Genomic DNA, 72,089 nt, shown 5'->3' with positions numbered 1-72,089 from the left:
ACACTATATACTTTCCCCGGCACCATAGATCTGTGGTTCTTACTGCCCTCTAACTGAATGTATCATCATACATATAAATACGGTGAAATGAAACCAAGTTTACACTCTTACCTTGATTAAAAGCATACTATGGTATTCTTGAGCAGTGCTTGTAAAAGAAATTCTCAAATGCTGTCGCCTACATTTCCATTAAATTAAACAAGAGAAATTATGTTTTGCTCTGTAGACAAAAACATTCACACACACACACACACACACACACACACACTTTCTGAACTGCTTGTCCCATACGGGGTCACAGCCCACCCGACAACTCAGGGCGTAAGGCTGGAGGGGGAGGGGACACGCCCAGGACGGGACGCCAGTCTGCCGCAAGGCACCCCAAGCGGGACTCAAACCCCAGACCCACCAGAGAGCAGGGCTCGGTCCAACCCACTGCGCCACTGCGCCACCGCACCCCCCTAACATTCACCCATTTTTACCAAAATGAACTTATCACTTGATCATATAAACAATATGTATCGTCTTGTATTTCAGCACTCAGAACGAGCTTTCATGCCACATCCTAACAAGGTCGTTCTAAGGCTCGTTTTTTACATATTTCCGAAAGTTATGATTTGTGAGAAAACAATCACTGCAAAGGAAGTAAAACAACAATATGCTCTTAGATGTTCAGTGAAAAAACGAAAATCATCAAATAAGGAAACCTGTCTAAATGGTGGCCACGAAGCTACTGGAGCCGTAAGACACAAGAAGCTGCTCAGATGTAATTTGCACTCTGTTTGTACTGAGCGGCTCCATCAAAAATCGAGATGTCAAAGTGTAAGTTTTTTTACTCTACATTTCTTGTAGCTGAGGCTGGAAGGTCGAAAAATCTGGTGTAAGGTTTCGTAACCTTGAGATCGTGAATTCTCCCAAATCGGGCCCTTGTAAGACACACTAGGGGTGTGTTGCTGCTCTTGCCACTAGTTTACGAGTTTACTAGTTTAGGGTTCGCATACAGTAATGTTTGCGGCGGCAGACCAGCAGTATGACAGAACTCTGGCTGAGAGCAGGAAGCTGTACACCAGCACTGCTCTTGTACCCTCGAGAGACCACAAATTATACAGACATGACATATTTCATAGAACGTAGCTGCACACACTTTTGAGGGGATAAGAGCAGGACCACAGTGTCACAGTAAGGGCTCATAGATGAGCCCATTGGGTAAACATGTAATCGAGGTGATAATGCTGTCGTACCGCAGCAGAACTTATAACACAAATGAACTGCAAGTCTTTCACACCTTTGGTACTTGGACATCTTTGGTACCTGCTTACATTCGCTCCTTCGAGACATCACTCAAGGAGTCCTGCAGAAAACTATAGACACACACACACTCACCTTCTGCCTCCTCTTCTCCTTCCGCTTGTTCTCTGTTGCCTGCAGCATCTTCTCCTTCCACAGGTTGAAGAAGTAGGAGGGATCTGTGTAGAACTTCAGTCCGTCCTTCTTGTCGTCTCTGAGGCACATATAGAAGGGTGTTTTGCCATTCACAGGGTACCTTTACTTCGTCCCTGAAGCACGATGCCAGCAATTCACATTTGTTTCAGTGTGGTTTACGTTTACTTATTTATCAGACACTTTTCTCCAAAGCGACTTCCAATGAACTCCACAAAGTGTTATGAGCCCACACACCTTATTCGCCAGGGTAACTTACACAGCTAGATACACTACTTACACTGGGTCACTCATCCATACATCAGTGGAACACGCACACACATACACACACACAGTGGATGAACCTGAACAGCATGTCTTTGGAGTGTGAGAGGAAACCAGAGCACCCAGAGGAAACCCATGCAGACATGGGGAGAACATGCAAACTCCAAAGAGACTAAATGGGGATTAAACCCACGTCCTATCGCACCACCCAGGCGCTGTGAGACAGCAGCGCTACTCGCTGTGCCACCTTACGGTCCTAACAGGTGTCATCATTACTTTGTACTCATTTAGCAAATGTGTCGCTCCAAAGTGACCAACAGAGTTAAGTACCTTATAATGTTTTACCCATTTACACAAGTGGGTAATTTTTTTTTAACTGGAGCAATTTTAGTGTTCATGTCCTGCTGAAAGGTACAACAGCAAGTGGAATTTGAACCCGGGTCCTTCCAGTGCAAGGTGGTGGCTCTTACCGCCTGCAGCCACGAGCATTGAGCACAGTTCCTTCACATACCGTTACCCTTCATTTGACTTATTCACCTGAGGTGATGCTAGTGGTGACGAGCTCACCTGTACGGAGTGAGAATATTGAGGGGCGGGGGCTTGTCGCATTGGTGGTACATCTCCATCACAGGGTTTGGGATGGAGGTCCGGGAGACCACTTCCTGGTCCTGGATGGTGGAACTCTTGAAGGCTTTCCTCATGTTGATGTCTTGAAGAGAGACTGCAAGGGACACAGCCACAGCGACACAATATGGACACTCGGTAGCTCCAGCAGCATCTCTAATGCTTGCTCATGGTCTGCTGGGAAGCTGAAAAAATATGCAGCCAGACTTGTGTTTCCTTTCGATCTGTGAGCAAACGCAGCATTCGGTGAACCTGCAGGCTTGTGTCCCCCCCATCACCTGCCGTTGTTCCACGTCAGTCACCAGTCGGGTGAGACGTTCACTTGGGACTCTGGGAGACCTCCACATCAACTCCTTGACAACCACCCTGACACTCTGTACCTGATGTGAGCGGTCAGCTTTTCCAGCCCTATTATTTATTATATGTTTGGATATCTGAGGCTGGACACTGTTCGGGGAAACAAAATCATTTTCTTTTCATAATAACAAAACAACGACATGAGAGACTGACTCTCTGGAATAGAGAAGAACGCTTCTTGCCACTACTTGTTGGAAACAAAATGTTGGTGCAGGAGGGGGATGTATTTGACACTGGCAGCTTCTCCTTGCCCTGGTATCTGACTCCAGAGAGGGGAAGTGAAGGAAATGACGGTCTGGGGGGTCCCGGCACACAGGATCTCTACGCATGGATAATGATCGAGGCTCTTTGTGAAGCGCTCTCTGGAGCTGCCTCACTCACACAGCTTCCCAGAGGCGTCAGCAAAGGACCAGAAAGCAGACGCTCAAAAAAATGCCCTCACACGGTCTCCGGGAGCACCGATGAGAGGCACCGATGCACATGTGCCCATGCAGGGGTGAACAGGTGGGGGCGCAGTTTAGCAGCGGGACAGGGCGCTTTCGGCTGCCTCCCTGAGCTCCGAGTGCAGTGCAACGAAAGCAGGTGTGACTGGAGCCGAACGCTGGAAAGAAGCACGTGGAACCATTTCTGTGCCAAGTGGTAAGAAAAGCGGCGCCTTTTTCACGACCCTCATTACTGTGTCGCTGAGCTCAAACTGATCCGACGGCACTTACGACTTGGGGCCCGCTTGTACACCTCGCTATTGTACTGAGATAATTCAGGGTAATCGCCTCGTTCACGGCTGCTGCGTGAGCAGTGGGGAGAAGAGCTAGAGAAGAACTTTAGAGGCTACACACAAATTGGCAACGTCCACTGTGTTCCTGTAACCCTCAGCGCTGTCACAGGTCTCGTCCTCAAATGAAGAGCTGTGCGTTAAAATGCGCTCAAGTCATTAATTCATTTGGTTTGATACACATCATATAGCAGTGTGAACAACAATCGGGCATAAAAAACCCACAAACTACCCTTTATTTCCTTCCTGATGTCTACTTGTGTCAACAGTTTTCTGTCTCTGTTCTTTGTCTCACGTTACAGAGCACATCTGCACAAGGAGCAGTAAAACAAAGAGTGTGAAACATGACTTCCGTTATTGTTTACCGTTTGTCTGCTCATTGCTGCTCATTCAGATCGCTGAGGGGACATTTCAGGGACACACTAAGTATGAGACGCAGCTGAACTGTCAGTCACTCAGGACAGCTGATGGACTCCACCCAACGATGTTCCTCATCGCCCCGCTAGAGGGCGCTGCAGCGTTCCGCCGAGAGCCTGTCGAGGCCTAGGGCTGAGGTTGGGTGCGTGAGGTGGACGCACACGCAGCAGCGTGAAGGCCACGGAGTGCTTGGTGTGCCTCTCGAACCTCCGATCGCACGAACCGAGTCGTGAAGAAGCTCTCGGAAGCACAGGGGCTCCCTCAGAGACTTTAGGTCCTTCGTGCCTTAGCGATGTTTCATTTAGGGCCGGGATTTAGCCGTTGAGCCGTACTGCTGGTCTGAAGGTCCCCGAAGGCCAAGAGCCTTGACCTGTGGTTGACTATCCTGGATTGCGGCAAAGACACGGTAGGACCGTGGCAGACATTTCGGGCAACAGAAATGGCTTCTAGGGCAACTACAGCGAACACAGGTGTCAGTCAGCCTCAGCTGTAGAGCACTCTGGTGCAGCACTCTGGTAGAGTGCTCTGGTACAGCACCCTGATACAGAATTGTAAAGCTGTACTTATTTTTACACTATTAACTCATTAACGTTTTTATTTAAATGGTCATGAATTCAGTTTTCTCTAAAGAAACAGGACAAGATTGGTACAGCATGAAGAGGAAAGTGTGCACTAGTTTGAAAAAGTGAAATGTAGATGATCCTCATACGTTTTTGGGTTTTGGGGCAAATATAAGCCCCAAATATGTGATGTCAGGAAAAATCATACAATGCTTTCTACTAGATGCATCCCAGCGTTGCAGTATTTATACTGTAGTTTGGGGATACAGTTTAAAAATGTCTTCTAGAGTGGACAGAGATGAATGGCCAGGTCCCAGGAGGACATTGCAAGGTTTTCCTTTACAATGGACAGTAAAATGAGAGGAAGAAGTTCACACAGTGAGACAATTGTCAGTGAAACAGGCAAAAAGGCGGGAAAACCAGCTACACACACCTTCCTCCACAGTGGAGTCTAGCTGGGTGACCTTAACGGCCAACAGGTCCACCCTCTCCTGCAGGCTGTTCATACGCATGTAGAAGCTGTTGGCCTCAATGAACAGCTCCCCGAAGATGTCCTCTGCATGCTTGCCTGCATTAACACATACACACACACACACACACACAAAATCAGCACAGCCACATATGAGCAACATATGACTCCTTGTCCCCAACGGGAGGGGGGGGGGGGTGTTTTATCTCAGCTCAACCCTTAACTGTCTGCTTGGGGCAATGAGTCGCTAATTGAAAGAAACCTTCTAAACACACCGGCCCCTGAGACACGGGGCACTCAAGTCGCAAACACATCCATTATTCGGGGGGTGGGGGGAGGGGGTGTGGCACTGCGGAGAGGCAAATGTGCATTTGTGACAATCACACCACACATGAGTATTTGCACTGGGTCACGGTTTGTTTGATCGGAATTAGTGGATGGGGTCGAAGCTCTCAGAGAAGAACGTTACACTATTTACTCCAACTTCAACTCCAACTTCAACCCTAAGTTACAGTATTTGCTCACAATAGCAAAGTCTGAAAACAAGCAGCTTTTGTGAAATTTACGGTGTGCCGCATTTTACATAGTGTTACTGTCACTTTAACAGCATTATTATTCCATCCATCCATCCACCCATCCATCCATCCAATTTCGATAATTGAGCAGGGTCACGGTGATCTGGAACCTGTCCTGGAAGCACTGGGCACAAGGCTGAGGTGGGGTACACCCTGGACAGGATGCCAGTCTGTCACAGCAGTATTATTATTATTATTATTATTATTATTATTATTAGAGTGCAAAGGAACCAGGAGAAAGAGAGACAGGAGCTTCATCCCTTGGTTATGTGTGGCCCTAGGGAGGATGAAGGGAGGCTTGGGGTTCTGTCGCTCACACAGAGCTCAACAGAACGTTCGTTCGCTCGCTCTCTCTCTCTCTCTCTCTCTCTCTCTCTCTCTCTCTCTCTCACACACACACACACACACACACACACACAGACAACATGAGTCCTGCAGGCAAATACAACAAGCCCCTTGTCCCAGAAGTTCAGCAGCCTGCGACACAGTAGTTCCGTGACAGACTGGCAACCGAGATCGGGGGCAAGAGGCCTTGTGCCGGCTGTGACTTCTCTGGGTACGGTCCTCTATTGGCCCTCTTATTTACACTGTTCCGTTAATGCTCTGGCCAGGGTACCCCCCCGCCACACTACACAATGAGCTCGGGGGAGATCTCTGATTTTCCGCTCTCTCTGCCTCTGAAAAACTTACACAAACGTCTGTTACTTTGTTACATTGAAGCATGTGGAAAGAAACAAGGTGCTAAGGAACTTTTAGACCTGCACCACTGAGAGCATCATGACAGGAAGCATCACAGCCTCAGCTGAACGTACCATCCGAATGGAGCTCCCTGACCTGCAGTCTATCTACAGCAAGCGGTGCCGGAACAAGGCCGGGAAAACGGCGGAAGGCATCGGCCATCCGAGCAACGGACTCTTCTCTCTGTTGCGGTCAGGGAAGCGTTTCCGCTCCCTAAAGGCCAAAAAGGAGAGGATGAAGAGGAGCTTCTTCCCTCAGGCTGTTCGGGCCCTCAACCGATACAACACCTAGGACTAGAAACCAGTCACCTCCAGGAAGCACTGCACCTCTGCTATTCCATTTCATATATACAAACTCAAACTGAACTACCTGCGCGATCTTGCACATTACATGCACTGTTGCACACCGTATTGCACTACATCTTATGCCACACAAATTTTTATAATTCATTGCACATCTGTTTATAGATATCTATATATTTTGGTCTTACATATGCATAAATAGATAGTATATATTTTTTAGATTTTAGCGCCTGTTATTTGTCTTTTTAGATTGTTATGTCAGACAGCTGTATAAAGCATTTCACTGCATGTCGTACTGTGTATGGGACAAATAAAATTTGAATTAGAGTTTGATTTCAACAGTTATGCAGCTGGTGCCCACCAGGGCGGCGTACTCACTCAGGCTGCCCAGCTGCTTGATGATGGCTGCTAGAGTGCTGTTGGTGACGCACTCGAGTTCGCTGGTCACCCTGTCGGGAAGGGCCCCTCGGCACAGGTGCCTCGGTTTGATGCTTCTCTTCACCAGGGGCATGGCTGCTCTCCACAGTCGTTCCTGGGGAAAGAGGCAGAAGAGGGACGTTGAAGGTGGCTGAGGACCTTTAAAGCCCTTCTGCGGGAGCAGCGGGTGTCACTGTGTAACCCTCTCAGTCAGACTTGTGCCTTTGAACTGGGACAGCAGCGGGTGTAATGGTTAGAGACACTTACAATCAGAAATCACGACCCCAGGAACTGCCCCAGCGGAGCGCCATCTGGAGGGGAAATAGGCTTAAAACTCCAGATTGCTACTGATTACATATTAGCTGAGCAACAAAACAGCACGTTTACACTTCACTTTTCTCCAAAGCGGCTTCCAATAAACTCTATGTAGTGTTATGAGCCCACACTTTATTCACCAGGGTAACGTACACTGCTAGATACACTACTTACAATGGGTCACTCATCCATATATCAGTGGAACACACACACCCTCTCTGTTTGTCACTCACACACTATGAGGGAACCTGAACAGCATGTCTCTGGACTGTGGGAGGAAACCAGAGCACCTGGAGAAAACCCACACAAACTCCACACAGCCTGAGTGGGGACTGAACCCACACCCTTTCGCACCACCCAGGTGCTGTGAGACAGCAGCGCTACTTACTGTCCCACCTGGTAACAATGGAAATGATGACACAGGAGTGTGATGAGCTTACAGGTACCACGGTAAGAGTGCAGTGAAGCCGACTTGTCGCCCCCAAAAGGAAAGGCACAGGAAACAGATGTAGTGAGAATAAATGCGGACGGCGGCCCAGTGATGGAAGAGCACATCATCAGCATATCAGCTCACCAAGCGCCAAAAAGTTACAGCTTCGAGAATGAAGGACGCAAATACTGGAATCACCTTCAAGGCCCCTGCAACTGCTTTAATCGCCGAGTGATTTAGCATAATTGTGAGGGATCGATCAATAAGATTAATGTTGGAAACAGACAGAGAGAAAAAGAGAATCAAAGGGCACACGCTACAGCTCGTACATCTGAAGTTCTAGTGTTTGGCGAACGGCAGCACCGGGGCTGAAGGACTCGACTCGGGGTGTGCGAAGAGTGACGTGAGAAGAGACAACGGCTCGGCGAGCGCAACACGAAGAGGAGCACGTTGACCCCGGTGTGCTCCGTCTCTCAGTGTGTTTGTGTCTCAGTGTGAATGTGCGTGCCTGAGCGCCGTTCCTTGTCGCAGAAACACTCCCGTACTGTAAGTCGTGCGACTGCACACGTCCCTCATCGGCCGTCATCCTAATGCAAAGCGACTGTGGGGGGGCGGGGGGGGTCTGGCTCACAGCGCCGCTGCTAATGCAGCCTGGCATTCCACTAAAGTGCCATCTAAGTGTCCTGCAGGCCACCGTCGACCTCCTCCAAACACTCTTGTTGGGTGGTAAACGCAGTGTAAATATGACCCCTGCTTTGCGTGCACATCATTTGCATATGACACTCTGGCCAAATGGGCTCCGCCTCCAGAGCAACTCAAGTCACCTGTGAGCTGCCCGCAAAACATCCGCCTGGAAAGATCCGCCACACAAGTGTGCCGAAACAAAAGCTCGGCATGTGTGGACGAACGAGCCCACCGGCTGCAGGAAAGGGTTCTGGTCACAAGCTCCTACCCTTCAGGCCACCAGGGTCCAGGACGGGCACCGGACCACCGTGACCCTGCGTGGGACCAGCAGTTAGAGAGAAGGGATCACTGAATGGTGGACAGACTGCAGCTGCTGGGCTCACAGAGAAACGCCATCCTGCACAAAGGCGCCGCACTGATCCAGCGAGGGGCAGTGAGGAGCCAGTGAAGAGCGCCAGTGAGCTTAGGAGGCCGTCGCCATGACAACGCAGCGAGACCTACCGCTCACGTGCTCTCCGGCAGGAGCACAAGGGGAGCCGCTGTGCTGCGAGCAGGTGAGGAATGCCGACAGTGTGTTTGTGTGTCCCACAAGCGTGTGTTTCGCTGCAACGATAAATAGGACAGGACCCCCCCCACCGCACCAAGGTTCAGCTCGCAAGGCAACAGCCCTGAGCCCCACGCTGCCCGCTGCCCTCAGCGCTTTAGGGCCACAGTTTTCATTCTTCACTCCGCGAACAAGCAGCTTCCTCGGCTCTCGTCGGATGCGATTCACGAAAAGGAAGTAGGCCAGCGGCTCCTTTGTGCCGACTCAGTGACTCGAGCGGCTCCGCTGCGATGCACTTGACCAACAGCGTCAAATGTGCACGGGACGCCATAGCGCTGAGTCACTGGAGCTGCGACAATCCTCATGATCGCGGTCCTACGGAGTGGGGCACAGGCGCACACACAACACACACAGAACACACACTGAGACAACACTCCGCAAGCCTCCGGCACGGTAAATGTGTGCGTAGAGAGCAGGGCCGTCCTCTCGCGCTCTTCTCAGGAGGCCCACTTGAGTCTGGGAATGGCTTCACACACCGGGCGCTCGAGCCAAAGCTCAGCGAGCAGCACATTGAGCTCCAAAACACAGTCTGAGCAGCGTCACAAAGGCTTTTGTTGTCATGCGCGCACTGAGCCCGGCGCGTCCCTCTCCGTAAAGCTGCAGAAGTGCTGATGCGTACAGCGGAGGAGATTAACGCGTGACTGACTCGGGTATGAGCCACGGCCGGGTCACAGGGGTCGCGCCGGCACCGTGGGTAAGGAGGCCGTCGGGGCCCCACTGTCTCGTTAATCGCATTTGCGTCACCAGGTGTGGAGCTCCGTTTACCTGCTGGACCAGGCAACAACACACAGAAGACAAGCGCCAAAGCACCTCGTGTCACGGCTAAATATCGTGTCGGGGCAGCGGCACGCGGCACACGGCACCGGTTTGGGCCGCAGTCGTCCACTTGGAGCTGACTTTGAATTCCCTTCTGCTCGAGTAGCCTTGAGCAGGGTACGTACCTCACGCTGACAGAGTAAAAATTACCCAGCTGTTTAAACAGGCTCATCATTGTAAGCACTTTAACACTGTAAGGAAAGTGAGAGCTAAAGAAAGAAAGAAGGGAAGAAACAAACAAACAAAGAGCTCCAAGGAGGGTGTGGTGGTGTGGTGGCGCAGTGGCACAGTGGTACAGTGGCACAGTGGCACAGTGGGTTGGACCGGGTCCTGCTCTCCAGTGGGTCTGGGGTTCGAGTCCTGCTTGGGGTGCCTTGTGACGGACTGGTATCCCGTCCTGGGTGCGTCCCCTCCCCCTCCAGCCTTGTGCCCTGAGTTGCCGGGTTAGGCTCTGGTTCCCCGTGACCCTGTATGGGACAAGTGGTTCAGAAAATGTGTGTGTGTGTGTGTGTTCAGCTCCAGTTCTCTGGTAAGAGGGTGAGAAAGAGGAGGAAAAAAAGAGTCTCTGACCCCCAAACACGAGGCAAAGCGGAGTGTGGTAAGAGGATGACGGAACGGTGTAGCCCAAGTTACCGATGCTGCAACATCTCAAAGGAAACGTAGAATCCAGACTCAGGGATGTCAAGTATCATGTCTTTGCGCCTCCTTCATTTGGGCACAACAGACAGTTTTTTTCGCCAGCGGCACCGTGTTTCACTTCAGCAGAGACATGGAGCCCGCAAGCTCACACTCTGCACTCCTGGGATTGGCTTCGGACCACTGCGACCTCATGATCCTGCAACCCCCGCTGAGGACAACGGAGCAAAGTGTGTTGTTGGAAAGACGCAGTGTGTGAGAGTGTATGTGTGTGAGAGGGCGGCATGGTGGCACAGCAGGTAGTGCTGCTGTCTCCCAGTGCCTGGGTGGAGCGAGAGGTCATGGGTTCGATCCCTGCTTAGTGTGTGGAGTTTGCATATTCTCCCTGTGTCTGTGTGGATTCCCTCTGGGTGCTCTGGTTTCCTCCCACAGTCCAAAGACATGCTGTTGACGCTTCCCCCAGAGTATGTAAGTGACAGAGTGTGTGTGTTCCACTGATCTATGGATGAGTGACACATTGTAAGTAGTGTCTCTAGCAGTGTAAGTCACTGTGGTGAATAAGGTGTGTGGGCTGATAACACTACATAGAGTTTGCTGGAAGTTGATTTGGAGAAAAGTATCTGTTACATGAATGAGTGTATGTGCAGCATTACCATTGTGACCACATCTAATGAAGGTGTGAACTCTGCACCAGCAGAGTCATAGCAGAAGTGGAGAAACAATGTCTGCTGTCAAAGGTGGCAGAAGAAGCAGGTGCCCCATGCAATATTTCTAATACTCTCCTTTCAGCCTTGACACATTACTGGCTGCACCTTGTAGACTCTGTCCACTGACAGATGGTGTTCCACACCACTAGCATAGTGCCTGCAGGTTGTGAGTTTAAGTCCCTGGAGGGGCCCTTCTGCAGTACCTGTGACCATGGTACTTAAAGTGAAATGTTCCAGTTACCATGTGCTACTCTACCAAGGGGCTAGAAGCAGAAGCAGCTGGTGCTCTGACACAGAGTGCGGAGGGCGGTGAGCAAGAGTAAAAACCTGCATGTTGGGTCACCTGAGATCAATGAAGCAGATGACATGAAAACCACAAGAAGGGAGCAGGTCAGTGCTGCGGCTCCGCCCACTTTTTTGTAGGAGCCCCGAAGGAGCATCGCCTCGTAGCCGAGCTTAGCGCACAGTCACCGGGCCGACCCTGTTGACGGACGGAGATGGAAACGTGCGGAGGGTCGGACTTGGTTTCCCTCCACGGGGCCTGGAGGCGCTTGGCGGAGGATGCAAAAGCGACTACACATGAGTGCAGAGGGGTGTGACAAGCAGCTCTCTGGATGAGTTGTGATTTTCTGGACAAAAGCAACAAAAGCAAAATGAACAAATAAAATGTAAATTTAAATGTAAATGTACAAATCTAATGAACAAATACACATGTGAGAACTTCGCCCACAGGACTCCATTGTAAGAAAAAAGTCCTCGATCCCAATTAGGGCGAAAACATCACAGAAAATAGTCTGTCTGAAACCACTTGTCCCAAGTGGGGTCGCAGCAAACTGGAGCCTAACCCAGCAACACAGGGTGCAGGGCTGGAGGGGGAGGGGACACACCCAGGATGGGACACCAGTCTGTCGCAAGGCGCGCCAAGCAGGGCTTGAACCCCAGACCCACCCAAGAGCAAGAACCAGCCAAACCGGCTGCGCCACCACAACTCCCGCATGGAAAATGGTGTCATCCGTTATTTTGTCAAACACGTCGCTGTTACAAACGTTCAGGTGGAACTCTTCACGTCCAATATTTAATCATCCCTCAAGATGACTTTGCTCCATATGATCTGGACTTTGTTCATTCTCTACCAACGGCTGGATCCTTCAGCGCATTCACCCCCCAGAGCTCAGGGTCCAAAGGACTTCATTGCTCTGGAAACTCATTCGAATTCTGCACAGTCCTCTCGCTCGGGGGGTTAAACCATGAAAGCGTTTCCTTTCGTTTAGACAAAGTCACGAGAGGCGGGACACATCCCTACACATATACGTGTGACCGGTGGTTCGAACGCAGTTTTGGCCTGAGATGAGCGACGTCTTCCATAGAAAAAGTTCAATAGACTTTAGCTTGCGTACAGTATTTTGTAAAATTTAACAGAAACCAAGCTGTGTTTCACATGATTATAGGAAATTCAGATGAGAATGGAGTTCCACTGATATTATTATCATCCATCCATCCATTGTCAACAGCTGCTTGTCCCGATTGGGGTCGCGGTGAACGAGCCCCAGACCCACCACACAGCAAGCACCAGCCAAACCCACCATGCCACCACACCCCCATTATATTATTATTATTATTACTATTATTATTATTATTATTATTATGCTGCACTGCATCAAATGAAAGATGATAAAGGAGTTCCAGCCTTATTCAATATGCATTTACCGCCCTGTGCAGCTTCGGAACACTTCTCATCATGATGTGAACACAAGCGGTCAGTTTCCAGTGACCTCTCTGCACAGAAATGGTTTTGTTTGTGTCATTGTGTGGAAAGTACCAGAACAACAGCCAGTGTCCCCTGACCCTACAAAACAACACTGGGAGAGTTCAGTGGGTTCTGAGGGGTTTATGGCCAGTGTTCAGGCACAAAACACACACACACACACACACACACACACACACACACACACACAGCTGATGTAACACTGCCCACTTTTGCTGCACCACCTACACCCAAGGTGTGGAACATGTGGTCCAGGTGGAAGGGAGGGGAGGGGACAAGAACACACCTGTTCTCATTGTAACCCTAATGAAGTATCTGTTCAAACACACCTGTGCTGCAGGTACCACCAGAGGAGAGAGAGAGACTGAACCAACACACACAAGAATCCTGAAAACCTGAATAACCCCCCCCCCCCCCACCCACCTCCATTTCTCCCTTGTTTTGAGCAGCCAGGAAAGAAAACAAACACTTGTTTGCGCTCGTCTTGGCATCAGTGCTCTGCCCCTTTGTCCTCCTCCCCTGTGTGCAGCGAGTGTCACACAGGGCTTCTTTGCAATCAAGTCCATAAGGTACGGTATGTATGCCGAGTGCACGCAGGATCCAGGTTGGGTGGGGGATAAAGTGAGGTTCCCCACCATAGTCAGTTACAAATATGAGCTCTGTCTCAACTGAGGACTACATACTACATACATACATCCAAACATACATGCATGCATACATGACAGCATGAGAACATCATGGGCAGCAGACACCCTCTTCAGTTACAGTTTGAGTCTTAACAGAGAACACTGAACACATAACTCTGCTCTCTGGGTCCCTTTGACAGATAACAGTACTTATAAGATGTACCACAGTTTTTGTCCCAAATCATCCATTTAGGAGTGGTAAATAATGGTAAATAAATAATAATAATTATTATTATCATTATTATTATCATAAATTTTCAGTAGGGGTTAATAGTGGTTAACTAATTGGATTTTTTGGTAAAAAGGCTTGGCTGCAAATTTAAAGTAGCGAAAACAAGGTGTATCTCATGCAAAGTGTTGTAACAATACCTGAAAATGCCACCGTTACTACAGTACTCTTATAGTAAATGCACTTTTGATAACATGTAAATTACTAATGATAGAAATTACATTTATTTATTTAGCAGACACTTTTCTCTAAAGCAACTCCCACTGGATATAGTGTTACCAGCCCACACACCTTATTCACCACAGTGACTTACACTGCTAGATACACTACTTACAATGGGTCTCTCATCCATCCATGCATCAGAGGAACACACACACACACACACACACACACACACACACACACACTCTCCCTCTGTCACTTACACACTATGGGGGAACCTGAACAGCATGTCATTGGACTGTGAGAGGAAACCCACCCAGACACAGGGAGAACATGCAAACATAACACAGACTGAGAACCCACATCCTCTCGCACCACCCAGGCGCTGTGAGACAGCAGCGCTATTCGCTGTGCCACCGTGCTGCCCTAACCCTAACCCACCAGATTAGCAACTGCATGCATAAATAAGACAAAGTTCAGTCACTGATGGGCAAACAATGTGGAAGAGAAGAGATTTTTCAACACCTTGTGACTGAATTTCCTCTTGTTTGGGTGCTTCCAGAAGGTTGTACCATAAGCATCCCAGAGCGGAGGTAAGGAGGCTTTCTTACCCTGCTTTACTATGTACACAAAAAAGGAATTTATACACTGTGTTTACCTTCTTCCTTACCATACTTTTACAGCCCTGACAACTTGTCAAGTATTAGGGGTCCAAAAAAATCAAGATTACTTTGCAGTGTAATAATCAAATACTGGGGGGGGAGGGTGTCGAAGGACCACCCCCCTAATGAATATGCATATTTCACGTTTCTAAAATATACAGATGTCTTGGTAAAAGGTATTTGGACACAATAAAGAGATGATGACGTACAGAAGTAGCACCAGGTTACAAAGTGCCCAGTCAATGTCAGCATGATTATATAACCACCGCCTCCCACCCCAAAGCATTTATTACACCGTTGCGTTGTACTGACTGTATAGTGAGAAAAAAAAACTCCTCGTGTTCCACACGTTTCTCAGCACTATCGGATATGATGAGTAGAAATAAAAACAAATATGTTAAAAACGGACGTGTCCAAAGACACATGATTTGCACCTCGGTCTCGTTGCCGTTGCTACTTTTTTTACCAAAAGAGAGAGAATCGGTTCTTCAAACGTATCATTAGAGTACGAGTGTCATTCATTGTACAGGGATGGAACACCGACTGACACAGAGTAACGACATTAATAATAATAAATAATAGTAATAATAATAATAATAATAATAAAAAATAAAGCAGAAAAGCACCGACTGCTCGGACCCCCGGCGGGACCACACATGATGATGATGATGATGTCACACTGTCATGCGCGAGCTTTAAAAAACAGCGGCTCCTGTTGTGAAAAACACATCTTCTAAGCAGTGATGAACCCTCATCCCACCACCAAGCAAGAGCAGTCACAGTGCTCGTCATCGTCACTCATCATCGCTCATCATCATCGTCGCAGCCGCGATCCGATCGTCGAGGCCATCGCCGGACCCAGCAGCGGACTAGCCTAGGTACCCTGATTTACCTCGGTCTCCTAGCGCCTCGCTCCCCTCAGCGGTCACTCATGACAGTCGGACTCCACTGGACGCCACTGGACGCCGCTGGACCCCTGGATGCGCCTCCGCTTCTCTGGCGCTCCGTCCGCAAGCGCGTTTCCCTGGAAGCGCGGACTGTGCACCCACCGCGCATGCGCCGACCGCAACACAGCGCATATTCGGTCATGCGGAAAGAGGTCCGAAGAGCGGGTACCACGGTTACGACACCTTTCTCCAAAGCAGCGTACAAAGTTAATCAATTTTACTGTTTGCCAATTGCAGCAAAGTATTCTTACTGTACCGCTTCACTACTTTGATCAAGGGCATTACAGCAAGCAGTGAGATTCAAAGAGGGAACTCAGAAAATAACAGGTGTGGCTCATAACCACAACACCACCTGGTGGCCTGCTGACAAATTTACATTTATTTATTTATCAGGCACTTTTCTCCAAAGCAACTTCCAATGAACTCCCTGTTCACACATGTGTGGCCAGTCACAGCTCCAGCACTATCATAAAGTTTGCTGACGATACCACCGCTGTGGGTCTGATCACCAACAACGATGAAACGGCCTACAGAGAGGTGGTGAGGCTCCTGGCAGAATGCTGCCAGGACAACCACCTGTCTCTAAATGTCAGTAAAATTAAGGAGCTGGTGATTGACTTCAGGAAACAGGATACGGTTCAGGCACCTATCTACGTAGGAGGGGACATGGTAGAGAGAGTCAACAGCTTCAGATTCCTAGGGGTCACCCTCACTGCCAAACTCACATGGACTGAGCACACAGAATCGACCATCAAAAAGGCCCATCAACGCCTCCACTTCCTCAGGCATCTGAAGAAAGCCAGGATGTACACTACAGTGCTCACCACTTTCTACAGGTGTGCTGTGGAGTCCGTCCTCACAGGGTGCATTACATCCTGGTGTGGCAGCTGCTCCGTACAGGACAAGAAAGCCCTACAGAGGGTGGTCAAAACGGCTCAGGAAATCATCGGCACGCAGCTACCAGCAGTCGAGGACACCTACACCACACGCTGCCTCAGAAAGACGAGCATCATGAGAGATCAGTCACCCCGCACGGGCACTTTTCTCTTCCCTGCCATCTGCAAAACGGCTTAGGTCTATTCGAACCCGCACAGCTAGGTACAAGAACAGCTTTTACCCTACTGCTGTAAGACTATACAACACTAACCAATGTGCCACCTTTAGTAACTAGAGTTGGACTGCTCCTCCCAAGCACATTGGTAAATTACATTGTCACTTGAAGCATTCTCATTCTGAGTTCTCTGAGTGTTATCATTATTGTTACTACTGTTACCATTATTTATTGCTATTGCTGTTGCACTACTCACTGTCGTTGTCATTGTTTTGTTTGTGCAGTATTTCTATTGTCCTTGCCCATAGTCTGTGGAGAAGCATTCAGGAAGATTTTCATGATACATCTACATGGTACTTGTATCTATGACAATAAACTTGAAAACACACACACACACACACACACACACACACACACACACACACAATGGGGAACCTGAACAGTGTGTCTTTGGACTGTGGGAGGAAACCAGAGCACCTGCGGAACATACAAACTCCACACAGACTGAGTGGGGATTAAACCCACATCCTCTCACACCACCCAGGTGCTGTGAGACAGTAGCACTACTTGCTGTGCCACCCAATTTTATTATGCAAGTCCTCTACAGGATCTCTTGCCCACACTTGAATCCTTTTTCATAAAGTGCTAAAAGCTAGAAGTGGGATTTAAGCCTGCGAGCTTTGGGTACAAAGGCAGTAGCTCTAAGCACTACAGAACCAGCAGCCCTGACATTGAACACTGGAAGAGAATTATAAAACACTGAAACATAGACAAACCGGGACTTCGGTTCAAAAGTTAAACTTCCAAAAGAAATAAATATAAACAGTAATAAAAGTGTATTTCTGAGGTACATAACAAGACACAGCAGATTAAAGATTTGTTGAAGATAAACATTATTATCTTAGAATAAGATTTTTTTTTTCACATTTGAGACTAGACTGTGAACTGAAAACAGGCCTGTGCAAAAATCACAGAACATTTAGAGTCTCATTAGAAATATAGATTTTGTCCTGTTTCGCCGAAACGTTGCTGGGAAAAGTGCCTGAAGAGTGAAGCATCCTGTTCTGCTTGGCCATGGGGGGAGAACCGTTGAAGTGAAAAGGTCCCTCAGTGTGAGCGAGGAAAAGAAAAGATGTGGGGGGGGGGGGGGGGGCAGCTCATTCAGAACTTTGTAGGAAGGAACTCTCCAGAACGCCTCCCGCTACACGAGTTAACACTCCCACTCAGTCTGTTTCACCTGAAGACAAAACCTTTATAGAAATGCATAGAATTTAATTAATTTATTTCTTGTAGGACATATTTCTATTTTATACTGTAAGTTAATTCAATAACCCAATGATTCTCACATGTTTAATGTGATATAGTAAATATGCTTCATCAGTGAGTGTCAGACAAGCAGAGCTACAATTTAAATGAGTAAAAATGGGAAAGCTTTAAGATTCTGCAAAGCCAAAATTTGTGTGTAGGGCCAGAGGTCCTTTCTTTTCCCATTTCCTGTGTGGAGAAGCACTCAAATTATGGATTGCCATTAATCGCGGGCAAGAAGAATCCTGAAGAATTCTCGACACATCAACGCAGAAAATTTTACTGTAAACAGCGTTATCCTGTTTGACCCAAAAGACACATAGATCCAACACGATAGAAATGAGGATCTTTTCGCTCAGCGCTCTGTCGTTCTTACACAGGAAAAAAGTATCCAGAGATGTTTACAAATAAGGGATCAGCTGAGAACAAACTATGACTACTGTACTGAAAAGGATGGGATGTGGCCAGTCTGGAAGGAGGTGTGTGACTGAAGAGCAGTGGTGTGTGTAGTGCAGTACTGTGCAGTGAAGCGCAGCATGGTACAGCACGGTACAGTGCACTACAGTATGGTGCGGTGCGGTGCAGTGCGGTACAGTGCAGAACGGTGTAGTGCAGTGCAGTTCAGTGGCGTGTCAATGGAGCTCAGTGCTGCAGCAGTGATTCAGTAGGCTGGAGGAGCAGCTCCTCCACACTCACACTTCCCTCATCTTTCCACAAGATGCCAGTGCAGCTCTGTTTCATTTTATTTTACTCATTTTTTTTTTACTCTTGGTTCCAGCAAAGAGTGCATTGCATTCATTTGGATTCACACACACACACACACATTTTCAGAACCGCTTGTCCCTTACGAGGTCACGGGGAACCGGAGCCTACCCGGCAACACAGGGCGTAAGGCCAGAGGGGGAAGGGGACACACCCAGGACGGGACGCCAGTCCGCCGCAAGGCACCCCAAGCGGGACTCGAACCCCAGACCCACCGGAGAGCAGGACTGCGGTCCAACCCACTGCGCCACTGCACCCCCTCATTTGGATTCATGATGGGGCCATTTTTAAACTTTAAATTATTAAGCAACGATTAAGCTGTTTGGCCGAGAGCTAAAGTGGGACAAAATTAAGTGGAGAAAACGTAATTTAGGGCCAAGCAGGAGTGTGTTATTTTTGTAATAATACCATCATGACTGCAGTTATACTCTGGCCCTTACAGCGGTAACGTGTAATAAGATGACATTTATTTGCAGTTCATTCATCATGGTCCACGTGCTAAAGTGCTGGAGCAAAAGCACAGCTTTGAAAATCATCCTGCATAACATCCGCAGGATTCGCCCCATCTCACAACAGACTCTATGCAACTCTTTCTCCGGGACATGGTGATCTCTCATTCGAGCTACTGCAACTCTCTCCTCCCGTCTTTCCGGTCTCTGCCATCCGACTCGTGTTTGACCTAGCAAAGCGTTCCCGTATATCACACCTCCTCGCCTCTGATTCGGCTTCCTAAAGCTGCCCGGATCAAATTCGACACTCTGGTTACAGCCTATAAAACCGTCAACGAATCTGATCCCTGAAACCTACAAGACCTGGTCACTCGCTACGCCCCAACCAGACTGCTACGCTCCTCCACCTCTGCCCGCTTGGTAGTCTCACGCATGCGAAAGATCCGAAAAAAAACACACAGGTTTTCGGGTTCTGGATCCAGCGTGGTGGAACGACCTCCCCCTCTCACTCAGAACTGCTGAAACTCTCTCTGCATTTTAGAAGAGACTCAAATCTCACCTCTTTCAGACTCACTTAATGTGACACATTAATTACTTTCGAATCACGCGTCTGCATCCGAATCTCTCCTTCTGTTGATGTAATGAACTCATTGTACTTTTCAAGAGCTTTACAGCAAGGAGTGAGAAAAGCTTTGGAGAAAAGTGTCTGCAAAATGAGTAAATTTACATTAATTTATTTATCAGACACTTTTCTCCAAAGTGACTTACAATGAACACTATGTAGTGTTATCAGCCCACACACCTTATTCACCAAGGTGACTTACACTGCTAGGTACACTACTTACATTGGGTCACTCATCCATACATCAGTGGAACACACACACACTCTCTCTGTGTCACTCACACACTATGGGGGAACCTGAATGGCATGTCTTTGGACTGTGAGAGGAAACCAGAGCACCCAGAGGAAACCCATGCTGACACGGGGAGAACATGCAAACTCCACACAGACTGAGCGGGGATTGAACCCATGTCCTCTTGCACCACCCAGGCGCTGTGAGACAGCACTAAATGTAAATATATGCTCAAAAATGCAGTTTTTATATTACCCACACAAAGGATTCATATTCATTCATGTTCATGTCTCGGGGGGCCATCTGTGTAAGAGAAGTGATTACACTCAGTGGCCCTCTGGAATATCCATATCACCCAGCATAGTTAAAGAAGCATAATGAAATGATCTGTGTCTGACACACGCACACACGCATGCACACACACACACGGACACACACTCACACACACAAACCACCCAGTGGACATCCGACTGCTGCCCTCTCTGACACACACCGGTACAGAAAACGAAAGGAGAGCGAAAGAGAACAGGAATGAGAGGTGATGCCTGGAAAGGAAAATCCACACGACTGATCTCAGCTCACCACAGTACTGCGTCTGAACAGATATTTTCATAACAGTCCTAAAATTGTCAGACAACTCATAATAAAAAGCATAATTGAACAGATAATTAGCAAAAGCTTTCTGGCAACTGCATGTCTTTTTCTTGTAAACGTTGCCATAGAAACATGTAAATAAAGACGAATAAGTACTATTTTGGCAAACGTTCAGTCCCTTATTTGAAGCTGATGAATTCCAGAACCTGATTCATGGAAGGTCAATGGTTAATTATAGTGTCATTAATAACTGGCCTGTTTACACCAGTTCCTAATAGCTTCACAATTCTCCACACTCCAGACTCAGCAAAAATGTATGTTTTTGCCTGTGAAAAATGAAGTAATCTAACCTACTGAAGAGTAAAATTATGCCAAATACAGGTCATGTCGTGTAAAGTTCTTGTTTTTTACCACGGTGACATTCGTCAAGGTTGCTTTTTCACGCGCTTCATATGTCAGCCCATTCCCTTCATTCCCTTTTGTCCCCTTGTTGTACAGTGAGGTGTACCCACTTCTGTACCTGTACCCGTACTTGTACCAGTAGCTGTACCTGTAGATATAGCGTGTACAACCTGTCCAGTCTGGATGGTGGTTTGTAATGTGTCACAGTTACATTCACGCACAGAGCTGCGGCACTGAGCCACTGCAGGATTTTAAATTCCTCTTGATGCAAAGACGTAAGGGGGGTGCGGTGGCGCAGTGGCGCAGTGGGTTGGACCGGGTCCTGCTCTCCGGTGGGTCTGGGGTTCGAGTCCCGCTTGGGGTGCTTTGCGAGGGACTGGCGTCCCGTCCTGGGTGTGTCCCCTTACGCCCTGTGTTACCGGGTAGGCTCCGGTTCCCCACGACCCTGTATGGGTCAAGCGGTTCTGAAAATGTGTGTGTGTGTGTGTGTGTGTGTGTGCAAAGACATAAGAAAACAGTCCATTTGACAAGACAATGGACTCTTTGGGTAAAAATATTCCAGTACATTCTGAAAGAAGCCTTTTTAATGAATAATTACCACCAGCAGGACAATTTCTAGAAACAAGTGCAATTCCACTTTTTTTACAAGAGCTGTAAAAAAGTTTAAAGAAACAAAGCAGGACTCGCAGATACACAGCGACAGTATCAGGTACTAGAGCACAAGTGGTGGAGGCTGCACACTTGGGAGAAAAAGGAAAAACACAACATGAAATCAAGCCTTAAAAGACCAATGATTTCAGCAGTTTCTTTTTTCAGTTACTACAAACTCCAACTGCAATGAAAAAGGACACATTTTGGCAGCACCTGCTATTTCACCCTTTCAATTTTTTAACAGTATTTAACTATAGCTGTTAAAATTTTGCACAGGTGCTGGAGCGAAACTTTGACGTTGGACCAAAGATCAGAACCAGAGATTTACTTTTCCTTCAAAGAAGTAGTTATTCCGAGTATTGCTAGGGTTGCAAAGTTTTAAGCTCCAGGAAAACATACTGTAAGGCATGCAGGATTATTCAGTGCCCACATGTGCACAAACAGCTCAGTGTCGTTGCAGCAAAACTGTCTGGAAAACTGCTCACATTTCATGTTCATATTCATCCATTAGATTCACTGTACAGATAATATGTTATTAATGCACTTCCACTGATGCCATCATCCGCCAGTTATGTGAAGCCTAATGACTGATTTGATCAGTGTGTCCAGAATCTTCCCAGGTGCCGCATGTGGGTGCTATGGAATACAGTGGAGCCCCCCCCACACACCAAAGACACGTTTCAGGTGAACCGGTGGCTATAAAATTGCCCTCGAGTGTGTGTGTGCGTGTGTGTGTGTGTGTGTGTGTGTGTGTGTGTGTGTGTGTGTGTGTGTGTGTGTGTGTGAGTGAGAGCGAGTTGTGCCATGCCTCAGGCCCACTGCGTTCAGGATGGGCTCTGGACCAACACGACCCTCAACAGTTAGTTCACTTTCTAGCAGTTCATGTTAACGGACAGAAGAATGAAAATAAAGACAGGAGCTCAATGTGAACACGTGTCACATGAGGTTAGATTGACCCTCTTCGAGGACCCTGCGGAAGCTACAAGAAGGTCAGATATGCCTCGATATGTGAAACCATAATCTTTAGAAGGTGCTCCTTCTTTCTCAGTTCACTGTATAACAGCTCAGTCTGTCAAATGTGTTTTTAGGGGTCAAAGCCCAGGACACAAAATCCGGCGCCTTGACTAAGCAGAGAGTAGAGTCTGAGGTAAGTGGTTTCCACCACGCTGATGAACTTATAAACGCCGGTACCCGCCACTCAGCCCCATGTGAACAGACAGTAAGAGCAGGAATATGTGTGAGGGCCGTGCAGCACGAGCAGGAGAGAAACAGCTAGCAGGCTGTGAAGATGGCCCATCACATGGAGCTCGTGTGATCCCTGGAAGCGTCCGCGCTCTCGATGGACACCTTGGATGTGCCTGACTGCATCTCCAGACCTTCATCTATGCCGTCCAGCTCTTGGCTACTCAGGGTGTTGCCATCGCCATTTTGGCAGTTGCTGTTGCGGTCAACGGTGTTCTTGGAGCTAAGCGACGTTGGTGTGACCATGTGCGATGGGCACGGGTTGCGGCCCAGAAGGGGCCTGTGGGGCGGCGCCGAGTAGCGGCAGCGCATGTAGCGTGAGAAGGCATGGCGGTACGTCTTGTTGAAAAGGGTGTAGATGAGCGGGTTAACCCCCGAGGAGCTGTATCCCACCCACACGAAGACGTTGAGCAGCTCTTCCACAAGGGGCTGGTTGCAGCCCCCATTGCACAGTGCGTTCATTACGTTGGTGATGAAGAAAGGACACCACATTACCAGGAAGAGGAAGAAGACAACGCCCAGCACCTTGGACGCCCGTCTCTCGTTCTTAATGGCCTGGATCATGCCCCGCTCCCTGCCAAGGTCTTGGCAGCTGGGCGAGCTGAGCTGCTTGGGCACTCTTGACCTGGCGATGATGGAGATGTTCTCACAGCCTCCTGCGCTGTTGCGCGAGATGTTCCTCTTGAGGCAAAGGAGCCTGCCACGCTGGGCCTGGGCTCTGGAGAGCCTCCGAGAGCCAGGAGCCATGTTGCCGTGCATGAAGTCGGAGGCTTGGTGCTGGAGTGCCCGCACAGTCAGACAGTAAGTGACTACCATGATGACCAGTGGGATGAAGAAGGCCACGAAGGAGCCCAGCAGCACAAAGGGGGGCTCGTTGAGGACACAGCTGCCCTTCACAAGAACCTTGTCCTTGTTCAGGAGCCCAATTACAGGGATGGGCATGGAGATCACTGTGAGTCAAGGAGAGTAAGACAGAAAGGGTTAGTACACTTTTCCACTTGGGGGAAGTATAATCGACCATGAGAACGAGGTACTTCATCTAAGACAGAAAAAGTTGCCGAGGGCAGCAACAAGGCTTGGGCTCCTCACGTGAGAAGATTGAAAGAAAGAGTAGCCCAGCATGGGAGGGAGCTCAAAGTTGCCACTGAAACCTGCTTGGTTTAACAGCCCAAATGTTCACTTCTTATTAAAACTTTTCACTGGGTTAAGAACTTTTGTGAGACCTCACAGGACTCAGTGACAATGAGAGGACCGGCTAAGGGTGACTTATTCTGAGAATTTACTTATGTGTTGATTAAAAAGGAAACAAGAAAAAAAACACTAAACGTGAAAATGAGCAAAGCAGCAGGATTCTGGGCTGTGGAAAATGGCAATACTGAGTTTATCAGATGACGGCTAAAGTGAACTTCTCAATCATGACCAGAAAGCTTATATACAGTATATATACATATATGGCACATATACATTTGTACATCAGAATAATAAATGAATCTTGGCAATTGAAACTGGCAACTGAAGTACTTTTGCACCAGATATGGAGCTGGAATCAACAACATTATTACTATCATTACTACTTCTATTCCCTCCTGCGCCTTCTCTAGAAAACTGGTCAGATTTCCCGAAGCCAAATTCTCCGTTTAATGGCCTCATAAGAGCAGCGGCTACATATTTGTGCACTGCTGCTCCTCTCACAGTCGGTGAGCTTGTGCAACTGCACACGGACGTTCGTAGCGTTAGGCTCACCCACAGAGATGGTCCATACGGCGGCGATCTTGATCTTGGCCTTGGTGCGTGAGTTGAATCGGCTGTACTCGATGGGGCTGCGGATGCCCACGTAGCGGTCCAGTGAGATGGCGCAGAGGTGCATGATGGACGAGGTGGAGAAGAGCACGTCCAGGTAGATCCAGATTGGGCAGAGAAAATTTGGCAGAGGCCAGGCATAATCTGAAATGACAGAGGAGAGGGTCGGGGGGGGGCAGACACAGCGACACACACACATACACACACAACACACACAGTTAAAAGGACCTTATAGAGCTTGTAGGGGACTGCAAGCCACAATTGCTCCCTTTATTTCCACCAGTGTACTTGATGAACTTGCGGAGAAGGTTGCTCTCCTGAATTATTAATTAATAGTATTTAGTGGTTTGTTGGGTGAACGTTCTCCGGATCATTTCTGTGTCCCATAACGGGGAATGGGCATGACTCGGTGGTCCGATTAATCGCATCTGATTAGTTGTTTTGGTCGCCATTGTTGGTGTAGTTTCGGTTTCAATTAGAAATCTCTGCTGATAGGCAGTAGCCCAGTTTAAATAGCGGCTGATGATGTGTAGCGGCAGCGGTTGTGGCAGCCTCTTAGTGCGAAGACTCGGGGTGCAAAGACAAGGGAGTCTACCTGCAGGAGTCCACTGAGGAAGGCCACTGGTACAGTGGTCCGCAAGGGATCATGAGCCCAACATGTTGACCATCAAAGTTTTCTACGGCAAGCAAGCCGTGCGACTTCGCCACCGCCAGAGACCTGAGTGCTCTCGCTGCTACGGTAACCTAGTTTATTCTCACCTGTTAAACCTTCTATCTTGCTTTACTTTCTTCATGGGACTTTGGAACTTCCAGTCTGTAAGAAAGGCCACTTCATACCAGCCTACACCTCCCATCTCTCACTGGACCTCCTGGCCCCTAACTAAAACCTGGATCACCCCAGAAAACTCAGCCACACCTGCAGCACTCTCTACTAACTACTCCTTCTCTCACACCTCTCGTTCTTCTGGCAGAGGTGGAGGCACAGGCCTGCTCATCTCTCCCCGGTGGGAATATTCTGTTCTCCGTCTTCACCTGCATGATCTGTCCTCATTTGAATGCCATGCTGTCTCTATCACTGCCCCAGTCACTCTTGTTGTGGTTGTCCTTTATCGCTCTCCTGGTCCTCTTGGCCACTTCCTGGATGACCTTGACATCTTGTTGAGCTCTCTGCCAGGGGACAACTCTCCGCTGAGTCTCCTGGGTGACTTCAACCTGCATGTCGATGACATTCATGCAAGCGGCCTTCTGTTGCTCCTACAGTCCTTCGATCTTTCCCTGCCCCAGTCCCCTGCTACTCACAAAGCGGGCAACTGTCTTGACCTTGTATTTTCCCGCAACCATGGCTGTCCCGTTCTCTGTGACGCCGCTGCATGTCTCTGACCACTTCTTCATTTCCTTTCAACCCTCCCTCACCACTAACTCTTCGTCTCTTCCTGCACCCGTTGTCACCTTTCGCCGCAACTTAAAATCTCTCTCACCTTCCTGCTTTGCCTCTGCTACTCTGGCCGCTCTCCCTTCTGCTCCACAATTCTCAGATCTATCTACAGATGATGCCACAAACATTTTCTTCTCTGCCTTATCTTCCTCCCTTGACTCTCTCTGCCCTCTGTCTTCTAGACCAGCACGCCCCATTGCTACCCCATGGCTGTCTGATACGTTACGTGCTAACAGGACCAAACTGTGGGCTGCAGAGCGAAGATGGCGTAAATCCAAAACTCCATTGGACCTGGATGCTTACCAGTCACTCTTAGCTGCTTTTCAGTCTGCTGTCTCTTCAACTAAAACCTTCTTCTTCCACAGGAAAATACAGTCTGCATCCAAAAAAACCACACAGTCTTTTTGCCACCTTCTCATGCCTTCTGTGTCCCCTGCCACCTCGTCCTCCCTCTTCTCTCACTGCTGAAGACTTTGCTTTGTTTTTCAGAGACAAAGTCAAAGCGATCACTGATAAATTCTCAGCATCAACCTGCCCGATTCACGCTGGACCTCACTGCAAAACTATCCTCTCCAACTTCAAGCCGCTCTCCGAATCTGAAGTCGCTGACCTCCTGATATTGCGCAGAGCCACCACCTGCTCGCTTGATCCAATCCTATCATCACTCCTTCAGAACATTTCCCCGCAACTCTCCTCCTTCATCTCTTCTATCATCAACTCTTCACTTTCCTCTGGCTGTTTCCCAGCTGCCTTCAAAACTGCTCCAATTTCACCTCTGTTAAAAAAATCCTCCTTGGACCCCAATCTGATTGAAAATTACAGACCGGTCTCTTTCCTCTCCTTCCTGTCCAAAACCCTTGAGCGGGCAGCCTGTGATCAACTGTCTCATTTCCTCACCTGGAACCATCTCCTTGATGGTTATCAGTCTGGTTTCAAAGTTGGTCACTCCACTGAGACCGCCCTTCTGGCGGTATCTGACACTCTCCAAGCTGCTAGAGTTGCCTCCCTCTCCTCGGTCCTCATCCTCCTCGATCTGTCTGCAGCATTCGACACTGTAAATCACCAGATTCTACTCTCCTCTCTTAACCAGCTTGGGATCAAAGGTGCGGCACTAAGATGGTTTGAGTCCTACCACTCTGACAGATCCTATCAAGTGGTCTGGCGGAGCGCTCGTTCTTCTCCTCTGCCTCTTTCAACCGGTGTTCCGCAGGGCTCGGTACTGGGTCCTCTTCTTTTCTTCATCTACACCTCCTCCCTCAGTCCGGTCATAGCCTCCCATGGATTCAAATACGACTGCTATGCTGATGATACCCAGCTCTTTCTCTCCTTCCCACCTGGTGCGTCAGACATCTCCGCTGCCTGCCTGTCAGACATCTCTTCATGGATGTCTGATCACCACCTCCAACTCAACCTCTCCAAAACACAGATTCTTTACCTCCCAGCTGGTCTGTCCTCCTGTCACGACCTCTCGATCAAACTGGACAACTCACTCATTTCACCTAGCTTCTTTGCTCAGAGTCTGGGAGTAATGACTGATGTGAGTCTGTCATTCTCTCAACATATCGAAGCCACAACCAGCTCCTGCAGATACATCCTGCATAATATTCGTAGGATCCACCCCTACCTCACTACTGACTCCGCCCAACTACTTGTCGAGGCCATGGTGACTTCCCATCTGGACTACTGCAACTCTCTTCTGCGTGGCCTTCCTGCTAATGCCATCAAACCTCTGTAGCTTCTACAGAATGCTGCTGCACGAGTTGTGTTTGATTTGCCAAAGTGCTCCCATGTATCTCCTCTACTCATCTCTCTGCATTGGCTTCCTATAGCTGCCCGAATCAGATTCAAAACCCTGGTTACTGTGTACAAATGCATCAATAGAACTGCTCCCGGCTATTCACAGGACTTGATCAACCGGTACACCCCAGCCAGGCCCCTTCACTCATCTACTTCTGCTCGCTTGGTGGTCCCATGCATGAAAGGCAAAGCTCGGAGGTTCTCAGTTCTGGGTCTGCTGTGGTGGAATGACCTTCCCCTGTCACTCAGAAGTGCGGAAACTCTGTCTGTTTTCAAGAAGGGTCTGAAAACCCACCTTTTCCAGATCCACTTTGCCCAAGATCTCTTCAGATATCTATGGCGTAACCATTCATGCATTGTAACTCCAGAAGCATCCCCAGATACAACTTTTATTCAGCTATTACTCTGGTATTGTACTGCTCATATTGTATCTTATAATATTTAATAAAATTTTTAAAAAAATGGTGTGGGTATTGGGATTTGTCTATCCTGTGTCTTATGCACCTACCTGAACGATGAACCTCGGTGCAGCAAGTGATAGGGAACAAACTAGGTTTGCTTGAGACTTTCATGTCTGCAGCTATGTCTCCTTCTCTCAATGTAATGCATAAATTGTACTTTTGCTGAGATGTATGTCGCTTTGGACAAAAGCGTCTGCTAAATGAATAAATGTAAATGTAAATGTAAATCAGTCCAGTATGAGGCCATTGTGGAGATTTCAGAGCTCCAGCAACCCTTCCCAGCCTCATCAATGTTTTTTCACGTTTATTCAGGAGTGTCTTCTTTCAGTGAGCTACTGTACCTCCCTCGTTCCGAAAGGATCACGTTTCACTTGAGGTCCATTTCTAAAGAGCCTCATGTTATAGACCATGCAGGTTCTTATCTATTTCTTCTATCTTTTAAAACTTCACTTTATTTTAATAATGACGGTCATCATTATATGTTATAATCAAGAGCAATTACTTAATAACTTCCTCTGAGTCTGTGCTCACATGATGGCAGTGAGGGGTCACTGCAGAAGCGACGCTGCTTCACAAAGAAATAAATTTATCGTGTTGTTTTGGGACACAGCAAAGTGCAGAACAAGTGATCAGTGTTGTCGGCCTGTTCTTTCCAGGGATTCCAGGCTGCAGTTGGACACCTGCTACACTTTGACAGGACTCAATGTAACACTGAGCTCACTCATCACTTCACACTGGACGTTGGACATGAACATGGTAAACCACTGCGCTCTGGCCAAGAACGGGCTTCCCTCCCTCCTCTTCCTGGCCCTCGGTGCCTCATCATCGGGGCGCAGTCCTGGTACAAGGGTCCTAACGCAGGGCTCACACACAGTACGAGAAGAACTGAGCCGGGAGCGCAACAGTCCTGGACGCCAGTGCTCCAGTTCCCAGTTAATTAGCTGGACAACGATTCTTTGTCTTTGCCGCTCATACCCAGTCAATGTGTTCATAGCGGCATGTCCACTGGCATCGAGTTCCTGTCTGCACGGTCTTACCACAACAGAACGTGTTCAGGAGCTCCTGCTCTGAACCACCACTAACACCGATTATGATGATGAATATGATGATGATTTTAGTGTGTGCAGGTGCCACTACATTGTACGTGTTCATTTTTAACTACTGCTTAGTCCCTGCAGAGGTGACACTCACAAAAGTGGGAAAAACCAGGTTCTCTCTATGGTATTCCTATGAACTGGAAAGTCATTTTGAAATGGCCAATATGTGTGTGTGTGTGTGTGTGTGTGTGTGTGTGTGTGTGTTTGTGTGTGCGTGTGTGTGTTTTACTGCGTGCATCTTAGCAATCAAGAAATCTTTAGAGGTAACGACACGAAGTGTTTTACCCTCATGCAGACACCTTGGCGAAGAGGCATCACAAGGGCTGCTCAGTTGAGGTCCCGCAGGGCAAAGCCCAACAGAGTTCAGAAAACGAGTTTAACGGGTTCAGTGAAGACTGTGAGTCCAATGAGGTGGTTCACCGTCCAGCCGGAGCCGAAACCTCTGAGACTGACGCTAATAATCAACAGCCTAGAGCCAAGATCTGAGCCACGGCAAAAGTGCAGACATCCTCGATCGAGACTCTGTTGTTCCTCACCTGCTGGAAAGTGACCCTCTATTACACATAAACTTTCAATGTAACGTCTCCTCCAGAGAGCACAGTGAGGGCTAAGCGTTGCTAAAGGGAAGCAGAGAGGGGCCCCGGAGCCCAGGTACACACCGTGCAGAATGACGATGAGCGAAACAGGCATGACCAAGATGCCCACCAACATGTCAGCCACAGCCAGCGAGCACAGGAAGAAGTGGGTGGCGTTCTGCAGCTTCTTCTCCAGCGACACAGCCATGATGACCAAGATGTTGCCACCAATGGTGAGCAGAATAATGACCAGGATGAGCAGGGCAGGCCAGTTCTTCTCCCCGGCGTCCTCAGCGGCGCCCGGTGGCTTAGAGCGGTTGCTGCCTGGGTCGAGCCAACTCTGGTTGAGGTTCACAGAGTGGTTCCCCGTCGCTGACAACATCACCCTGAGCAGGCTTGGGTCCTGGGCAATTGTGGTGGAACTCAGAGGCCCAAAGCCGCCCATCGTTGGGGAGTCGGTGGCAGCTCTGAGCAAGTGCTAACGCTCCAGGATGCAGCAGGGCAGAGTGATGTGTCCAAGAAGCATCTGGCGATCCACACAAAGGCACGGGCACTTGGCAAAGGATCCAGCTTCCGTACTTCCACGTTATGCTCTTCAAAATTAAAGGAAACCTAAAAAGAATAAACGGATTAACTTGGATAACAGAACAAAAGAAAAGAACAAGTTCATCACAAAGCCAAATATGAACTCTTTACTTATCCACACATAGAGTAACTTATTCATATGATTACAGACTCTGTGAAGTCACACAAAAAACAGTATAACTTCACTGACAGTCAAAGTCGGTTTTTTGTCCTTTGCACAGTTACATTCGGTATACTAGGTATACTGGGCACACTGGGCACACTGGGTACATTGGGTACACTGGGTATACTGGCACACTGGGTATGCTGGGTTTACTGGGTACACTGGGTACGCTGGGTACACTGGGCATGCTGGGTACGCTGGGTACGCTGGGTATACTGGGTACATTCGGTACACTGGGTAGACTGGGTACATTCAGTATACTGGTACACCTGTACACTGGTATACTGGTACACTGGGTATATTTGGTACACTGGGTAGATTGGGTACATTCGGTATACTGTGTAGGCTGGGTATATTCGGTACACTGGCACACTGGTACACTGGGTAGACTGGGTACATTCAGTACACTGGGTAGACTGGGTACATTCAGTACACTGGGTAGACTGGGTACATTCGGTATACTAGTACACTGGCACACTGGGTAGACTGGGTACATTCAGTACACTGGGTAGACTGGGTACATTCGGTATACTGGTACACTGGCACACTGGTACACTGGGTATATTCTGTATACTGGTACACTGTGTACTTTCGGTTCACTGGTACACTGGTACACTGGCACACTGGTACACTGGGTCCACTGGGTACATCTGGTATACTGGTACACTAGGTACATTCGGTACAGAATGTACAGTAAGTCCAGAAAATTGCAAGACTTGTGGGTAATAAATGTGCGATGGAAGAAATGTGAAATCCTTGCGAGGTCTTACTTTCACTTTATTTTCTGCTTCACACGAACAAACAGAAAATATTCCAACTTTTATCCGATTCAGCCCCCAGATCCAGCAGCACAATCGATTTGCCCGTTCAGACAGCACTTTGGCAGGTATGTGACCAAGACGCTCACGGTGCCCTTTTTTTTTTTTTGTTATTGTAACACGTTTTGGAGCGAAATGGATTGGTGCTCAGTTCTGGTCACTTGATCGTTTCCATCTGAATGGTGTTATTTCATTTTCACATTTTTTTTTTTTTTCCTGAACCACTTGTCCTATAGAGGGTCGTGGGGAACCGGAACCTACCCGGCAACACAGGGCATAAGGCTGGAGGGGGAGGGGACACACCCAGGACGGGACGCCAGTCCGTCACAAGGCACCCCAAGCGGGACTCGAACCCCAGACCCACTGGAGAGCAGGACCCAGTCCAACCCACTGCGCCACTGTGCCCCCTCTATTTCATTTTCACATTCTGTTGAATTATAATGACATCACACATAATACTTGCATAAAATGCATTAAAAAATGCATAAAATACATTTATTGGTGCCATATTACTACGGTCAGAGAGCCTGATAAATGTGGCTGAGACACAATTGGGGAGGGAGCAAGGTTACAGCATGAAATCATGTCCCGCGATGCCCTTGTTCAATTCACATTTGTTGATGTTCTTCCAGGTAATCAATTAAGTGTGTGTTCTGCAACACTAGGCTTTGGCAGACAGTCGAACCAAAAAAGGACAAAGTGTTTTTTATTTCTCTTTGGCAGGTGTGTCGCCTCACTTCACTTTCAAAGTTAAATGAAACACAAATGTAAATGCGCAGCGTTTGCGATATAATTTCACTGCACAGCGACGCTGACACACACACTACTGTATGCATTGTTGACGCAAAGACGGTGTTGTAACTGCTGTATGGTTATCAGCGGGGGGGACAGTTGAAGTGATTGCTGAAGGTTTCGCCACGTCCCCGTGTGGGACGGTAGAAGCCCCCAGAGACACCGAAGGCCATGGGAAGAGGAACCCAGAGCTCAACTGCCTTTACTGTCACCCTAGAGCTGATCTCCGGTGTCAAGTCTCTCCTCAGGAGTACGAGGGCGACTGAGATCCTGATGCAGATCCCATCCAGCGGCGCTTCGCTTCTCACTGCACACGTATGTCCTGAAGCTCCAGCGTATACAGCATCGAAGTCATGAATCACCTTGCGTGTCTGCACCTTGCTGGAGTCCATATCCAGCAGAGCTATGAGCTTCTCACCTGTCTGGGCTCCTGCCTACTCCTTGACATCACTTCAGTGCACAATCATCAGATATGAAACAAGTACTTAATTGCAGTAAAAAAATGTAAATGGGAAATAACATTGCAGCAAATATGCTTCATATCCCAAGAGGCATTCACAAAAGGAGTCTCAGAGCAATTATAAGAATCCTTAATTAAGTGTTTCTTCCGGAAACAAAAGTGCATTGAAGCAGATGACTCATGCGAGTCCTTGGATTATTAATGTGGAAGAAGTGAGAATTGCTGTCACCTCGACGCTACTGGTGTGTGACAAACAGTTGCCGGAATTTGGAGGGAACCTCAGTTCCTCTGAGAGCTTTGGGCCCGTTGGGCTTTCGCTCCAAGGACCATGTGGAAAACCTCCATCCCGACACTCATAAAATCAAGGAGTTAAACAGGCACGAAAGAGAACCCAGCTGCTCTAAGGTCTGCAGTAGGACTCGGGCGCAGCTGCAGTTGGCCGATAAGATTGCATCTGAGTACTACGGTACGGCACATACCCGTTGTCAGCTGCTGCAGGAAAACGTTTCCCAGCAATAAAAGGGCTGCTTGTGTAGTAGAGGCACAGTGTGAAATCACAGGGCATTTTCACCACAACTTTTGTCACAGTAAAACACACTGTGTGTCTGGACCCTGAAGAGGAATCCCGGAGAGAAACGTCTTTGCGTGACCTTGGCTACACAGCCTTGGCAACAATGTCATTGACCCATGTTGCCGATTTGCTCATCTGCCCAAAGCCTCATCTCCTTTTTGTAACAGCGGGCGGGAAACACGTCACATGGACAGAGCAGTCGGTCTGGCGAAGTCTTCCTTTAGCCACGTCAAGAGTGACGCCACAGAGCCAGTCACTCACGTCTCGGGCCGAAGGTCAGTACAACTTATTTGAGCCTTGAGGAAGGAGTCGTCCGCTGAGAAACTCTTCGCTGAAGGTGAAATGGGCTCATTTCCTAACTGCCCCCATCGCCTAATTGAGTACATTGCTTGCGACAGATGGAACACCAGGCGAGCCAAGAGCACGTGCGAACCAAACTGCAAACTGCAGTTATCAAGAGCCTGAACGCATGGCCTGCCTGTCCACCTGGACCCTGGACGTGTGTCCAGCAACTCTTTTCTCACAATTTCAGCTGCACACATGACTCTTGACTGATGGAGAGTCTTGCTGTTCACCAGCAGCTTAAAGCACCCAGACTGCACCTTCCCTACTGTCAGTGACCAACCAGCTGAGCATCACTGTGCGATGCTATAGCTGAGGGGGTGAATCAAACCTGCGACCTTTGGGTCCAAAGGCAGCAGCTGCCCTATTTTACCATATTTTACCACCCTAACAGACAGCCATTGTCTATGAAAACGCAAACCTCCGAATTGAAATTAAAATTAAAAATGTTTTAATAAATAGGGGCAGCTGGTGCTGCCTTTGAACCCAAAGGTTGCAGGTTCAAATCCCACCTCTCCTATAGCACCCTTGTGCAAGGTACTTACTCTAAATTGCTCCAGCAAAAGTACGCAGCTGTATAAATGTGTACATAATTGCAAGTCTGGAGGAAAGTGTCAGATAAACGTAAATATTTAAAAAAAATAAATAAATAAAGACAGAAACTACAAACACAGATGGGTAGCACTGAGGCCTCGTTGCTTGTGGGCCGTAGTTTTGTACTTGGGTTTGAATTCAGCTCAGTCTCTGTTGACTTTGCGTGTTCTCCCCTTGCTCATGTGGAGTTTCTCCGATTTCCCCCAGCCCACACTTCAAAGATATGTATTTCAGGTGATCTGGTGACTTGAAATCATCTGTCGAGTGTGTACGTGTGAGTCAGTGAGCGACTCTCGTGTGTGTGAGTGTGCTGTGATGGACTGGCGTCCTGTGCAGGATATAACCTGCCTCAATACAGCCTATTTGCCCAGAACGGGATCCTGATCGCCGCAGCCCCGGACCGGTTAAGTGCTTACTGATCGTGGACGGACGGACGGACAGATGGACGGATGGATGGATGGATGGACAATTCACATAAATAAAAGGCTCTTAGGCCTGAGAAATGACATCACCAGCGAAGCTTATTTTTGGACAAAGATGCCCCCCCAGTGAAAAGGCCAGCACAGAGCACAGGTGTCGTTCAATATGACGTAATAATTACAGTACAACAATAAACTGCATTTTGATCCACTGAAAAATCCTCTTATTTACATTGTCAGTTAAAGATATTCTGATACTCAACTATACATTTTTATATTACTATCCATTGATCTTTTGATCAACTGAGTTTTTTATGCTAATTAGATGTCAAAGGTTAAACTTAATGTTCCTTTTTACTCCATAATTTTTCACAATTCACGATTCATAAATACCTGTAAGACTGACGCAGAGAGCAGTCCCACAAAGAGCGGGGATTGATCAGCTAGTTGTACAGGTGAGGTGTGTGAAATACCGCAGTCTTTACTGTCAATCAAAAGGTTATCTGTACACTGTATTGTTGTGCATTTGACAAATAAACCTCTGATTGATTGATTGATTGATTGACTGATTGATTGACTGATTGACTGACAAAGACTGGGGAATTGATCAGCTAGTTGTACAGGGGGAGGAGTGTAAAACACCACTGTCTTTCCAGTCTTTACTGTTTGCCTACACATCACATTTCCTTTTGATACTGATCTAAATTACACACGGAAATGTGTTTTCTCACTACAGTAAGGCTCTTGTTGGGTAGAAACCCATATGAGATGTAATCAATGTACCACAGAAAGAAAGAAAAACTTATTTCCAGACATGCGCTACTGGGACCGAATCGAACGCGTGATTCGATCTCTAATCATCTGTGCAAAACAATGACACATTTTACTACATTTTTCAAAAGAAACAGAAATCCACCCGGTTTTGCCTCATCCTCCGTTATTGTTTCGTCGTGTCACGATGTGTAGCAGATGCTCTTGACTATTTTGTTTTCAAATCACAGTAAAAGGGCATTTTTACACCATTTTACATGGAAAGTAGAAAAAATATCGAGTGTTGATCTTGGCACTGAGAAGCTCTTTTAAGGGTTGAAAAATCACATGTACTTTGATGAGAGCAGATGGTTCGTGACGCGTTTTCTGCACTTTCGTCTGAGAGAAAGGGAAGCTCTGCCAATCAAAGCTGATGCCGAAACTCAATCGAGGGTTCATTTCTGTCTCTCGGAGTGGACTCAACACAGCAGTTGTCACTGTGTCGCCAGGCGCTGCCAGGCTCACGTGACACACTGTTCTGCGTCCCATAAATTGTGACACAAAACAATGAGTGTAGGAATAGGGGCAGCCTGTAGCGTAGTGCTTACAGCTGCTCTGGCTGCCTTTAGACCCAAAGTTCACAGGTTGGATTCCCACCTCTGGCTGTAGTAGCCTAACCCTAACTCCCCATTAAAATGAAAATCCATTATTTAAAATAGAAGGCATGCAGAGATATATTTCCAGACAAATTTAAATTGGATGAAACTCGGCATTTTCTTCAAGAACCAAGATTTTAATCTCTCCAGCTCTATTGCACAGTTCGTAAAATCACTGTTATCTTTAGTCATCAAGATATTAGTAGCAATGAGGAGAGTACTCTTAGTCTTGTACCATTGTAGCCATTACACATTTATAAATGCTAAAGACAGCAAGGGTGTGAACTAGACTCAGTTAATGTCAAAAGCGATTATAAAAGAATACAACGCTTCAGGATTCTCACAACACCTAGTAAGACGCTCTTTCACTAACCCGAGTATTGATTGCAATAAGAGGCTCAATAAATGACTCTTTCAAAAGGCCATGTCCGACTTCCTTCTTCCATGTGATTTCCTGGGGAGCGCAGGCTTCGGGGGGGGGGGGGTCCGTTCTCTCTACGCACGAATGACGACCCTGTGGTCATAGAAACCAAAGACGAAAAAAGTGGAAAACGGGAGATTCCCCACTGCTGCTCCCATCTCGCTGTTTCCACAGTCCAGTGTTGGGCTCCGGTCGACTCCCGTTATTAGGAAGCCACGGGGAAACTGAATCCAAATCGCCAGCTACCTGTTCGCACGAGTGGGCAAAGGCTCTGTTTAATGGAGTCGAACACCAGTTCGTATTTTCAGGCTTTATCTGGAGAGCCATTGTGACATTAAATATTCTTCCCTTAGAAGATCCTTTGCTGAAAGAGCTGACAGCCCAGGGGTAACAGAGCACATGCAGTCCTTTCACAGCCAGCGCAAAGACAACAGTCAGGCGGCAGCGCTGTCTGGGAGAGACGCCAGTGCCATTGTGCTGCAGTGGGATTCCTCATATTGTCAAGGACACTTGGTATTGGAAAAGTTGAAATAATTGAAGTCAAACTGCTGAACGTGGTAAACAAAGCCTACTTTACAACAGCATACATATTTCAAAGTTCACCTACCCCCCAACAGGGCACTTCACTGGATGTCAGCAGACAAATGAAAGAATGATAACATAAATATTGGCGTAAGATCATGTCAGTAGTGTGCTCAAGAGTGAGGTGTGACCACAAACATTTGCACTGAAAGGAGACATTAGAGAAACAGTGTATCATTAGAACTATTAACAGTTGTTGAAATAAGAAAAAGCCTCAGTTTTGCGGGCCCCACAAACACAGTCCAAAGTGCTGGGCAACGGTTTCCATGCTGGAAAAAAAAAATTAAACAAAAAAAAACATCACCTACGATGGCCACGGGACTAAATTCATCCTAGCTGAACAAACGTGGAACTCATCAAACTCGTTTTTCATTAACAAAGAGCTGAATATTTTATAAAGAGTGAAACCTCCGTGGGACAACGTCGGCACGGACGGGCGCGCGTGAAGGTACCTTCTCGGCAGGGCTGTTGGCAGAGTGTGTGTCCACCTCTCTGGTGGGAGACGTACCTGTAAAGGTTCAGTGCGGCTCACCTGCACTCAGGTGGGACACGTGGGATTCCTCACCCTCTTGGCACAATTCAGAGCCCCTGTGGGGTTCAACTCAATACCCACTTGGGCCCTGCGTTCAGCTCCAAACCTGCTGCATCCCACTTCTCCTTGAGGGCCGAATGTTGTCCTGGGCCGCTTTTCACATTAATTCCTCCATGTTCACAGCTGCGAACGTAGCGAACATACAGTGGCGCCTGAAGGTTTGTGAACCTTTCGGAATTTTCTCTATTTCTGCAAAAATATGACCTTGCAGAAAAGGTTGCAGTTATTGCAGCACAAGAGGGTCAGAGAGCAGTTACTAAAAGCAGAGGTTCACACACACGCACACACACAGAGCATTGGATCGTTTTCCTCAATAAATAAATAAATGAACAAGTATAAGGCTTTTGTCTCATTTCTTTAACTGGGTTCTTTAGCTACTTTTAGAGATTGTGTGAAAATCTCATCATGCCTTAGGTCATATTTATGACACACGTTCCATTTCCATAGGTCAGGCTTCCTCCATTAAAGAGGAAGTTGGGAAATGGCCTTTCGTTTTGTTTCGGAACGAGAGCGGCCCTAAACAGGAGCCGCTGTTCAACGTTGTACCTGAGCTCTAAATGTGAAACAGCTGTGAAAATCGCCACCCTCTTCGGTTAACTTGAATCTACCGGCCTGTGGGTTCTGCCTCTTCTCATAATGCGAGCGGTGGTGCCAAAGGTCAGCGTGAACAGTGAAAGCACACTGTCTGAAAATGTGCAGCGTGTGTATCGTCGCTTGGCTGTCAGGAAAGGTGTACAGGGCTGCTTGAAAGTATGCGAACCCTCGTCGTGGCGTTTTACACCAAGAACGAATCCTTGAGAGTTTTGTAAAGAAAGGTTCCTGCCGGCCTGTAGGGTGTAAGCTGACAAAGGATAATTGTCATTGGTTAGTTCCTAAAAGAAGCGGGAACCGTTATTGGCGGCACTATATATAACGGGGGTGTTTTCCCGCAAAAAAAAGGAGATGAGGTTCCGCGATGTGAAGTGAGTTTGTGACGCGAGCTACTGTTCTTAATAAACTCTTTGTTTTGCACACTTCAAGTGTTCCAGCGCTTTGTTTCGGGGAAACCTCCAAAGAACGGTGTACCTTCCTTTTCGGACACCGCGCTCGTGTCCCTGAGTTTTACCACAAAATGGTCATTTGCTGAGAAACAGCGTTTCTCATGTGACATAACAGGTGTGAAACGACCTATTCCATGAGTGGCTTTCGAGGAAACGGCGTGTGTAGTGGAAACACACGAAGCCCAAGTTACACATGTTAAACCGACCATTTTAAGACTGAGATGTTAGAGTTTTTTTTAATATTTCATGCAAGAATAATGACCATCCCTGTAGGGGTCACACACTTTCAGGAAACACTGTGCTGCTGTTGATCCTGCGGGAAAAATCGGAATAGTGTGTGCTGGGTACACTGGGGTCACTTGAGTAACGTGTGCGTGTGTGTGTGTGTGTGTGTGTGTGTGTGTGTGTGTGTGTGTGTGTGTGCGTGTGTGTGTGTGCGTGTGAGGCTCGACAGCAGGCGAGCCAGGCCACTGTCCTTATACTGTCTCTAATATCTGGACCACCAACCGAGACTCTGCAGTCCAGCCTCCACAACGCAAAGAGTTCAGTGGGTTCCCACAGCGCCTCCCTTCTGCTGCAAACACACCGCTGCTGAAACACGAGATGGAAGAATAAAACAAGAGTACAAATAGAAACGTGCGCTGCTCTCTGGGAGTTACCGAAACTACATCTGATCGTGTCCATTAGAGGCTTTGAACGTTCACACGCAAATGGAGCAAACGTGTGAAAGAAAGGCAGACGCTGCGGTTACGCTGCACCGTACAGTACGTGGCTGTGCTAGAAATACGGGCGCTTCACATTAAATAGTGGCGTCAGCAGTGACAGAGACAGCAGGGGTCCAAGGCGGCAACGTGCCAGGAGTGGAGGAAGTAGAGACGGGTACGGCACCGTTCCAAAAGCATTCATGCGCGACGCTGTAATAGAGAGGGGAAACCGGTAACATGGGAGTTTATGACAGAAAGGAAGTAAAGTGTGACAGTAGAGAAGAGCTGGTCGAACCCGACGGACTCGTCGTGTTGAACGTCGAACGCTTTGTGTTTGTACAGTTATTTCCGGTATGGACACCTTTCCTTAAACACACGCAAAAGTAACGTCCCTCAAACAGAGCGTACGAGCGGTTCATCGGGGACAACGGTGCATTATTACCATCTCAGTTACCACAGTAAATCAGTGACCTGGATTCAATCAAATGTTATTTTCAGCAGCTTATTTTACACTGTACTGCATGCATGGAAGCATGATAATATAAATAAATATGAGTACAAGATAATATGTAAGTGAGCAGCCAAGTGTGAGTTATGAGCACAAGATTTGCCCTGAAAGAGGCCATAGCTCTCTGCACCTGTCCGGGTTTGAGGACCGCGCCACCACCTTCGTGTCTCCTTCCCTGGATGAGGCTATTTGCTAAATAAACAAGTTTAACCAACTGTAATTCATATCATGTTGGGAAGCGAGAAGTACTGAACCTTGCAGTTCTTCCACTGCTCTCTCAGTTCTTCTGCTTTTACGAACGAGCCACCGTTTCGCTGTCGGCGCATCGGCAGCGTGCTGACAACTCGCCGTGAGACACACGAAGAGACCTGTGCAACCTGGCTCAAATAAAGCAGACAAAAAAGAGAAAAAAAAAAGCAGACCATGTCCCGAGAGCCAATTGTTGGTTTCAGCTCTTTGCGTCCCTCTGCATGAGCTTAGCTTTGTGTCACTAATGTTCTATCAGCCACTGGCTTCTCATTGCAAGGGACAGGGACACATCTGAGCTCGCGTCCTTGACGGGTGACTAAGGAGATCATTTGTACAGAGAGTGACCATGAGCTGCTGCGCTTGGCCCTCTGGACCGAGGGGAGCGACCTGGTGGGATGTTTGTGCTCCGCTGTACGTTGGTGAACGAACGACAAACACGAGTTTCTTGCTGCACGGGACACACACTGTGTACGTGTTCGCTTTTCCTTCCTGCTTCCTGCTGCTGCACCATAAATTAGTAGCGGGCTCTTACCTTACTACTTCACTTCTATTCTGTTCAGCATAACGAGTAAAAGCCTTTTCTTTCCGTAAAGTAGATGATGAGATGTTATATTCAAGATCATTTATTTATTTATCACACACACACACACACACACTCTCTGAAACGGCTCTTCCCAAGCAGGGTTGTGGTTAACCGGAGCCTAACCCGGCAACACAGGGCGCAAGGCTGGAAAGGGAGGGGACACAGCCAGGACGGGATGCCAGTCTATCACAGGGGACCCCAAGCAGGACTCGAACCCCAGGCCCACCAGAGAGCGAGACCCAGCCAAACCTGCTGCGCTCCCTGTTTATTTATTTAATTATTTATTTATATTTTCTTAATGAATATCTTACAGTTACTGGACACTGCAACATGAATAACTGATTATCTTGCTTCAGCTGGACATTAATCTTTGCCACGTTGTTCGAAATGCAAACATGAGCCAAAAATGCTGTGACAGTCATTTCTCTCCAAGGCCTGTTAACAGATTTCTTGGTCCAAATCAATACCAGTCCGTTCAAAAACAACTAGTTGAGCCGATCTGTTGACGCAAAGACCTGCAGACGGCGAGTTGTCCCCGAAGGCCAGGCCGAGACGCACTGGCTGAAGGCAGCCGGTGTGCGGCACACGGTGCTCCAAGCGCGCAACGAATCGTTTTCTCCGACTCGTAACATCCCCTGAGATGCGCCCAAGTGTGAAGTGCGCACAGCCATACTCTGCAGAGGAGACCGCGGTGTCACACCCTCTCGACGTTCTCCTGGAGCAAACGCACTCTTCGGTAACGAACCGCAGGTGATCGTTCGCACTTTTCTCAGCAGGGACACGCTTTCCGAAAAGCGCCAGCTCACCGTTAACAAAAGTGCTTTTCACGACAGGTGAAGAGCTTCGGATGGGAACGCAGTTCCTGAAGTGCCGCTGCTTTGTTGCCACCGGCATTTGTGCCAGAATTTACAGAACTTACAGAATATTACAGAATGATAATACAGTCGATCCTCGCTGTTCGCAGGTTAGGGTTAGAGTTAGGGGGTTACAGTTAGTGGGTTAGGGTTAGGGTTAGGGTTACGGAATAGGTTCAGGGTTAGGGTTAGGGGGTTCGCTAGTGCTGTGTATAATTTGTTCGCTAACCCAAACCCTAACCCTATAAAGCGAATGAGTGAACATGGAACACACGGATAGTGATGTTACACTGTACCTGTCGTAATGAAATGTGTAACAACATCACAGAATGCAATGAACGTGTATTCCGACACGGGTGACGTGTCTCGGTGTAGCCGACATTTAGTGATCCGAACAAGTTCCACTACTGTCAGGGCAGCGCATCAAAGTGCTTTTGCAACATGTTCGACGTGCTGCATATATTGAGTGGAAAACTTTCCTCATTGCACCATCTATCCATCACCTTGAAGAATTTATAGGCTTGTGCTCCGAGCATCCAGAAAATGTTTAATACTGTGATGGGATATTTTATTTTACGAGTCCAAATCGCATTCAAGTGCTGCATATTTTACTGTACTTATGCCTGAATTGTGCAGAAAATTAATCCTGACTTTTCTGGGGTTTTCTGGTGCTTCATTCATATGTCTATATGTATATGAATATTTATAGATTAGCTTCCCGACGGGGGGGGGGTGCAGTGGCACAGTGGGTTGGCCCAGGTCCTGCTCTCCGGTGGGTCTAGGGTTCGAATCCCGCTTGGGGTGCCCTGAGACGGACTGCCGTCCCGTCCTGGGTGTGTCCCCTTACGCCCTGTGTTGCCGGGTTAGGCTCCGGTTCCCCTCGACCCTGTAGGGGACAAGCGGTTCAGAAAGTGCGTATATGTGCGCATGCTTTCCGATGTACACATGGGGGTTGGTGCCAGGGATTCATGGGATGCTTCAAATGCTGACGTATTTATTGTACACGATGACACTGTCATGTCATTGGGGCTGCATGACACGATTGCCTTCCTGTCGCCAATGCCATCCCACTTTGTCGTTAAAATCGATAAAAACGTGATCCGGTCCTAATGAAATATTTACAAGTGTGACTGTTCCAGCTACTCTGTTAGTTATTCATCTACATTTGAGAGCGAGAGAAGGAACGGGTTCCTCTCTGACGTTGCTTTCAGCTGTCAGAATTGCTCAGGATGGGACGTGGTAGAAGCATCGGCACTCAAGGCTTCCGGGATCCTGAGCGCTTCAGGTGCTGAGATGTGTAACGGATGCACACCTGCTCTGGAGACAAAACGAAAAGTTCCCTTGCACCTCTCGCCAGTGGAACGTCCATTTTTTGTGTTGCCAGCACTTGGATGGGTCACGAATTCCCAAGTCCCCCTGAGGCCGTTCTTGTGTTCCACTGAAAAACGAGCAGGTAAGGTAGCGCACACATAGTATTTTCTATGAGATGTACGTCGCTTTGGAGAAAAGCGTCTGATAAATGAACAAATGTAGAGGCTGTGTCTTAGTTGCTTAGTAGCTACTATGTAAATGTCACACAGAGACCTGTTTGCACTTTCAGCGGCAGCTCCTTTCCTGCTACGTGATGCATTTGCAATCCATTTGCATGGATGAGTGACCCAGTGTAAGTAGTGTATCTAGCAGTGTAGGTCACCGCGGTGAATAAGGTGTGTGGGCTAGTAACACTACATAGTATCCATTGTAATTCGCTTTGGAGAAAAGCGTCTGCTAAGTAAATAAATGTAAATGTAATACGATGCAATACCGACATTTTCTTAAGGAATCCTTTTGGTCACTTTTTTATTACATTATACATGTAAGAAAATTGCATTATTACATTATTAATAATATAATCTATGTAATGTTACATTATTGCATAAAAGCATAATTACATCATACTTTTTATTACATTATCTATTACAGATTGAACTTATTAAGTTTTTACAGATTCAATTTCAACACTTTATGCTGTTTTTAAAATTCTCTCAATTTTGTAACTACAGAAAAGAGCTAATACCTGTAAGCATGTGAGATATGTGAAAGTTTGTAATCTGCAACTGTTTAATCCCGACATTCAAGACATACAGAAGAACGTAGTTTGTGATTGAGCCTTTTAATGCCGTCACCCCAAACCCCCCACCCCACCCCCCCAATGTCGCTTGTCAGCAAAAGACAAAAACAAGAAGACTTTTCCCAGGAAGCAAATCAGAAAAGACAAGGTGTGCACACACGTCCTGGTTATTCCACAAACACCCGACAGGCCATCCTTTGCTCGGGTGACTCTGAACGGGGTGTTTTGAGGACAAGCAACACACTCTGCAAAGCAACAGAAGGCAGAGAAGAGTTTGAGCCTCTGGACAACGAACGCAATCTGGTGCGTCACGCACTTGCTAATTTACAAATTGAAGAAATGATGCAACTGGCTAAAAAAAGCTACTCCTCGGTACTCTACTCCTTATTAATTCACCGCCAGTTTCCCCCCGTCCCTCTTGGCAGCAGCAGCCAGAGGGTTCGAGCACAAAACAAACAAACAGTGCATTAGTGCTTAAAATGTTGCCAAAAAAAAAGTAAACGAAGCCCAGATGGAACAGCCGAACGTGTTGTTCCAGTGTTGTCTTCAGTGGAGCAAAGTGGCTTTCTTCAACAAACACACACTGCTGAAACACTCAGGTGTGTCACCATATTGGACAAAAACAAATCCTAACCCCTAACCCTAACCCTAACCGTTCCATTCTTACAGGAACGGCTCCTCCACGCTGATACGAACTCCAGCACTCGTCACAATAAGTCGATTTCTCTACTTTAACAATTTCACATCCTCCTGTTTACGTAATTTAAGAATATGCCTCGCCGTATCAGGATCGCCACATGTGAGCCACACATATGGAGCAAAGCGAAAAACGGAATCCCACTTCCTGAGAGCATCGTGCTGCTCTTGGTCACATTAAAACTCATTTTGCTGTCTTGTCATTGTGGAAAGATACAAAACTGTCTGATGGTGCGAACAGCAAGAACTTCACCTTTTCAACTCCTGCCTCATCGTGTGAGTGGCCACTTTATTAGGTACACCTACCTAATGCAGGGTAGGCTATCCGTTTGCCTCCAGAAGAGCCTGCATTCTGTGAAGAATGAAGTAAGCGAGCTCCAGGAAACATATTTATAGATTTTGGCCCACATTGACTCCATAGCATCAGGCAGTTCCTGCAGGTTGTTTGGCCACACATTCACATTATAAATCTTCCCTTGATCGTCATCCCAACAATTTTGGTTGGATTGAGACCTGGGGACTCTGAGCAACTGGAATAAACTGAACTCTTTTCATGTTCCCAAAGCCACCTGAGATGATATGCCCTTGGTGACGTGGTGCACTATGCTGCTTGAAGCTTCACTCAAAAAACAGCTAAATTGTGGCCATGAAGGGACGTACCTGGTCAACAACAACGACTAAGTAGACTTTAGCATTGAAATGATGCTCAGTTAATATTAAGGTACCTAAGGTGTGCCACGTAAACATTCCCCAGACCATTACACCACCACCTCCAGTATGAACCTTTGACATAATACAGAATGCCTCATAGTTCCTGGGTTGTGGACTCATACCCGAGTTCTAAAGCAGCCCGTGTTCGTGTGGGTTTTCCCAGAGTGTGCCGGTTCCTCCCACAGTACGAAAACATGTGTTTCAGGTGAACTGTGGAATTTAATTAACTCTTTGTTTGTGTTACATTGCTCTGCTGTATCAATAGATGAATGATTACAAAGAGTTCAGTACACTTAAAGAGTGTATGATGCCTTACAAAGGTATCAAATGAAGTAGTAAATATGAACTATGCATTGCTTTGGAGGAAAGTGTGTGACAAATGAATGTGTCATGTAAATGTATACATAACAATGAGTGTAGTAATCAGCCATAGCACAAGTTATACTGCAAAGGGGGAACTGCTTTTCATACCGAGGACATGTACATTGTGAGTCTCCCTTCATAAAAAAGATTTATTGCTGAAACTTTGGACAACACTGCACTGCACTGAATTTCCAATTCAATATTTCTGCAACTCACAGTTAAGAGACAAGAAACACATAAATATTGCAAAAATAAAAAGGTCACAGAGCATAAAAACTGTGAACACCTTGAGAGGGAGAACAGTGTGTGAGTGGTTGTGAAGTGAAACTGAATTTCAGAGCACAGATTTTTTTAAAAAATCCCAGAAAATATAGACACACACACACACACACACACACACATCATCTGAAGCGCTCATCCCATACAGACAAACAGAAATGATGTTTGACAGGAGAGTCCTTCAAATTCAAGTCCATCCAGATCTACTAATATCCAAGAGACACAGGTTTCTGAGGAAATATAAGGGTGAGGAAATTCTCAATAAATCTGAGTTTGTGCATTTGTGTTTAGCTGTGTGTGCGTGTGTGTGTGTGTGTGTGTGTGTGCGTGTAGTGTAGATGCTTGCTGGTTTAGTATGGAAATTTAAATTTAATTTGGAGGAAACAGTGCAGAGAACCAACAGAATATGTCTTGACATCCTAAGAGTGCTCACACTGAAGCCCATGCGTCACCTGCATTATTCATATGTTGACTGTAAATTTGAGGAGACAATATGCACATGTGAATGTGTATTTGAAGAGAGTGACGTTCTGTGGCGCACTCAGTTGGGTTTACCCAAAGGCGGTCTGTCTACCGAGATGCTGCAAAGGCAATGTACTTAAAGATCCTGAGAGACGTGAAGGAAGCGGTAGGTTCTTCCAAGAGCAAAACAAACCGAAAAAAATTGTCTTTACTGCCACATATCTTCGGGGCCATATGTTCTAATTAACATCCTCCTTGGTTTTTGGACAGAAGGAACATCTACACTTACATATGTTTGCTTAGCAAACTGACTTTCTGTGACTGCTTTTTACCGAAAGGATACAATAGTAATGGGAAACACAGAAGTTCTTTCTTTTCTAAATAAATACAACCACACCTGACTGCCTAATTGCTGTTTATATATATTTTTGACATTGACATTGACACGAGACAATGAAAAGTGGCTTTTATTTTACACTGCTGATTTACTGCTGGTTAAAAAAGAATTTAGTGGTACATTTGAAATATTAAAATAAATTTGGTAAACAACTAATGGTAAGCACCATATGTATATTATTACATACACTATTAAAATTATACTATGTCTTGTACAGCATAACTTTTATATTTTATATTAGTTTGCCTCTTTGACATCTCGGTGTAAAGCAGTGGTAGTGGAACTATTATTGCGTAACTGTTAAGGTGTAATGAGGGGGTCCTGCTCTGTGGCGGGTCTGGGGTTCCAGTCATGCTTGGGGTGCCTTGCGATGGACTGGCGCCCCGTCCTGGGTGTATCCCCTCCCCCCTTGCGCCCTGTGTTGCCGGGTTAGACTCTGGTTTGCTGCGACCCCGCTTGGGACAAGCAGTTGTAGACACTGTGTGTGTGGAGGTGTAACTTTAGGTGTAACTTTTTACATGTAACTGTTAAGATGTAACTGTTAAAGTTGCTGCTTTGCAGTACTCAGGCTCCTGGTTCTGCAGTAGTTTACCCTAGTAGTAGCCTTGAGCAAAGTCCTTCGAGGGAATTGCTCCTGAATTACCATGTGAGCACATAAGTGTCCAAAACTAGAACTGTAAGAGGCCCTACAATGCAAGAGATGATGTTGAAAAGCACAAAGGCTCACTGTAGCACCCAGGAGAAAGAAAGTGGCAGGTACTCTACACTCTTTCGTGCACTGAGGACTAAATGCCGTCGGCCCCTTCCCGTTGAGCATTCTACTTTCTAGCTGGGTGATCACTGCTGCTGTATCTGGTTCTAAGCCTGATTTAACCTAATTAACCTGATTAATTAACAAGATTGATTAATTAACCTGATTAAACCCTTCCAGTTTAGTATTTGGTTCATGTTGGGTGTTGTATGGGTTATAATGGGATCCAACACACAAGGTCATCTTAAATCAGCTAATCAAATCAAAGCCAAGGAAGTTTCCAGTTTCCAGACCTAATATAAAGACTGACATTCAAACCTGCATTAGACACATTGAGCACTGATGGTGATACTCATACCTTGATTGATGATGAAATGTTTGCAGTCTGAAGGCCAAGCTTGCCAAACTCCTGGACATCTGGATCAACAACCTGAGCTATGAACACCATCAGAAAGGTGGTATTTAAGTCCTGCCACACTCAAGCATGGCCTCCTGTAACTTGTGCAACCCAATTAAACCAGTAAAACCCTATGCTATTTCCTCACAAAAACTTAATTCCACTGTCATCTGCCTGTATGGTGGACTTACTGGCACTATGGCTTCCTCTAACATGGCAGAGTGTATCACCATGTGATGGATGTGCTGCTGCATGGCAAAGGATGGACTTTCTCCTGCTGTCTGTTATTTACACATTCACCAAAACCTCTGTTTTTTGCTACTGACAAATAGGAACAAATCCTGTTAATTTACTGCATCTGAAAGTGTGACATTAGTTGTGCAGCCCTCAGGAACAGACAAGAAAAGCTTGGTGTGAAACCCTGGCTGCAACAGTAGCCCTTTTATTGTTGCAATGAAGTGCTTCAAATTTCTTCCTTGTAGGACAGCGTTAGATTCACCAGTATTCACAGTGCAAAACGGCAACTAAAGTGAACATTTATACCTCAATTATAGGTATCGTACCTCCGCAGCACTACAGCAATGAATCCAGCAACGGGCTCTCCTTTAGTGGGCCGCGTTCCAGAATCCGGAGCCGTGGTTATGAGGACCAGCCGAGCACCAAGTACCCATTACGGTAGTGAGTGTGCATGTGTGGGTGCGTGCGGTGCAGCATGCCCATGAGAGGTGTGTGTCAAGGATTTGCTTTTAAAACCTTTCAACTTGTGCCAGCTCACGGTAAGGGCACGGTCCGAAGGCCACGTTTACCCTCTCGCCCGTCTCCGTGTGCTATCTTCCTCAGCCAGCCGGGCCTGCGCTGCAGCCAGATTAACGGAAACATTTCACCCAACGGCGATCCGCCCTGAGGACAAAACGGACTAATTATTAAAGTGTAAATTAGTCTGATGCAATTTGGACCTCTGCTTTGGCTGCTGCGTCCAGCGCTGACTCGCTGCATCGTTTCATTTCCGTCCTCGGTATCTGCTCTTCATCTGACGAGCACCCAGGGCACTACTTTTGTTTTCCTGCTTTAAGTACTTTTGCACTTGAAGCACCACTCAGAAATATATCTCCCCTGTTCCTACACTAACGTCCTTGTGCTCCTGCTGCTTCAAGTGCTCCTACACCTTTCTTTCTTTCTTCCTTCCTTCCAAAGAAACTCAACTGAACACATGTGTAGCTGCGGTACGTGAGCTGAGGGCATGAGGATCCTGCATCTGTCCACTTCCATCGTGGGTGGTCTAAGTCCTTGAGTAGTGGACAATGGAATGGACTGAACCTTCACATTACATTTAGCCATGCAGCTGACACTATTCTCCAAAGAAGTTTACACCATTAAGTTACTTAATGGTTTGACCATTTACACAGCGGGGTAATTTCTAGCAGGGTGACGCACTTGAGCCAAGGTTATAGCAGCAGCGCGGGGGGAGATGAACCCAACCCCTTCCGGTACAAAGCAGCACCTTGAGTCATTATGCTGCCTGCGTCCCCCGACCAGAGGGTGATGTCTTTGTAATGCTGAGGAGCAGAGACACGTGTTCCGAAAAGAACAGCAGCGAAAGGAGTTTCAAGGGTTTCCGTTGAGCAGTTTTCATTCCTTCTGAGGAAGAAAACCTTGTCTTCATAGTCATCAGACCAACACCTAAAAACTAATTATATATAAAAAACATTTACTAATGCAAAGTCCAACAGCTGTTAATTACATTATTTTCCTAATGCCGCTGCAGTAATACTCCGCAGCTCCAAATAGAAGAAATATTTTCAGGAGTTCTTCTATGCCAGGTGCTCTGGTTTCCTTCCACAGTCCAAAGACATTGACATTGTCACAGACAAGTCCCAGGTGAACTGGCAACTCTAAAAATGCCTCGAGGTGCGTGAATGTACGTGCGGCTGCTCTGTGATAGAAACCGGTATTGTGTCCGGGACGTACTCTGCGTCGCACTCTGTTTCCAGGATGAGCATCGAACCCCTGCGACTGTGACACCACGGCAGTGTGGCACCGAACGAAATGGAAAAAACGAGAATTAAAGTTCTTTCCCCCGTTACTGCCTATCTTCAACATTCATCCTATAGCTGTGCAACAGTTCCAAGAGGAATGTGTGCAAAGCTCGTAAATCTGCAGATGTTATAAATGAAGCAGCATAAGTGTAACTGGTGGCAGTCTGGTACTACAGAAGCCAGCAGTGAGGACGAAGTGGCGCACAGGAGGCAGACTTGCCGCTGAGACAACGCAGGGTGCTCCTAAAGTGCAGACTCGTTCGTGTTCACAAAGAAAGGCTGGGAAGGCTGAAAATTACGAGGTCAAGTTCTGCGAACACCGAAAGTGCAGTTGTCAACAAAAACGTGTCAAAGCAATTTCCCTCAGCCCAGGCTGGAGCACAAAAGGCCTCGAAGCAACGCCGACCAAGGTTAATAGGGTACTTATCTGAGCAGGAACGCGGCTGGAGCAGCACAAACGCTAAAAACATGGAGCAGGCAGCTGCTCGGAGCCGAGCCGGCCCACAACGGCAACGTGCGTAGGTCCCATGAAGACTGGAGAAGAGCAAACTAAGAAAGGAAGCCGCTCTTAAGATTTAGTGACCGAACTCGGCCTGTAGAATTGAGGCAAGAAAACAGCAAACTGCGGACAACAGCTGAAATGATGAACACGATGACCATTAAATAGTGGGTCTTCATGTGCCAGGGGCATAGCTCAACAGCCGGGTGGTCGAAGGACACTTTTGCCCACAGGTTCACCAGAGGCTCAAAACGTAATGGTGCAAAGCACATAGGATGACCAAGAGGTAGGGTCCAGGTATGGGTTCTGGTCCTGGTCCTGGTCCTGGTCCTGGTGCTGGTTCTTCATTTCAGTTCCAAGAATGACCCTACTGTTGAGCAAGATACTTCCATACCACAGTGTTCTTGGGAAACACGCAGCTGAACTGCTTGAATGGACAGAATTCACTTTGGACAAATGCATCAGCTAAAAAATGAATTATTCTTCTTCGAAAGTGCCATAGGCAGCAAGGTGATTGATGAAAAAGAATCGCAGAAGACTAGAACTGTACACACTACGTAATATTCTACACTTCAGTTGGGCAGTTGGTTGTGTAGTGGTTAGCACTGCTACCTTTGCACCCACAGGTCTTGGATTCAAATCCCACCTGCAGTACCTGCAAGTGAGCTGCTTAATCTAAATTACCTAGTTGTATAGACGGGTCAATAGCTGTAATTAATTTAACACTGTTAAGTGCCTGGGAGGGAGAAAAGCATCACATGAATGAATAAATACTTACATGTTTAACACTGTTAAGTGTCCACTTAAACCAACACATGAATTCAATGAAATGAACCGAAACGTAACTAAAACTCATAGGCCATGGGGCCAGGTTTACAGTACTGCCGACGTTAAATATCAAATGTTCTGCTTGTGTCACAGACTAAACCTCTTCTGTAATTCAGGTCATTTTTTACTGCTGTTGAATCAAATACCAAGTTTACAGGTGGGATTTAAAATTTAGTTTTTTTGATTAGGTTTTATGACGACAATAGAGATGTCAACCTTTTCTTTGCACAGAGAGTTTAGGATGAATTATTAATCTGCAGATATGCATTTAATTAGCTTTTCCGTTTGTGTGACAAGGTGAAAAACAATACAGAGTGAAGTCTAAGGTATAGTGAGTGGAACAACAAAAAGTAACAAATAGTTTTAACTGTAACACGTAGAAGATGAATGAATTGGAAAAATAAATCTAAAATGTTTTTGCCCTTCTGCATTTCAAACAATGTAATAAACTTTAGTACCTTTGTGTTGGATTAAACTTCTTCTTAATACCCCTCTCTGAATGACCTCTCTCTGACTATGGCATTATCTGGAAAGTTCTAAATAAAAACTCACATTGCATTATTGCTCTGACACGTTCTGTGCAGAAAGGAGCATCTCAAGTGTTTTAATATCTTAAGTGTTGACATTTTTTCTCTCTCTTCACTTTTACGGCACTTGCCAGGTGCACCACTTTGTGGGTGTTTTTGAACATCATTCTTGCTCTTCTCTCAGCACCCACTGTATGTCTCCAAACAGGTCCACCTAAAGCTCAGGATCTACAGCATTCTTCAGACGTTCACGCAGGCAACCATATGCTTGCTTCCCCCTTGGTCTCGACCACAGAAATTGTTGCAATGTCCTCTGGTTTTCCCAAACCAAATTAAAGACTCACCATGAGTCAGACGTCAAGAGCTTATGGCTCAGACCCTCCGAGGCTAAACTGGCCACAGACACAGAACAGAATCTCATCAGAATCTATGTTTAGCTGCATGGCCCTGCAGATGGACAGGAGCCGATGGAGAAACCAAATGGTGCAGCAGAAGAACTGAAGCACAGTGAGGTGACGGATTAAGAACGTCCTCCACAGCACTTACTGAGAAAGACTGTAACGGCGCTGTTAGAGTGAACTCCAGCCCTCATCCCTTTCCATCTGGTTTAGGCTGTGGTTAAGCCTGTTTTTTCTGCCCTACACCCAATAAATAGGCAGCGTCCTTATCTCTTAATGATGCAGGCTGACAGATTTATGTGACAGTTAGGTGCCTGAAGGAAAATGTCAACACTTGTTCTTTAAGCAGTAAGAGATGACAGGGATCTGATGGCTGGCTCAGCTTTGAGAGGAGACGAACACGTCTGCGCCGCTCCGGGATCTGAATTGAGGGAAAGACCTCCAGATGAACACTAACGGAGCCTCGGTATCCAAAGAACGACATCCGCACGACCACCTGGTGCCTTGGTCACTCCAAACTCCTTCTAAATAAAGGTCAAGTAGTTAAACTTTGGAAAAAGACAGATTCAGGTGGCAGTGATCTGGGTCTCAGAAAGATGAAGAATATAACTTTAAGTCAAACAATAATTTTAATGAAATTCAGACTGAAAAACCTTTTAATGCTTCTATAATACTGCATTAAGATTTTCTTGTAGTTCTCTTGCAAAGTTTCAGCAGCACCTGATTTGATATCGTCTGATGAACAACATTCTTAAAAATTCTCAAGCGTAATTCTTCACTGTCATGAAACAGTGACTTTATAATGGCAATATTTCATATACAAAAATCTCATTTGCACGTCATACCTATAATATTCTGAGATAACCAAAGAGAAATGAAAAAGAGACACAAAGCACTCAGTGTCATCATTAATATTGTGACGGATGGTGGGAGGCGAGCTGTGTGTATCCATGCGTGTTCCTGAGCAGGGGTAAGTGATTCCACGGCAGGGGCCCACACACACACACACACACACACACACACACACACACACACAGACGTCCCCCATCCCCCTCAGCCAAGCTCAGCGAAGAGCGTGATTGACGGAGCCCTGGGCTCACAGAGCCACTCTCCTCCTTTCCAAGCACAGCTTCCTTCCGAGAGACACCAAATACCACACAGGCTGCATCTCCAGCAAGTCCAAAGGCGCTGGGAAGTGCAACACCCACAGCAGCAATGCTGTCACGTACCAGTAGGGCGTCGGAAAGACCAGGAAATACGTTCACATTTTCCCAAGGTTTCTTTTACTTCTCTAGTCTCGTTTGAGCTGTTTTCTGATCGACGCACTTTTTTCAAGGCGCCTCTCTGCGTCTTCAACCGCAATTCACGCTGCTGCCCCTATAAACGCTGGTGTTTGCACTCAGAGGTGGTGTTTCCGCCACGGGGGGGGGGTTCACGGTTAGCCGTTCCCTGTCGGCGAATCCACTTTGTACAATGCATCCAGTGAAATGGTTCATTTAGCACAGATACTGTATAGCCATGGCGCAGCGCTGTGGACACTCCAGTGTCTCGCCGAGCTGGGAAGGACTTAAAGCCACTTGGGTTTCTTCATTTGTGCTGCACAGCTTTTGGATCAGAAGTGTCACAGTTTCTATCACTGATACAGTGGAAACGAAAACTAACATTTCACATTGTTCTGGAACACAATCATTCCTTGAATGGACTGTGGAGAAAAATACCACATAACATATATATGAGAGAGGAAATTATCAGCCCTCATTTATTTGATCAGATGTGAGGCCTCATCCTATTACTAATTCATTGCTTTGTTGATACTTTCAGAGAGAGCAGCTTATACTTTTTCACCTCTCTGCATATATTATGTTCCTGTGCTTTTGGAACAGGAAATTATTTCCCACTTTAACAGAGTTTTGTGTTTAATGCTTTATAAATCCAGTTCGTATTGAAATAAACGTGCTGTAATGATGCAGTCCGCAGTTCCGTGTAAATCAATTTCCCGCTTGCAAGAGGAGGAGTTTCTTAGGAATGAACATGCAGTGAGTTGGACAAGCGAGGAGTACCGCGAAGAGCACAGAACGACCTGGGCAGGGAGGAAAATCTCAGCGTTGTCTTTCAGCCGCAGCCCCGGTAAGAGGTGCGAGAACACGCAAGGAGTGGAGAACATGGTATTTTGCCGAGCAGCGTTCACTCATATCACCGAGGCAGGGTTTTAACGGCGAGGCCCAGTCCCCCAGAGAGGAAGGAATAGTATTTGGTCAGCGCCGCATGCGAAGGCGATGCACAGACCTCCTGAGACAGCTGAGACTCGGCGATCCTCCACCTCCACATTGCAGGCGCTGTGCGGGAAGCACCGCAGACACACAGCATGCACAATGAGGAGGCCGGGGACCCCGCCGCTCGCTCCTCGTCCTCCTCCTCCTCCTCTGCAGCAGCTTGCTTGTGGAAACGTGCTCTTTAGGCTCAGCTGTGCAGGATTCTCCAGCAGGACGATCAGTCCTCCTCTAATGACAAGACCCACTGACCGCAAAATCCCTGCAGAGGCGCCTGCGTTTGAGACCCACAAAACGCAGCAGTTTCCACTGGCCCTGCATTAACAACACATTTTCTCTCAGATCCTCTAAGTCCTCAGACAGCTTGGCCACTTGCTCGCAGCAACCAAAGTTCATACAACCGGTTGCTCATCATTTCTAAAAATGTAGCACAATGCTACCCTAGATCTGAATGAATACGTGAGTTATTTCCCTAGATGGATGCGGATATATTTTCCAGGAAAATTTTCTTTCTGACCAGGACACAGTCATTCTCTGAATCTCAAGCAAAAGCTAACACACCAGGAATAATAATGAGCTTTTTCATATTTGGTCGTGAAATGCAACGGTACAATCCATCGCTCCAACTATAGTGGACAAAAGGCCTTCTGCTTAGTGAGGATTTCAGCATTGCTTTCATAAGCCACATAGCATAAGGTCATACAAGGGCAGGAACACAGAAAGTCGTGGAAAATTAACAGTCAAATGGTCATGGGCCCTTTTTGGTCCCCTTTTCTCTTTTCACGTTCATTGAGCATGAATGATTTCTGTTACACTGGCAATGTGAGTAATGCTTACTGATGCGTTTAAGTGAAATTCCATAGGAAACACACTAATCCATTGATTTTTCCAGAGTGTCATAACATGTACACAAATTCACCTTGCAGAGCAGCTGTGGCAGAGTAAAGAGGTATAAATCAGTGTGAAAGACTCAAGAATTCATTTGTAATTATAACTGAAAATTTACCGATGTTTCTTTATACAGAACACATCCTTATGAGCGATGCAAATACAAACAATGATTTTTTTTTTCCCCATGAAACAGGTAAACCACCAACACTTGCTATGTTTCTTTAATACAGGTATTGTATAAATACACTTCTGAAATGTTTTCATCTTCTTGGGGACACCAGTGCAGTCTGCTCATTTTGACACCATCCACGCAACACTGGGCTGCAGCAGGGAGAACAATTTTGGTCAGTTCTTTGTAAGCTCACAGCAAAGTGCTCTTTCATTGCTGCTGTGATTCAGGAGACAAGACCAGGGAGCAGCTCCCCTTTGGAAGTGCCAGTGTAACATCCCATAGGGCCAAGCGTCTATTTACGGCCCGCGCAGCATCGCTGGTGGCCGTAAATCTTGACGGGAAGCAAAGACGACTTAGAACCAAGACACACATACATACGTGCCGACAATCACTCATCCTTTACGTCTCGTTCCTCGGCGCACACAAGTCTTTAAATCCAATTTCACGCAAATTTTAGCAAGCGGAGCGAGCAGCACTGCTCCTGATCTCGGTGGATGTGCGGGCGGAGGCACCCGACAACCTGGCTCAAATACACAAGTGTGTTTGTGCTTCACTGACGGCGCAGCGCTTTGGCCTCACTGTCCTTCAGCCCTGAAAACATGTCATCACAACTTGCCAAATATTACTGTCACGCCCACGCCAACGAGCCAACGCGGAACACCTGGGGCGCCACTCAGGCGGAGGCATAAAAGGCAATGTCGGAGCAGGAGCTGACGCGGAACCTTGTTCAGCCTTGTTGCTTGCGACCTCCTGACTAGTGCTCTACTCCTCCCTGATCCCTGATCCTTGATCCCTGAGTCCTTTCCCTGTCCCGTGACCACGATCCTTCGTCCTTGTACCTCCTTATGATCTACGACCTCTTGCCTGTTGGATTGTCCTTGCTACGACGTTCGCGCCTCAGAGACCCATTGCCTGTCCTGTGACCACGTCGCTCAGATTTCCCTGAACGAACCGCGAATTTCACTCCGCACTTGGGTCCGCCACTTCCTTCCGGGACCAGCCATGACAATTACAATGAGAGGAAACATGAATGAATGTTGTGTGGTGTCATTTGTGTTAATATATGTGGCGAACAGTGAAAGGTGTTGCAGCGCATGTAGGGAACGATGCTGAGAAGTTGTCTGAAATGAAAATGCTACAGGACTGTGAAGGACACACTCCTTGTGTAGTCACTGCTTTCTCACAAAATAGTCACAGCTTCCAAAAATACAAAAGGAGAGAATATCACTCATCTTCAGCCGTCTTCATCGGTGTCTGTCCATCAGTGCACACATTAACTGCTCCTCCTCATTCAATAAAAACTCCATTATTGTCTTCCATTGTGCACTCTGCTCTGGGAAGAGTTTGAAAGAGGCAAGCAAGTAAATTACCTTTTTAGGAAAAAAAAAAGAGTAGGGCTCAGCCAGTAGCCAAATTTTCATACCGAGGAGATATGAAGGAAAAATGTAACAGTAAGCCGGTATAGCAGGTGGTACAGACCTAATGTCATGAATACTTGTTTTTGCTTCATGATTATTCTGCTTAACACGAACACCTTCGTCGAGGGTACCAAGATGCTCCCTGGATGTCATTCAACGTGCAATAACTGGGCAGAAGTCAAGCTTCTCAATAACGATACAACCTGCCACACAGCACCACAAGCATGAATCACTGCAAACGTTTTTATGCAAATTATCCCCTAAATGTCATACATTACTACGATAATAATCAAACCATCTTTATTTGGCTCTTCACAACCGCAAAAACTCACCACTTGAACTGCACTTTGCCCCAGAATTATCGAACATTTCTAATTCGTGCCCTTGTGCTCCACAACAACACTGCTTTATGCATGCAGACTAATTTGAACGCCTGCACACACTCGGTGGCCATTTTATTAGGTACACCTGCTTGTTAAGAACAGCACAGCCTGCTCCTCCAAACAGCAAATCGCGTGGCTGCAACTCAACATTTCTAAAGCAGGTAGACAGGGTCCAAAGATTCAGTGACTGTTAAACTAAGTGCTAGACTGCACAACACACATGATCTAAGCAATTTTGAACGTGGTATAATTGCCGCTGCCAGACGTGGTGCTTCCTGCATCTAGGAAACACTCCTGACATTTTGTTGCACTACAGAGTGCAGAGTTTAGGGAGAACAGTGCAATAAAGAAAACGCATGCACTCAGTCACACTTCTGTGAGTGAAAACACCTTGGTGATGAGAGTGTTGCTAAAGTTAACAAGAAGATCACCTATGCAAAAAAAAATAGCTCAGCATGACAGTGGTGTGGACAAAGGCATCCCTGAACGCACAGGTTGTTGAACTTTGAACTGGATGGGCTACAGCAACAGAAGACCATGTCAGGTTCTACTCCTGTCAGTTAAAAACAGAATAAGGCTACAGCGGGCACGTGACCACCGAAACCAGATGACCGAAGAGTGGTCACAATTTGGAGTCAACAGCATGAATCCCTGGATCTATCCTGCGTTGTGTCGAAGGTACAGTCTGGTTGTGGTGCTTTAATGGTGTAGGGAACGGTTTCTCACCACACATTTAGACCCCTTAATCCAAGTGAATGTTATTTCAATACCACAGTGTACCTAAGCACTGTTGCAGACCAGATACAACCCTTCTTTGCCACAATCTGCCCTTTTTCATATAGATACTTCCAGCAAGACAACGCACCATGTCAGAAAGCACATATTGTCTTAAGGTGGGTCCAGGACCATGAGAGTGAGTTATGGTTACTCTAAAGTCCCGTGGTCCCCAGATCTCAGCCCAATCAAGCATGTCTGGATTGAGGTGAAATCTACTCAGTTTACACCAAAATCCGTAAGGAATGTTTCCAGGACCTTGTAAGATCCACACCTCAAAGAATTCAGGATGATCCAGAAGCAAAAAGGGACCTACCCAGTACTGAGTAGATGTACTTAATGAAGTAACTCCTTGGTGTATGTTTTGTGTATTGATACTTTCCTTACTATGATATGTCCACCATGAAGCAAGGCTGTTGTTTAGTTTACCACAGTTTTCAGCACATGTGGCAATGAACTGAGCAGAACTGGACAGTTCCCACAGACCCATGAGAAGATCAGCACCCAGAGCTGTTCAGTTTGACCATATCCCTTATGGGCATATAGAGACAGAGGGAACTGACAGCAGACAGGGGACACATCTGTCTCTCTCTCTCTCTTTCAGCCCCCTTTCAGAGAGTATGCAGGGAACATCTCTCTCACTGCATCCCCTTTTAAACAATACAATGTATTTATTTATCAGACGCTTTTCTCCAAAGCAACTTCCAATGAACTCTGTGTAGTGTTATCAGCCCACACACCTTATTCACAAGGGTAACTTACACTGCTAGATACACTACTTACAATGAGTCACTCATCCATACACCAGTGAAACACACATACTCTCTCTCTCTGTGTGCCACTCACACACTATGGGGCAACCTGAACAGCATGTCTTTGGACTGTGGGAGGAAACCAGAGCACACAGAGGAAACCCACGCAGACATGGGGAGAACATGCAAACTCCACCCAGACTGAGCGGGGATCAAACCCACATCCTCTCGCACCGCCCAGGCATTGTGAGGCAGCAGCGCTACTCGCTGTGCCACTGTAGAAAGGGAACATATTTCTCTCGTTCTCTCTGTCCCCTCCCAGAGAAGAGAGAGGGAACATCTTCCTCTCTCTGTCCCCTCTCAGACAGTCGATGAGGAACGTCTCTGCATGTCCTATTGCAGAGGCTGTAGCGACGATGACTCACACCTGTGTCTGTGGTGAAGAACTGAGCCCGTCTCAGATGGCAACATTGTCACCCCACAGTCCAGCTTAGTTTTGATTCATATGAAGGTAAAAGGCTGCATGTGAAATAAAACTGCTGCTTTGATCCCATGGTGCGATCTCTCACGTTCTCTCACATGTAAAGTTTTTTCATTAATGATTGTGTACTATAATATAGTGGTGCATGCTAACATAAGGGTAAATGATATTCACACATAAACCAACTAAAATATCTTTATGAATGACATCATATGTTACACTGAGGTCCATGTTTACTTGGCTCAGATTGTATCTGTATTACTGTGATACACCTTTTTGTATTAAGTGGATCAGTCCTTCCTAAAGATGGTTTATTCATCAGACACTTTTCTCCAAAGTGACAAACATCTCATAGAAAAGACAATGTGTTCATTACATGAGCAGAGACACTTAGATGCAGACATGTGATTCTAAAGTACACTTAGTTTTTTTCTTTCCACCATACGAACCAATGTTCATCACACGAGTAGCCGCATAAAACTTTATCTGAATATCAACGATTCCTAATCACTAATAATTTTATTTGAAATTTATATATAAGCATTTACATTACATTATAAGAGTAGCTGCATGAAGGTGTATCCATTGTTTAACAGGCATGATCTCAAAGTTATGGTGCATGAACATTTAAACATTACATAAACTTAAGATATTATGGGTGAAGTGAATTTTAAGACCCTTTTTAAATGTGGACAGAGATTCAGCAGTTCTGAGTGAGAGGGGGAGGCCGTTCCACCACATCGGAGCCAGAACTGAGAACCTTCATACTTTTGCTATTAGACCTTTTACAAGTTGATACTTGTAAAATTATCATACTCTTGTTCTGTAAGAGCTGACAGGCATCATATGGTTGCTGTTTCCATCATAAAAAAACCGTGGACGTGGAATACACACCCCAATCCTACAGTATGTAGGTTGCCATGTGACGGTTAAAAAGGTGCACTGGCACACGAAAGGTGATACCTACCTATAACTATTTCCCAAGCGTTACCTGCCTCTCTCCTGCTCCCTTAGGTTCACAACGTTCAAAGAGGAAATCGCTCTAACAACAAACGTAACGCATCCATACACCTCGGAGGCTTGGAGAAATTCTAATTGCGTTAAGGGAATTACTGACGCTTGTCTGTAGATGACGGGCAGATGACAAACAAGCCGAGCCTCCTGTGTGTTTTTCTGTCTGTATCAACACAAGGCCCCCTCATTGAAATACACCTTGGAAGTGACCAGTGAAGAAGCATATAAATGACTCTAGTGCACAACTCCCACCTGAGCATCTGTGTCTGCAGCTCGAAACCATGACAGCGAAACAGAAGTGAGATTGCCTTGACCCGATGACAATTACCTGTTCTATATGGACTGTATTACAGCAGCGCAGCGGAGAATTCAAATTTTATGTCTCCTTCTACAAGGATTTGAATGCTTGCTTTCACTTTTTCCAAGACTTTCACAGTTTAACCTGCGTCTACACAAACGGCGAGTACTGTGTCTGCTATGGCAATTCACCTGATTTGCCTTAGAGACTCTAGCAAATGAGATGACTAACAATTTAAATATTTGGCTCAATTTAAAAAAGTCAATCACAAGACCATGCGAACTCCATGGTGAGACGTGTCAGAGCCTTGTTTTACCAGTCCGTCCAGTTTTGTGCAGTGACGGGTACATGCAAACCCTGAGCCGTTTTTGCATACCCAGTTTTCCCAAACACAATACTTTCACAACTTCCAAGTTCCAACCTTATCATTTTAACGCACTGTGTATTCTGGAATGGGAAATGCAAACTAAAGAGCAATTACCATAGCAATAAAAGCAAGTGGTGGAAAGTAACTAGCCTGCTCACCTAGCATTTATCCTCTGCTCATCTGGGTTATCCTCTGGGTTCTTATATAATCACTATACTTATATTTACATTTAATCATTTAGCAGATGCTCCAAAGCAACGTACACCTCAAAAGTGCATTTGACTAACAGGCAAAGAGATACACATGCATACACACAATTCTCAAAGTATAGTCAATCTATGTAAACCCACCATTGCTAGCATACATGACATGAGTAACTACATAAACAACTGATAAGGAATACTGCAACATTTTTGGAAAGAAAACGTAGTGCAAGTTTATGGAGCACACAGGAGATCAGGAGAGGAGTGGCTCTGAAAAAGATGTGTTTTGAGACCTGTTTTACATTTGTGTGTTATGCCAATGAAACCATGTGGCACTTCAAGACATAGCAAGTTTACAGTGAAAAATGAGCAGCATATTCCTTCATAAAGTCTAAGCTCTGACATACCTGCCACATATATTAGAAAATAATATATGGTTATATACATTGACGCCTTCCAATGTAAATTCCTGTGGTGAAATTAAAAGACCCTTTACCAGTACCTTCAACTATCTATGGGGATGTAGGAGGATCTATCCATCCATCCATCCATCCATCCATCCATCCATCCATCCATCCATCCATCCATCCATCCATCTTTCAATCACTGACAGTAAGAAAAGCTGTTTTGTGTATGTTTAGATTGGCCTGACCACACTTGAACACGTCTCTGTCAACAGTTATTTGCATTGTGCATCTTCTAGTGTGACTGCAAAATCACCTGATGTGACAGCGGAATCTGCTGCGTTCTTTCAGTAAAGTGGGTGTGGAATCCGCCGGAGCGAAGCAATGAAAATACACCTGCAGAAGAAAGTAAAGCAAAAATTATTTCAGACAGCAGGAGACTAAGCTGAAAGAGGAGGACTGCAATCTGCCATGTCAGGAAAACAGGAGTGTGTAGGGGGCCTCAAGAGAAGCAGGCCAGCGAAGGGCTATCAGACATCAGATTTCAATTAGATGTGCTGAAACAGGAAATGTGACTATAGATTCATTTGCAGGACCTCGTTTGCACTCCGATATTTTTTAGCAGCAAGGAGAATGAGGCAGATTGACACACACACAATTTACACTAGCTGGTTTCAACTGGCTGTATCAGCAAATATCACACACACACACACACATTTTCAGAACCGCTTGTCCCATACAGGGTCACGGGGAACCGGAGCCTAACCCGGCAACACAGGGCGTAAGGCCGGAGGGGGAGGGGACACACCCAGGATGGGACGCCAGTCCGTCGCAAGGCACCCCAAGCGGGACTCGAACCCCAAACCCACTGGAGAGCAGGACCTGGTCCAACCCACTGCGCCACTGCGCCCCCCTCAGCAAATATCAAAAGAGACTAAATAATGTAATTGGGTTTCTAACGGAAAGCAATTCACTGGCAAACTCCAGAGGTGAGACATCCCAAGCTCTTCATTAAGTTCTGCACAGGTGCATGAGTGCATTCAGACCCTTGTAAGAATGCAAAGAACAGAAATGTGCACAACTCTCGGCAAACATTCAATCACACTTGAATTTTTCATTCCATAGGAGCTTCCAAATAGTCAAAGGCCAAATTCTAGTGATGATACGGAGAAAACAGTACTTCAAAAAAAAGAACTTCTTGATGATGACCACCTTAAAAAGCACAGGAATTGCCTCCTGTCCTCTATGCAGTCATCTACTGTTGTGAGAAAGTGCACATGACAGCAACATATCAGCTTCTGCAAGAGTCAATACAGATGTCTGACAGCCCGAGTGACGGGCTCTTCATGCTCTTCTGGTATGAAGAAGAAGGCTTGGAGAGCAAGAAAGTTCACGGCACCCGGAGGAACATCTGAGGACATGCAAGGCAAGGTGCTCTTGGGCAACAGATTTGTTTAAGCAGGATTCAGGAGGAGGAAAGAGTCATTCTCATTCTTTCTGTACAAGGAAGAAAAAGACACCTGTTCATCATCTAAGAGGACGGACCCTTAGGAAAGTTTAAAATACTGTCTATTAAAATATTTACTTGAGGGGTACTGTGTATTCAAAACCAAACCACAAGCAAATGAAAGAGCAGCTGTGGGTTCCTTGAACAAACGCTTCCTCATGGGTCATAAGACACGAGGAAAAACAAGAATAGCTATGCACTGAAGGAAGACTTCCTTTTGGGACTGCGCATTCTCAGTAAGAACCGAAGGATCTTTGCACTGTACTCGTCAAGGTAAACACTACAGGCATGAACAAGGTGTGCACCGCACAACACAATAGAGCACTCGCCACTAAGACAACGACACAATGCAACAGACAACGTTGCAGTAACTCACACACTTGGATTAAGATTATTGTGTAACAGCTGTATGCGGAGAACAATTTTAATTCAGTTATTGACCCGTTCACTTGCAGGTCACTTTCAAGATTAACACTCAGCTTCAGGGAAAGGTGCTTTAAACTCAGTACTGGGAGTAAATGTGAGTCCTGCTCCATTACAGTCCACAGCGTGGGTTTCGGTACAAAGAAGACCGAGGAACGAGAAGAATTCAGACAGGCGGCAGTTTTCAGCAACGGTGCGGCATTAACCGACACTGACATTTTCTCAAAAAGGGTCGCTTTTTGCTTCATGTGCGTCATAATTGGCAGTGTGGATTTGTTTTTAAACGGTCACTGGAGCCCTTCCTTCCCCATGTCTTAGACAATTTGTGGCAATCCTTTTCACCTCCAAAGTACTGGCGGTAACAAAAGGCTCCACATTTGACACATGCGGATATTTTAGCAAAGCCACTTAGCTTTAAGTACATGCTGGAAAGTACAAACACAAGACCGCTCCTGGGAGCTGAAACCATAAGGCTGCAGTGGCAGGAGTTCAGCTCTTCAACGACTATCGAGCTGTGAGACTCACACATCGACTCAGCCTTACAGAGCAGCATATCAAAGTGCCCTTGAATGGTAATTGAGGCTACTTTCATGCTGTCTGCAATCTCCCCTCGGACCACCAATTCTAATCCCTGGCAGGAATCAGATCATCCCTAACTTCCTTCTGGACATTGCCACTTACTCTTCTATTGTTCTACAAACGGAACACAGGGAGTGAGAAAGTGTTCAGTTTTCCTTCATCAGGCTCTGTTATTGGCACTGATAATGACGACTGCATAGAGCATTTACCAACACACAACATATAACAGATCACCACTGGCTCAGTGCAACCACAAGATGAGCGTCACATTCGGTAAGCTGTGCTAACCCTTCAACAGCTCAGCTAGACAGAACGATGGGGAATTGTGATGACGGTGTCACGTTTTTTCCCCAATTTCAATTCCTCTCTTCATCATCAAGACTCATTAGCCTCCATGATCCAGTCTAAAAGAGTCTCACTGAACTTCTGCAGTTTTCCCAGTTCATTCTGCGGTTCCCGGAGCTACTCTGGCAACTTGAAATCAGACCTTGAGCGTCCTTTCTATGCTATTGTAAAAAAAATGCAACAATTAAATGTCATTGATGTCATTAATTAATTTAACTGATGCTTGAGAAATGCAATTTATGATTTTGTGGCTTGTATATTGCATGCAGTGACCAACCCATTTATAGAGCTGGGAAGTTTCTACTGTGTCAATGCAGGACGCGAACCTTGAGCAAAGGTCCTACAGCAGGACGGCTGGTCGAACCTGGGCCTTTCGATTACAAGTTGATGCTTCAATTGCTACGCCACCTGCTGCCCCAGGACCATGCTTCTTATCATGGACAACCTTATCAAATGTCTCCAAGACTGTCACGCACAGGAAACTGTACACATTGCATGTTGTACTTTCTCCGTGAACAGCAATCACATGGCCTTTTGGTTCACATAAAGACTCATGGGCGGCAGAACTCCAACTGGTCATTAGCAGCAAAAACATGAGGAACCATCACATTGCCTGCAGCACATTGCCCATCTACGCCCAATAACAAGGCAACCAAGGGATTTTTCATTAACAACAGACTTGTTTTTAACAAATCTGCTTCTAGGACAACAGAACTAGTGTCTACACCCAGCAATTCCAGGTACATACAACTAAATCAAAAACTACATCACCAGATACTGGCAGTTTACATCTTTGGAACAATAAATATACTGCCACTGCAGCCTATTTCAGCTTTGAAGAAAATCTTGAGAAAATTATCTCTGAGGAAGTCCATTAATAATTAGGAAAAGACTGGATCAAAGGACTCAGAGCATGACACAAACACAAATAAAGCTTCATACTGACATTTTTAAATTTAGCTTAAGGTTTCACAACCACATGTTGAGTCACTAGCCAAGAGCCTCTAGCAATGTTTGGATTCCTAGGGCAACAATCCATGTAGCAGAAGTACAACCTGCACAATGACAAGAGTGCCGCTAAATGGTCTATGTCACGGTGCTATGCACCTGTTCCTGTGTTTCAAAGGCTTTGATCACTTCATCTGGACTTCTGCTCAGTATGACTTGTGTGTTTTGAAATGAAAAACTACAAATCAAAGATTCCAAGCACACACACAGCAAAATTGTTCAGTATAATTGTAAGAGTAGCAGTATACAGTATAGTAAGTAATGACAGCGGTAGAAGATGAGTAAAAAAGAGTCACAATGCATCCTGTCATGTACGGGAGTCTGGCTCATGGATCCTGTTCACTGAGGTTGTGTCCATGATATGTGCTGGAAACATCCGTGCCATATTATATCGTTATATTATAGTTAAATTAATTTGCATGTTTTTTTTTTGTTACTAACTATCTGAGGCTCAAATAGCAACAGGTCACTCTCAGTCAATGTCAAGAAACGATGTGATTCAGGAGATTAGTCACCTAGGTGATATACCGCATTATTTTTCTTTAAACCTTTTTCCATAAGTGTACATATGAAATGAGTATAAGAGAAATTAGCAACGTTTCCAGCATTGCCCGTCTGCAAGTTGAATAAAATGTTGAAACAGAGCTGAACAAGTAGCGAACACACTCAGCAGTGTCTGTCCATGTCCGTTCAACTGGACACAGATTTAAAACCAGGCTGAAGGACCAAAGCGAGCACTACGAGGTCAGTGATGCTCCTGACAGGGGCTCCAGTGGTGCCACAAATAGGTGAGGAGCACGTGGTCTCCTAGGTGCTCTCTGCTCATGCGGACGTCCTTCACCCATGGGTTTCATTGTCTACTCAGCCACACGTTCTTCAGCCACAGGTTTCACTGTCTCCTCACCTGAATGTCCTTCACCTGCAGGTTTCACTCCCTCTTCAGCTGGATGTCCTACATCCACAGTGTTAACACTTTCCTCAACTAGATGTGTCTCAGATTTCCACCTTCTCCGGAAATGGGTGGCCAGAGGTTTCATTCTGCTCTATGGGATGGAGAACCTAGAGATTTCACTGAAATGTCCAGTGAAGCCAAATCTCCTAGTGCCACTGATACTGTTACCCTGAATTTACTCTTACATTTAACACGTACTTACATTTTAAACTGTACTTACCTTTAACCTTGGGCGCCAGGCAGTACAACAGCAACAACAACAATAGTAATAATAATAATAGTAATAACAATAATAACAATGATAATAAAGGTAATGATAATCAACAAAATGTGATCGCTCTTTAAATGCAAGTAGGAACGAAGTGAGAACAATGAAACCCACACTAAACTAGTAGTAAAACACAGTGAAAACTTGGAGAAGGAAGGAGGGAAAAGACACCTGTTCGTTTGCTGATCACGCCGCTCCTCCACTTCCACGCAGTTTTACCCCTGACATGTAATACCAGGGTGAGTAAGGTGCTATTACGCCGCTCCTAACAATAATACACAAATAAAGGTTTAAGAAAATCACTGTTAGTCACAACTAGTCTAAGGGCTCCGACGTCCCACTCTCTGTGCTGATGAGTGATGTGACGTGCTGTTTTTGCCGGGGAAAAGTGTGTGAGTGTGAGTGTGTGTGAGTGAGTGTGTGAGTGAGTGAATGTCAGTGTGTGAGTGAGTGAGTGAGTGAGTGAGTGAGTGAATGTCAGTGAGTGAGTGAGTGAGTGAGTGAGTGAATGTCAGTGTGTGTGTGAGTGAGTCAGTGAGTGAGTCAGTGAGTGAGTGAGTGAATGTCAGTGTGTGTGTGAGTGAGTGAGTGGGTGTGTGCGTGTGAGTGTGACTGTGTGTATCAGTCTGTGTGAGTGAGTGTGTGAGTGACTGTCAGTGTGTGTGTGTGTGAGTGAGTGAGTGAGTGAGTGAGTGAGTGAATGAATGTCAGTGAGTGAGTGAGTGAGTGAATGTCAGTGTGTGTGTGAGTGACCGTCAGTGTGTGTGTGTGTGAGCGGTCAGCCGCCGCCGCCGCCGCCGGTGTCCTACCTGCGAACTTCTTGGGCTTCTTTCTGTCCGAGCGCACGGCTCCGGCTCCGGCTCCGGGTCCGAGAACAAGAAGAGTCATGATTCCGTGACCGGCGTGCGCTGCCTGCGCTTCTTGTTCTTCCCGTGAAACATTTATTTTTTTCCTTCTCTGTCTCTCATATTTACTCCGAACTTACAAAAATGGAAAATCCACCCTCGCGCCCATCCGTCACTGTGTTCCAGGCGCCGCGAGCACGGAGCGCGGGAGGGCGCGAGGAAGAGGCGCGCGCGCTCGCCGACCGGCCACGGTGACGGTGGGTGCGGTGGCGCGAGAGCTGCCGCGCGCTTCAGCGGCCCCCCCTGGAGACGAGAGCGAGACGGAGGGACGGAGGGACGGACGGCTGAGTCGCGTGCAGCCGCGCTCTGCGCTCACAACTCGAGTGGCGCCGGAGGCAGAAAGAAGAAGGTGGAGCGGCGGGGCGACATGCGCACGCACACGCGTGCCAGTAGAGCAACACGCACGATGCAAAGAGTCTCGACGACACACTTGGAGTTGTTCGCGGAAAGAGGCGGGGTGCTTCGCCGTGGGGGGTCTCGGACCTCGGACTCCGTCTGCCTGCTGTTGGTTGTGTTTCTGTGTAACGTGACGAAAGAGCGCAGTGAGTCCTTGGCCCGTCGCCCCCCGGGGACCTTACCGCCCTGACACGCACACGCACACGCACACTCACACAGGTAACCTGAGACAGGTCTATGTTGAGCACTGAGAGCAGCTCTTACCTCTCGAAATGAAGTCACACACACTGCTGTCACACACAACGTCTTTTGGAAACATCTTCATGGACAGTTCATTGTCCTCCTTCTTTCAGCTCGCAACTTTGTCCAAGGTGGCTTGAGCTGCTCGTCGGCTTTACGGCGATTTACCCTTCTATACAGCGCCGTTCAGAGCAAGTACCTTGGGACAGGCTGCTGCCGCAGGAGTGGGATTCGAACTGGCAACCTTCCGTTGACAAGCTGAGAGCCCCAACCAGGACGCTGTACGTATACAGGATTGTACACCCTACACTACTGTACCGCATATCGGTGTTTCTCCCGAAACTGGAGCCGCGGCGACGGTACGGTCCTCTGTTTTGAAGTGAAGCGCTGAAAGGCAAGATGAAAGAACTGTTAAAAATAGATAAGTGAGCATGTAAAATATGCAGATCTGCCCCATCCCTCCACAAGACGCAGCGAAAAAGGTCATAAAAATTTGAGGGGCCTGTCTGGGGCTAACCTGAACCGAAGGTTTCGGAGCAAAATACTTTTGTCTTTCGTCTAATCGAACCCGGGCAAGTAAAGAAATTCAAAGTTCAAACGACGTATGTTTATTTTATGCGTGCTCTTCCGCTTCTCTGTGCATATTGTGACGAAAGCTTTTCCCCGACGGGAAGTAAAGATTCTTGTAAACCTTTCCGCTTGTTCATATGCGAAAGTGCAGGAGCACAGGTAGCAGCGGCGCTTCGAGGACTTGAACCTGTGACCCGAAGGCTGCCGGTCCAAGTCGGGGGAGCGGGCCTGGCCTGGCACCAGGAAGGAGGAAGGAGCCAGACCTGAAGTGCTCCAGTAAAACGGTGGACGGGCCTAAAACGTTGAGGCGTGCACCACAAAAATGACCCGAGAGCAGCGTTGAAGAGCACATCCCGTGACGTTTATTGAAGAGCACATCAGAGAACGGAAACCACCCACACGGCATTTGGAAATCTCTTTGCCGAAGAAGGAGCTCCGCTGGCTGCAGTGAGCCTTCATTACTGCACCTCGAATTGCCATTGAGTACAGGAGCCGGGGGCCGTTGGCTCCCCGCCGTTTCCCATTTGGCCGAGGAATTCTCCATACGGACCGAGGTTTACAAAAGCTGTCGGAGAAGAAAGCGTTTCCGCCTGCGGCCGAGCCGGATGGTAGTGCCATCGTGGACAATGAGCGATGCCGAAAAGCCCACCTCTTCACTTTCACGCAAAGATGACTGCGGAATGCCAAACGCTCTCCCCACTTAGCATGCGGCGGAGGCTCAGGCGCTGCTCCCCAAATGCAAAGTCACAAGGCGAGATTAAAATAAACACCGCAGTGTTATTCTCCAAGCGGCCGTGACCGAGTCGGGCGCCACCGAGCAGAGGGGAGCCGAGTGCCGTTCTACAAGAGGGTACCGCTGACAAACAGGCACAGAACGTGAACGGCTCGGTGCGCATAACGTGCTGTCTGTCAGCGCTGCAGACAACACACACGCGCGCGCACACGCGCACGAGTGTGGCCTGGAGAGCAAGTGCGAGCACGTGCTCAGGTGTGCTTGACTTGTCTTGTCCTGGAAAGTGGGTGTGTCCTTGCGCTCCACCTGCATCAGTCCCAGTCCGTCCACCTGTTCGTAGTAACTGCTTCTTCAGTAAGGCTGCCAGTGATCGGGAGCCTCTCCTGCACGCAGACGCACACGCGCACGCACGCATGCACAGTCGGCACGATCAAGTCATCAGCGTCAGCTCATCTGCTCTGTGTCTTCACCACAAGCTCTTAAAAAGTCTTAAAAAGAAGTTTTGTTTGTGACACCGAAGAGGTCGCACTGACAAAACATGTCAAATGTGGTCACAGGCTCTCGTTCAGTTTTCTTGCTACCTCCCGGTGTTATCCAGAGGTGTGCAGAACACTCCCAGCTCAACCAAGTAGAAGACACACACACACACACACACACACACACACACATTTTCAGAACCGCTTGCCCCTTACGGGGTCACGGGGAACCGGAGCCTACCCGGCAACACAGGGCGTAAGGCCGGAGGGGGAAGGGGACACACCCAGGACGGGACGCCAGTCCGCCGCAAGGCACCCCAAGGGGGACTTGAACCCCAGACCCACCGGAGAGCAGGACTGCGGTCCAACCCACTGCGCCACCGCACCCCCTACCACACACACACATTAAAGGAAAAAAAAACTTGTCACAACTGGTCTTTGCCTTCAGGGATTATGATACCTGAAAACTATCTGAGTAATGAAAAAAGCAATGAAAAACCTGCCCTCAGCCAGTTACACTGGGAACACACCTATTTTGGGGAATAATGCTGAATGGAATGAAACTGAATTTTAAAGTGACACATGGACATACCGTAGAACTATGGTATCCTTTCTCATAAAAGAAAAGAAAATAATAGAAGAGCAATTATGTTGCTTTGACAATCAGATGTAATTTCAGTCATGAAGTCATACCATCACTTCAGCTAAAAAAGCAGGAGTGTATTTATACACACCAGAATGTACTAGAATCCTCCTCCAGGATGCATGACTTTAATAAGCTTTTCATCAAAGTAGACGAGTTATGTTCAATACAGGTAGGAACCCCCCTGGGATTCACAAAATTATTTAAGCGTCACGAATTACACACATCGGGGTGCGGTGGTGCAGCGAGTTCAGCTTGTTCCTTCTCTCTGGTGGGTCCGGGGTTCGATTCCCGCTTGGGGTGCCTTGCGGTGGACTGGCATCCCGTCCCGGGTGTGTCCCGTCCCGGGTGTGTCCCCTCCCCCTCCAGCCTTGCGCCCTGTGTTGCTGGGTTAGGCTTTGGCTCTGGCTTGCCGCGACCCGCTCGGGACAAGTGCTTTCAGCCACTGCGGCAATTACACGTTCACTCCTGGGCACAGCCGAAAGTGTGAAAATGGAGTTTCCTTGTCTCAGGAAAACATTCTTGGAAGGCTTGGAGGTTGAGTCACTTTAACTGTGAGACATTCTTAAGTAATGGTCTTGGCATGAAGGTGAGACAAAATGTGAAATTAATGCGAACTGCTGTGAGTTTCCTTCATTAGTCAACTACGGCAAGGAAATGAGCACCATGTACGGCTGGAACCTCATTAACATGATTTTTCAGCTATCTTAGCATTTCCTGAACTCTTGCTCCAGATGCATCTAAAATGTATGTGATGAAATACAATATGTTGTCATTTAGCTCTTCTCTGGAAATCAAGCTAGATGCTGGATATGAACTTCAGGTCTGCAGTTTTTAAGAATGAAGACAACAGAGCAGATGCTGTTTTTAGGGTTTTCTGTCACTAAAAATGTGTTGGCTCTTGTCTCACTTTGCAATAGATTTTGCCAAATCCTGACAGTTCTCTACAGTCCTATGCTGGTTGGTGTAACTACTTCCGGTATTTCTTGCATTATCATATTGTTGTCCTCTTACCCTGTATGGACACATGTATTGTATTGCACTTATGTAATGCTGAAAGTTGGCTTAGACATTAAAAAAAAACCAAACAGTTACGTCTAGAACCCCTCGTCCTGAGCGGCGCCGCAGCGAACTGGAGCCTTTCCCGGAAATGCGGGGGGGGATGCCAGCCCGTCGCAAGGCACCCCAAGCAGGGCTCGAACCCCAGACCCTCCACACAGCGGACACCGGCCAAACCTGCTGCGCTGCCGTGCCCCCCGAACAGTCATTTCACGTGCAATTCCGATTGGCTGAAAATGACTCTCGGCTGAACGTTCGTGCGCACCCCCGGTATTCACACTTTTGTACTCATACCGCTGCAGTCAAGCAAGATACTCGTAGAGCGGCTGTTCACTCTCAAACTATGAGTGACTACGAGTCTGACGCAG

The 72,089-nt window shown here is 46.9% G+C and overlaps 2 protein-coding genes across 3 annotated transcripts in view; both read right to left on the bottom strand.

The window, feature by feature from the left end:
- LOC108934090 (wiskott-Aldrich syndrome protein family member 3-like) overlaps positions 1 to 15,660 on the bottom strand; it is a 30,962-nt gene extending 15,302 nt beyond the window's left edge. For both annotated transcript variants that reach the window (XM_029250745.1, XM_029250746.1), the window contains exons 1-5: positions 15,524 to 15,660; positions 6,897 to 7,050; positions 4,868 to 5,002; positions 2,272 to 2,425; positions 1,384 to 1,501 (exon numbers count right to left, since the gene is read on the bottom strand). In XM_029250745.1, coding sequence (XP_029106578.1) covers positions 1,384 to 1,501; positions 2,272 to 2,425; positions 4,868 to 5,002; positions 6,897 to 7,029 — 540 coding nt within the window. In that variant the 5' untranslated portion in view covers positions 7,030 to 7,050; positions 15,524 to 15,660. The remainder of the gene's footprint in view (positions 1 to 1,383; positions 1,502 to 2,271; positions 2,426 to 4,867; positions 5,003 to 6,896; positions 7,051 to 15,523) is intronic.
- A 7,062-nt stretch (positions 15,661 to 22,722) lies between these two features.
- On the bottom strand, positions 22,723 to 68,336 carry LOC108934223 (5-hydroxytryptamine receptor 2A-like). Its single transcript, XM_018751783.2, has 5 exons — positions 68,265 to 68,336; positions 67,509 to 68,121; positions 30,138 to 30,665; positions 24,632 to 24,832; positions 22,723 to 23,838 (listed from the first exon to the last, which is right to left on the bottom strand). The coding sequence occupies exons 3-5, from the start codon at positions 30,496 to 30,498 to the stop codon at positions 22,943 to 22,945; spliced, it is 1,458 nt and encodes a 485-aa protein (XP_018607299.2). The 5' UTR covers positions 30,499 to 30,665; positions 67,509 to 68,121; positions 68,265 to 68,336; the 3' UTR covers positions 22,723 to 22,942.
- Between the last annotated feature and the right edge of the window lie 3,753 nt (positions 68,337 to 72,089).

This window comes from Scleropages formosus, chromosome 4 (assembly GCF_900964775.1).
Source record: "Scleropages formosus chromosome 4, fSclFor1.1, whole genome shotgun sequence".
Classification (NCBI taxonomy): domain Eukaryota; kingdom Metazoa; phylum Chordata; class Actinopteri; order Osteoglossiformes; family Osteoglossidae; genus Scleropages; species Scleropages formosus.
This window is presented reverse-complemented; position numbering and strand designations above follow the sequence as displayed.

Excerpts from the sequence above, each read along its gene's own strand:
- LOC108934223 (XM_018751783.2), bottom strand. The coding sequence starts at position 30,498 with ATGGGCGGCTTTGGGCCTCTGAGTTCCACCACAATTGCCCAGGACCCA. Across the intron at positions 24,833-30,137 it reads GCTCATCGTCATTCTGCACG|ATTATGCCTGGCCTCTGCCA; the intron begins GTGTGTACCTGG and ends CTGTCATTTCAG. Across the intron at positions 23,839-24,631 it reads CGTATGGACCATCTCTGTGG|TGATCTCCATGCCCATCCCT; the intron begins GTGAGCCTAACG and ends CTTGACTCACAG.